At 28.7% G+C, this 59158-nt stretch overlaps 7 protein-coding genes and 1 pseudogene across 7 annotated transcripts; all 8 read right to left on the bottom strand.

Moving 5' to 3' along the window:
• Window positions 1–3477, bottom strand: part of LOC108761963 (uncharacterized) — a 13324-nt pseudogene extending 9847 nt beyond the window's left edge.
• A 602-nt stretch (window positions 3478–4079) lies between these two features.
• LOC108761964 (odorant receptor 4-like) lies at window positions 4080–7504 on the bottom strand. Its single transcript, XM_018508754.1, has 5 exons — window positions 6729–7504; window positions 6372–6471; window positions 5667–5777; window positions 5056–5211; window positions 4080–4133 (listed from the first exon to the last, which is right to left on the bottom strand). Exons 1-5 carry the CDS (start codon window positions 7502–7504, stop codon window positions 4080–4082), a joined length of 1197 nt encoding a protein of 398 aa, XP_018364256.1.
• Window positions 7505–10868: 3364 nt separating this feature from the next.
• Window positions 10869–15686, bottom strand: LOC108762024 (odorant receptor 85c-like). Its single transcript, XM_018508822.1, has 5 exons — window positions 14884–15686; window positions 13054–13153; window positions 12796–12906; window positions 11202–11357; window positions 10869–10922 (listed from the first exon to the last, which is right to left on the bottom strand). Exons 1-5 carry the CDS (start codon window positions 15684–15686, stop codon window positions 10869–10871), a joined length of 1224 nt encoding a protein of 407 aa, XP_018364324.1.
• A 1896-nt stretch (window positions 15687–17582) lies between these two features.
• LOC108761965 (odorant receptor 82a-like) lies at window positions 17583–20533 on the bottom strand. The gene is made up of 5 exons (XM_018508755.1): window positions 19731–20533; window positions 19377–19476; window positions 18665–18775; window positions 17881–18036; window positions 17583–17636 (listed from the first exon to the last, which is right to left on the bottom strand). Exons 1-5 carry the CDS (start codon window positions 20531–20533, stop codon window positions 17583–17585), a joined length of 1224 nt encoding a protein of 407 aa, XP_018364257.1.
• Window positions 20534–34548: 14015 nt separating this feature from the next.
• LOC108762025 (odorant receptor 22c-like) lies at window positions 34549–37805 on the bottom strand. Its single transcript, XM_018508824.1, has 5 exons — window positions 37009–37805; window positions 36592–36691; window positions 36330–36440; window positions 35040–35195; window positions 34549–34602 (listed from the first exon to the last, which is right to left on the bottom strand). Exons 1-5 carry the CDS (start codon window positions 37803–37805, stop codon window positions 34549–34551), a joined length of 1218 nt encoding a protein of 405 aa, XP_018364326.1.
• A 1651-nt stretch (window positions 37806–39456) lies between these two features.
• LOC108761966 (uncharacterized) lies at window positions 39457–47204 on the bottom strand. The gene is made up of 11 exons (XM_018508756.1): window positions 46402–47204; window positions 46036–46135; window positions 45297–45407; window positions 44890–45045; window positions 44149–44198; window positions 42973–43034; window positions 42052–42853; window positions 41698–41797; window positions 40998–41108; window positions 39770–39925; window positions 39457–39510 (listed from the first exon to the last, which is right to left on the bottom strand). Exons 1-11 carry the CDS (start codon window positions 47202–47204, stop codon window positions 39457–39459), a joined length of 2505 nt encoding a protein of 834 aa, XP_018364258.1.
• Window positions 47205–48368: 1164 nt separating this feature from the next.
• Window positions 48369–52696, bottom strand: LOC108762020 (odorant receptor 22c-like). Its single transcript, XM_018508819.1, has 6 exons — window positions 51894–52696; window positions 51529–51628; window positions 50827–50937; window positions 50419–50574; window positions 48641–48700; window positions 48369–48380 (listed from the first exon to the last, which is right to left on the bottom strand). Exons 1-5 carry the CDS (start codon window positions 52694–52696, stop codon window positions 48647–48649), a joined length of 1224 nt encoding a protein of 407 aa, XP_018364321.1. The 3' UTR covers window positions 48369–48380; window positions 48641–48646.
• A 1489-nt stretch (window positions 52697–54185) lies between these two features.
• On the bottom strand, window positions 54186–57073 carry LOC108762022 (odorant receptor 22c-like). Its single transcript, XM_018508820.1, has 5 exons — window positions 56271–57073; window positions 55904–56003; window positions 54932–55042; window positions 54527–54682; window positions 54186–54236 (listed from the first exon to the last, which is right to left on the bottom strand). The coding sequence occupies exons 1-5, from the start codon at window positions 57071–57073 to the stop codon at window positions 54186–54188; spliced, it is 1221 nt and encodes a 406-aa protein (XP_018364322.1).
• Window positions 57074–59158: the final 2085 nt, after the last annotated feature.

A 59158-nucleotide genomic window follows, 5' to 3' on the forward strand; every position in this document is an offset into this window, starting at 1 on the left:
CTGTAACTTCCAAGCCTTATACCTTGCAAAGTACTTAATAAAAATGAGTTTAATTATAGTGTTTTGGAAAGTTCTCGAGATAAGAATATGTAATATAAGAATATGTAATAAAAAAGGAATAGTTCCATTTAAAAAATTCATGTTGACCTTGATCTGACCTTGACAACGCCATCCAAGATTAAATAACTACTGTCGTTGCATGCGTTTTTTTAAGTTTTACAACTTTTATAAGAAACATTTTTTTCAAAAATGCATCATTTATGAGATATTGGAGTGTGTCCAGACTTTTGACTCACCCTGTATATATATATATATATATATATATATATATATATATATACACAGTGTATACATATTAAGTGAATATGAATACAAAATGATTTATTATTATCCTCTCTGTGACTACGGATCTTTTTGACGAAAACCAAAATTTTAATCACGTCTGAACACGATGGCACTTATGTATGGTCATACTTACGATTCATATGTACGCCTGTAGATTCCTAAATTGTACATAGAAAGCTTCAAACTTTTGTTCATCCATATTATTGAGGTTCGATATTACGGATTTTGTTCTTCAAACAGAACGGTTTGCTGTAAAAATACGAGATTTTTTTAGAATAAAACTTCTCTGCACAAATTTTTTTCGCATTTTTCTTTAAAGTTATTGCTTACAGTTTTCGATTTAACTTTTAAAATTTTATCACGTTTCTGTCCTATGCTTGGATGACAATACTCTCAGTTGTAATAATATAAGAAAAACATTCAACATATCCGATTGCAAGTTGCAGTCGTCATGTTTATTTAACGCTCCCTGTCAAACGTTAGGTGCATGAGCATTCAGAATTGTGGAGAAATATTTTGCTTAAAATTTTGGATATTTTGATGGACAATAACTCTGTGCCATTCTAACATTACAATTAATTTTGTTTGTTAACTTTTGATACAAAGTATGTATTAAGTTTGATTGTGAATGTAATCATAAAATAATTAACTTTATTAATCTTCAACAGCTACAGATCTTTTGAACAAATACCAAGCGATAATTTTAATCGCGTCTAAACCATGATTAGCACTTGTATGGTTGATTATATGTACGGTTGTGAAGTTCTACGTTGTATGTAGAAAAACTCCGAACTTTTATTCATCAGTATATTATGGAAGTCTGATACTACAGATTCTGTATTTAAAACAAGAAATTTTGCTGTGAACATACGAGGTTTAGAATAAAACTTTTGCGCACCAATTTTTTTCACATTTTTTTGTAAGCTCTTGTTTATCGTTTTTTATATAACTTGAAAAATTCTTATCAAAAATCTTTTTTTTACAGATTTGGATTCAGTATAGTTCATTTGATTTAAAAAAAATAATATATTTAGATTTTTTGACCGTATATTTGAGATACCCAATTAATACTAGAAATTTAACTGCCTATTACGGTCGGAGCTGGATCTTCGTTGCTTTTTAAATTCAATCTTGAATTACTAATATATACTATATATGTACTTGCATATATACCATATTGTAGTCTTTTTCTAACTGCACGCCGAATTGTTTTTCCGGACTAAATAAACGCAATTAAAACTACTCTGGTAATAGCGAATTAAATTGACAAGCAATTTAATAATTTGATGCTACCATCAAGCATCATATTTTATAAAGATGTATATATATATATATATAAAAACTGTTAATAAATTTATTGCGAAAAACAGTACCTCGGCCGAGAATTGAACCCGGATCTCTTGTAAACCATACGAGCGTCCTGAGCCATTAGACTTTAAAAAAAAAATAATTAAAATCATAACCGAATAGTAATTGAAATTTATGGAAGAAGCGAAAAGAAGCACTGTAATTTAGACTACTCAAACATAGAAATTAAAAATACTTTTAATTTTAATTGTAATTTTTTAATTTTAATTTTGCAATATTAAAATTATTTTACAAAAATATAACTATGTTATCTGCTATGGATATTATGATCATAAAAATATTATACTGTACTTTGTTAGTAATGTACTTATTATTATTATTCATGATTTTGAGCATATTAAAAATGTCATAATATCCAGTTAAACTTAAATTCAATAAGCAAAACTTTATGCATAACGCTTTACGTATTAATTTTTTTATTACATTTTTATTCTTTCCTTATATGGCAATATACTCACAACTGCCCCCCTCCGATTTTAATGAGCTTTTTGTACGTTATTCTCTAGAGAAAAATTAGCGACACGTATTTTTTTAAATGTGCACTTTTAGAGAGTGATACACCCCTTGGAAAAAACATTTATTTTTCTCTTTCGAAGCGAATATCGCCGGAATTATAAGAGATGGAAAAAAATTTTCAGAATGAAAAACTCATTAACTATTAAAAACTCATTAAAATCGGAGTGAGACAATTGGATCCTTTTCCTTATCAGTAATTATACTACAAAAAAAATCAGTGTATCTCCGATTCCAAACTGTACATGACATTTAACTAATCCAACGCTTGCTGCCACACAAACACCATCCTGTCTTTGTTATTCATGCAATAAAAAGAAAAGTAGGACGATGATTGTGTCGATTTTTATCATCAAATAGAAAGCACCCATTATGAGCCTTTTTTCAGTATGATCACTTTATGAAAGCACGCAGTGTGCTCTCCCCAATGGGTAGTACACTGTGCCAGAGTTGAATGTGAATAGAGCTTGAAAAAAATGTTTGATGAATAGCTTGCTATTACAACTGCTTTGAAAGGGTTACATGTCCAATCAATAATTGTTCGCCGCGAATTTATGGAAAGAAAATGTTGCGTGTTACGAAGAGTATAAATTCACTGTAATTACTAGATATGCTCTTTTTTATTCGATTGTGTGCAGTCATGCTTTTCACACTGCAAAAAAAGACAAATATATAAATTCGATAAAAATAAGAATTAGTACTTTTTAAATCTTAAAATTATAATAATAAGCATGAGAAAAATAATAAAAAATTATATAGTATATATATTTGTCCCAATTTTTTACATAATCGTTCATTTTATTAATGAAATCTTACATTCAAAATATGTTAATTTATGCTCTAAAATATATATCTTGTATATTTCTTAACCACGTAGCTATTGTTCGAAATAAAATTTAAATATACCATGGAAGATTTAATTACCTGAAAAAACGTTGCTTCTACACAATGTAAACAAAAAAATTAAAAATTTTTAATCATACACACGTATATAATTGAATGTGTGGATGTTTTAAACACAACACATAATTCAATTCAGTCTAATTCTTATAAGAAGATTATAATTCAAAATTAATAAAGTATAAAGAAATATAATTTACTAATTATTTAACTAACAAAACACAAAGGAAAGGTATATCATATTATCATAGATCGTATATTTATTATATACTTACATCAAACAGTTCCGATATACATTTGATAGGGTTCTAAATTGTATGCAAAGAAACTACGAACTTTGTTCATCGTCATATTGTGGAGGTTTAGTACCACAAATTCTGTAAGAACTTCAAACAGAATTATTTAGAAATATGGTTCGAGTTTTTAAATATCATGAAAAAAATTGTAAAATATTATATAGTATGTATCATTGAAAGTACGTGTATGATACTTTTGATAATTTTGACGTAATCATTGATCTTATTTATTAACTTGTCTTTGTTAAGCGCGTAGATGTCCTATAAAATTGGATATTTATATCTTTTTGGAGTTTTTCTATGTTTTACATATAATTACATAATTGCGTATGTAATTGTATAGATGTGATATCATTATGTTTCTTCCTCAGATTTGTATATACATGAATAACATGAATATTTTGTTTTAACAATATACCATAAGAATATAAGCTCAAAATTAAAATTTTAAAGAATGATGCTCGCTCGCGGAAAGCGAAATGATAATAAACGATTTTTTTTAATCTTAATATATTAATATTTTTAAGGTCAGTGATTTCTAATTTCAGTGCAACAAAAGGGTTAAATATTATTTTCAGGATATGCTAATACGACCTATATAAAATACATAATTTGTATATTTCACAATTTATATTTCATATAACCACACACACACTTTTACATAGTCATTGTTCGCAAAAAATTGCAATATACGACCGATGTTTTAATTACCTGAAACAACAACATACTTGTTTTTGTAGAAAGCGAAAATGATATATATCACATTCCATAAGTTACAAATTTAGGTTATATAGATTTATTAAAATTTGATGTCTTAAATTATGTATACGAATATAAGATTTTATGTTTTTATTTTGAATGTTATTTATGAATGTTTTTAAGTGCAGTGTTAAAAATGTCATAAAATTTAAAGTACTTTTAAGTTACATAAATCAAATTAAATTTTATGACTACATTAAATTTTATGTATCTGCAACTGAAAAGTATATTTGTGTACATGTACATGAAATTTAGTGTACTTTTCATAAAATTTTGCGAAGCTTAGTCCATTTTTTATTAAATTTTATGTAGATTTACATGAAATTTAATGTAAGTAAACGTTAAATTTATGTTACTTATAACTTCATTTTCATTGACAACATTAAATATGTTTAATGTACCTGCTTGAAATTTGCTTCTATTACATGTAACAGAAGTAAATTTCTGTTTTTTGAATAGTGTGTGTAATGGAAGCAAATTTCAAGCAGGCACATTAAAAATATTTAATGTGTTGTCAATGAAAATGAAGTTACAAATAACTTAAATTTAACGTTTACTTATATTAAATTTTATGCAAATCTACAAAAATTTAATAAAAAATGTACTAAACTTCGTAAAATTTTATGAAACGTGCACTAAATTTCATGTACATGTACACAAATAAACTTTTCGGTTACAGATACATAAAATTTAATCTATTCATAAAATTTAATTTAATTTATGTAACTTACAAGTACATTAAATTTTATGATATTTTTAACAGTGTGAAATTCTTATATAAAATGATCATTTGAAATTTAAAAAGTACAAGATAGGTGCAATTTACTAATTTTTTATTAATGAAACGAAGGAATGGAATATCTACATTACTTACATCACCAAAAGTAGCAATGGATAAATGAAATAATTTTCCCGCTGTGATCTTAACTACGTTATTCGATCGGGCAATAATCAGAATGAGACCACGTGCTGTTGTGTGGTGTAGATTATACCAATCAGTCATATATGCCATTTCTCCGACAAGTTTGCACTAATTTAACATAAAATTTTGTTGAGTTATAATTTGATAATTTAAATCTGGAGACAAGTAGTGTTTCGGTGCTAAGTATTAGCATGAGACACTGCCGTGTCCCGTTTACGTTAATATCATAACGTAAAGAAAAATAGAAATATTCAAATTTGCTAAAAATGAGACAATTTCATTTTAAATATTATAATAAAACAAAAGTTTTTTCAGTTATGTATGTAGCGTTATATTTTATTCTTTTCATAAAATATTGACATTATTAAAAAAATATTAAAACGTGATTTGTTTTTGAAAATAATAATAAAATTTCAAGGGACTTTTAGGAATCATCGCGGGAAGAAATGCACACAGATTAATAATTTTAATGATATTTTAATGAAGATGTAGATTTATATACAGTTACTTAAGGTGATTCTTTTTGCTTCGGTATAATAAGTTTAATTCTCTCGATATATTACCTGTTCTGTGACAATTCCTCCGATGTAACAGAATATAAAAATATTGAAACTCATTGATAAATATGGAAAAAGATAAGAGGTCAGTTTTGTCATATCATGTGTATCCCAAATCTACGCAGAAGAAAATTTGTACTAAATTTAATGTATTTTAGATGCCCAATGATCCACTCAAATTTTTATGTAATTGTAACACGTATTATATGAGAAAGTAATAATATGTAAAAAATGAAGACAAAAAACATTTTGATACAATTTTAAAATAAATTTTGAAGGTATATTTCTTGAATAATATTAACATTCATAATATGTTGCATTAATACGTAAATTTTATTTATTTATCTTAGAATTTACGTTTTCAAACTATGTTATGTTTACGTTATATGTTCACCTTTCCATTATGAATTGTGTTTCTTTAATAGTAATAATTGTTGAATGTCAATTTACCACAAAATGTTCAAACAACATAATTTATTTCACGTTAAATTAACACATGAGTATGTAAAAAATTCAACACAATACTTGTGACCGATTTTAATACGAATACAAAATGTTTCTTACAATGTAAAATTTAAAATATAAGCTTTATTATATAATTTATCGTTTTTAGAACACATTTTGTAACAGTAACGATGTTAGACTTTTCATAAATAAGTGATATTTATTTGTGTAAAATAAAAAATGCATTTTCTCACATCTACAGCATACCGTAGCAGTGTAATATCCAAGCAAGCACATTATTATCGTGCATCCCGTTAATTCCACAAAAGCTGGTTTATGCATAATACTTTCCAGTTGTGATATAAAACTGAAACGTATAAATGTGTACAACAGTACAGTTTTTTTATAAATAAGTCATCCAAACATTATATTGATTAAACATATCTTTTCATGAACATAATCGACAACTCCTTTTTAGTAATCCATAAGAAAAAGAAAATTAATTTATCTTAATTTTAATGTAATCTCTAATCTTTAAATGATTAATTATTACTTTAACTGATAATTTACAACTTTTTTATACAGTATTAGAAAATGTTTTTCCGAATGTCTGTTTCGAAATACCTCAATATTCTTAGGTGATGTTCTACTATAGCAGCCAGTTTTTGTTCAGCTTTATAATTTTTCTCCGTTCGGTTTTCAACTAATTCACGTAGCCACGCGTACAGCACGTTTAACTGACCACAAGCATGTATCGCGAAGACAGCAGCCAGACTGCAACCTCCGACAGTACAGGTACTTATCACTAATATTACCAGCTGTTGCAGAACTAACGTGAATTCATTTATAGGGGTAAATCTTGTATCGATGATTTTGCTATAAATTGGACACGTCAGTGGATGCGTTGTAAAAGTCTCGTTGCCGAAAACGATGGTAACAGTTTTCATAGATTGCAATAAACCGAACAATAGGCAAGCACCCTGCATCATTATCCCACAGATTATAGTAACAAAACGGCCGAACTTCGCATGTTGCAGCATCACTTCACGATCGTCGGTCTTTTGCACGAGACTCCAATCTTTCTCCATATGTTGTATTAATTTGTGTATGTCATCGCTACGCTTTAGCAACACCCAGTAATGTATCGTGCTCATAAATCTGTTAAGGAATGGTCCTAGAGTACTCAGTTTTTTCTGGATATTCTCTGCTTCAAATAACACATAGAAGATACACGGTATCGTTGTTACTGCTATTATGCTTGAACAAATGAAAATTTGCAGTAATATCATGGTTTTGTACCCCAGACTCACTGCATTTATTTGTGGCCAAGCACCAATTGACTTGAGAAACCATCGACTAAATTGTAAACTGTAATCGCAAGCACGTTTCGAATTTGACATGATCACTGCACGAAAGCACACAGTGTACTGCCACGGATGGACAACTCATCGTACCGCAATATAAAGAAGCGCCTGCGCCAATTTCAGAAGAGATTAATGATCGGTCTGACATCAAAAAGTGTTTCTATATAGATTGATATTCTCTTCCTAATGCGTATCGCGTAACCAATGAGCACATTCAGTTCTGTATAATGGAAAACGTGGAACGTTTCTGATTGGTTACTCGATATTCGTTACGCATAAAATATCAATCTATATACAAAGCATCTTTACTCTGAGAGGGGCGTATATTAAATCGATATATTTGCTGGTTCAAAGTTTCTATCACGCGAAAACTCAATGAATATCGCTTGTCATGTACATTGTAAGGAAATGTTCGTGGCAGTGCCATCGAAAGTGCTTCAATTTAATAGCCTTTTTTGATTCAATAACATATTGTAATCACGTTTCTTTGCATATTGATTAAATTAGAATAAATTAATAGAGCTTTATTATTTATAAGTGATGATAAAAGTTACAATATCATAAAAAATAGGAAATATTATAAATAAATTTAGAAAGTATTGAATATGAAAATTAGGAACATACTTTACTTAAAATTTTGAATAATTTCGTGTACAATGATTCTGTGTTATTTTAAAATTACAATTAATTTTATTTGTTAACTTTTGGTACAAAATATATATTAAGTTTGAATGTGAATGTAATCGTAAAATGATTAACTTTATTCATCTTTAACAATTACAGGTTTTTTGACAAACTCCAAGCGAATATTTTAATCGCGTCTAAACCATGATTTGCACTGGTATGTTTGATACGTACGATTATATGTACGGCTGTAAAGTTCTAAATTGTACTTAGAAAAACTTCGAACTTTTATTTATCCGTATGTTGTAGAAGTTTGATACTACAGATTCCGTATTTGAAACAAAAGATTTTGTTGTAAATATACGAGGTTTATAATAAAATTTGCTCATCAATATTTTTCGCATTTTTCTATAAACTCTTGTTTGCAGATATTGACATAATTTGAAAAATTCTTATTAGAAATTTTTTTTTGTTTACCTATTTGATATCATAGTTTATTTGGTTAAAGAGAAATGAAATCATAACTGAATCATAACCGAAGCGGAAAGAAGCACTGGTTTAGTATATCCATATATAGAGATTAAAAATGCTTTCAGTTTTAATTTTAATTTTAATTTAGTAATATTAAAATTATTTTTCTACAATAATATAATTATGTTATTATAATATGATCATAAAAATATTATAATGTACTTTGTTAGTAATATACTTACATGTAATTTTCATGATTTTAACCAAATTATAAATGTCGTAATATCCAATTAAACTTATATTTAACAAGTGAGATATTATGTTTAATGCTTTACGTGCACATTATGATATTGAAACATAATTATATGGTGAAATGTTCTAAAATATATTAGAAAATTTTTAATTTTTGTTACTACATTTCATTCTTTCCTTATATGACAATATACTAAGTAGTTATATCGGGTGTCTCAGATCAATAGTACACCCCTTTTATTTCGGAAACAGAGTATTTTAGAAAAAAAAGTTTCAGACAAAAGTTGTGGGATTCTAGATCATTTATTTAGTAATCTGATCAATCTGACCTTGGGTGGTGCCACCAAGGTCATAGCAATGTCATTTTGAATTTTGTAAATGGAACCCCCTATTTTTTATTTTTATTCTTCCAGCATAGGGTAAACTAGGGTATTATGGCCATACGGAAAAGATGGCCATAGGCCATAATTTCTCCAATAATTAATAAATAGTGCATTTTTATAGTCATTCTTAAAGATAATCAATATTTACAGTAGTTCATACGAGTACACTGTTCAAAATAACAATATGATAAATATTATCTAATATTTTTTCTTTCGACTATCTGCAAAATTTTGCACGTGTCTGCTAAAAACTAATATAATGTCTAATTAATTACAGTTAAGCTGCCATAATCAACATTACATACACAATAAAGGTACGTAAATTGCAATGTGACCTATAATTAATACTTTTATTTTCACTATTTTTTTATAAGTACTATGACTATCTTTCTTAATATCATGGCCATCTTTTCCCTAAAAATCAGATAAGATAGCCAATGCATACTTTGTAATATTTTGATAAAATTAAAGTTCTGTTAAGCATTTTCTCTTTAATTTCGATAGTATTTGTTACTTTAAGCTTCAGTGAAAGTAATATCCCAAATATTGTTAAAAAGTAACAAGAATAAATGTATGTTTTTTGCATTTTAAAAAACTATGGCCATCATACTCGAGTTTACCCTACCTCGAGAGCTCTCCAAAACACTATAATAAAATAATTTTTCATGAAGAACTTTTCGAGTTATAAGGTTTGAAAGTTACAAGTTCCGCCGGTATTAGAATTACAAGGTGTCCGATCGACGGCTAAAACCTTTTTGAATGTCGTTCAGGATCATGTCTTGAATAATATTTGTTAAGATCAAGGTCATTGATGATTATTTCTCTTATTTTCATTTTTGCTTCATATCACTAAATAGATCATTTAGAACCCCACAACTTTTGCTTGGAACTTTTTTTTCGAAAATGCTGTTTCCAAGATAAAAGGAGAATATGGGTGGTCTGAGACACCCTGTATATAAAGAAAAAGAATGTGTATCTGATTCCAAACTTCACTTGGCATATTTGATTAATCACTTGCTGCCACACAAGCATCGTCCTGTCATTGATACTTTATATGTAAAAAATGAAAAATGGGACGATGTTGTGTCGATTTGTGTCACCAGATAGAAAGCACCCGATATTAGCATTTTTTCAGTATCACCACTTCATGAAAGCACACAATGCGCTGTCACGAATGGGTAGTTTATTGTACCAGAGATGAATGTGAAGTAGAGCCTGAGCAAACTTTCGAAAACGTTGGATGAATAACGTGATATTACAACTGCTTTGAAAGGATTACATATCCAATCAATAATTGTTCGCCAAGAAGTTATATACCAATTATGCAAAGATAATTTTGCGTGTCACGAGAAGAAAAAGTTTACTGTAATTACCAGATATGTTCTTTTTCAATCGATTGTATCCATGCTTCTTATATTTTTAAAACTAGTAAATATAAAATTTCGCTATAAGTAAAAATGAGTACTTTTCAGTATATATATAGAAATAATAACACATAAGAAAGAAAAATTGTAGAAAATTATAGGAGACATTTAAAAATAATTTGATTTGATAGTCTCAGATTTTACACAAACATTGATTTTATTTACTAAATTTTATTTTCAAGATATATTTATGTATTCTACAAAATATATATTACGCATATTTCTTTACGTTTCACTAACCATGTTTTACATCGTCATTGTTCGCAAGAAATTTAAATATACCATAGAAGTTTTAATTACCTGAAACAGACATGCTTATTTTTACGCAATACAAAGCAGTATATATCATTCTACAAGATACATTAAAATAAGATACATTCTATAAGATACATTTCAAATTTTAAATTTTGCATGCTCATATAATTAAATGTATGGACATAATCATAATAGATAATTAATTCTATTCAGCAATCCACTTCTTTTAAGAAGATTATAATTCATATAATTAATAAAATATATAGAAAATTTGTTTACTATTTAATGAAATTAATAAAGGGAAGGTATATTTGTATAACTTACATCACCAAAAGTTGTGATAGATAAATGGAATAATTTTCCTGCTGTAAACTTAATTACATCATTTGATCGGGCGATAATCAGAATGAGACCACGTGCGGTTTTGTGATGTAGATTGTACCAGTCAGTCATATATGCCATTTCCCCAACCAGTTTACACTAACAAATTGACACAAAAGTAAAATTTGTATTAAAGAATTTAATAATTGGGTTAATAAAATGTTAAATAAATAAAAAACTTATTAATAACTTTCAAAAAATGACAATGAAGGGCAAATGAGAGTAAGGCGCGGAAATTGGTGCGCAATAATCAATTATAAAACAATATGTGGTAATATCTTACATAGATGTATTTGCAAAAAACCTATGTTAACATTCGAACGTTTCGCTCAACATTTAGGGCCATCCCCAGCGCAATATATAAGTTCAGAACAAAACAGTGTGAAGATTTCCTTGCATACTCAGCTGCAGATCGTGTAACAGCTGTGATGTAAGTTTCTATCCATTCAAATTGGTACCATGTCAAAGATGAAATGTAAAATTACGTATCCTAAGAAGGATTGAACCTTATTAGATAAACTGGTTATTCAAAATTAAGATAAAATTACAAAAAACTCTCTTGCAGGTTTAATCCTTCTTAGGATATGTAATTTTACATTTTATCTTTGACATGGTACCAAACTGAATGAATATAAACTTACATCAGAGCTGTTATTCGGTCTATAGCTGAGTATGCAAGGAAATCTCCACGCTGTTTTGTTCTGAACTTATATATTGCACCGAGGAGATGACCCTAAATGTTGACAGAAACGTTCAAATGTTAACATAGGTTTTTTTCAAATACATCTATGTAAGATATTACCACACATTATTTTATAATTGATTATTGAGCACCAATTACCGCGCCTTACTCTCATTTGCCTTTTATTGTCATTTTTTTTTTAATGTTAAAAATAAGTATTCGGCTTCGTTGAAGGTTAGGTAATTTCAATTTAGCATTTATTTCTATTAATCTAAGAGTATTACATTACACTCTTTATAAAAATATTGACTGCGTTGAGCAGACAAAGCTGCGCAATAAGTGATTCTTTATTATAATACGTGCACGTTGCCATTAATATACCTATAGAAAAGTTAAAAGTAGGAGCCAATCGCGGCGTTTATTTTGCAGTTTTTTTTCTCTACACTCTGATTGGATTAGTTTCAAATCTAGAGAAATAGGTCTATCTCAACGAAGAAAATTTCTAACACTTGCAATTAAACCATTATGTATCGAACATGATCAATAATTATTTAAAAAATGTCAAAATTAAGAGTGTCCAGTATGTCGATACCTTTTAACGATAGATTGGTATCGTTTCGTTGTTGTTGCATAAATAATATGATATATAAAATTATACAACGACAACATAAAGATACTGAACTGTCGTTAAAGGTCTCTTTCACCAACTTCTGGTTAAATTAATATACGATCAATTCTTATTGTTAGATGCGCCAGCAATTTAATGATGATTGAATTAACTATCGATTAGCGTTAATTGGAGTTGGTGAAAGAGGCTCTAAGGCTTACTGGTTTCAGTGTGTTTTAATTCTTAACCTGCTCTGTGATAATCTCTCCGATGTAGCAAAATATAAAGATATTGAAACACAAAGATAAATACAATACGGCGTAAGATGTTATTTTTGTTGCATCGAATGTCTCCCAAGCCTAAAAATTAAAGCATAAGCTTATTTTTATCGTATAATGATTATATATATATATTTTATATTAGAGTAACAATGTTTTTGCTTTTCATCAGTAAATGACATGTAGGTATGTCTAATAAGGTTTTCATTTTTATGGTCGTTAGCATACCATAATAATGTAATATCCAATCATGCATATGACTACCGTACTTCCCACTAATTCCACAAGAGCGACTTTATGCATAATACTTTCCAGTTGTGATATAAAACTGAAACGTGTAAACGTTTATAAATAATACAGTAAAATTTTGTTGTAATTAAGTAGGTTGCAAATGTTCGGGCACGATCTCGGGACGCTCGTGGAGAATCGCTACGTGCGAGTCGGATTCTCAGTGAAATGAGATAGCAACATTTCTCGTGAAGACTCGAAGCCCGTCGATTGTACTCGATTTATCCGAATGTAAGTATCTCGGATGACGTGCAGCCTACTCAGTGGGTGCTTTCCAATTGCTTAACACATCTTAACACAAATATACACAGAAATACACAAAGTGTAGCATTGTGCATGATTCAATTGGAACAGATTATGTACGCTGTGCATGGTTTAGATCTGGTTTGGATAGAGTTCGATTAAATGTAGCTCTCTCCATCTGTATTAAATAAAAAAATTAGCGTCGGCCTGCATACAGCGTTCTCCAATCTCATTTATAACCGCCGCGGTTAGTAATTATAACTAGAAAACACAAGCTTACACAGCCCTCGGCTGAGTATAGATGCGTAGTGTTATATCGACGAATATGAGCAATTCGAACACAATTTGTGTGTCGCCGTGTGCACAAAAGTGTCAAGGGATATTGCAATTGGAAAACACCCAATGTAAACAGAGCGCGGAGATTTTTTTTTCTGTATTTTTCTGTATTGATTCTAGATCACGTGAGAATGCTTTTCTTCAAAATGCTGATATCTTTAGAAGAAAAATTGACCACAATTCAATTGAAATTGAAAAAAATATTTATGATGTTTTTATAATGCCGGATCGACTTTATATTGTAAGAATTGTTCTATGTACTTATATAAGATAATATTCTGTAAATTGACACCAACAAAGTAACAAACATAAACAATATTTGTATTAATTGAAATAATTCGCCAGGGCAGATCCTATCTTCACGACTATTGACACCGTGGCTGTGTTCCAAAATTTACTGCCAGTGCTGAAAATATATAATATACGTAACGTAACCTGTAGATTTTCAGCATCGGCAGTGAACTTTGGAACACAGCCTGCAAAGGAAGTATTCTGCCAACAACTTTAATTTATACAAATATTATTTATGCTTATTACTTTGCTCGTGTCGATTAACAGAATATGAAATTATCTTATACAAGTAGGTGGAATAACGCCTACAATAAACTCCGGCTTTGTAAAAACATCAAAAATATTTTTGACAATTTCATTAATCGAGGCCAATTTTTCCTTTAAAGATTTTGTATATTTTGAAGAAAAGGGTTCTCACGATATTCGAATAGTTCGGATTCTATCGGCGGGCTTTGAGAGGCCTCGAGAAATGTTGCTATCTCATTTCAGCGAGCATCCGACTCATTCACACAAAGAGGTGCCCGAATATCCGTGCCCTATAAATAAGTAATCGTAAATGTGGAATTCCACGATATTTGATTTCTTGCATGCAACGCTCAATGTATGAACGAATTCCAGCATACATCAGAGTAAGCATGTCTGCATGCATACTTATCATTCAAGAAATTGATTATTTTGTGATTCTATCTTTATATTGTATTTGTACTTCTCATGGAATACTACTGACAACAAATTCTCTTTTAACAATACATAAGAAAAAGGAAATAAATTTATTCTAACTTTAACGCAAATATCAATTTTTTTAATGATTAATTATTAATTTAAATGATAATTTAGAAATTTTCTATAGAATATTAAAGGATGTGTATTGCTTTTAATGAGTGTTCGCTTGTGAAATACCTCAATATTCTTAGATGGCATTCTACAACAGTAGCCAGGTTTCTTTCACTTTTATCATTTTCCTTTGCTTTGTTTTTAATTAATTCATGCAGCCACGCGTATAGCACGTTTAACTGACCACAAGCATGTATCGCGAAGACAGCAGCCAGACTGCAACCACCGGCATTACAGAAACTTATTACTAATAGTACCAAGTTTTGGAAAACTAACGCGATCTCATTCAAAGGAGTAAATCTCGTGTCGATGATTTTGTTGTAAATTGGACACGTCATCAAATGTGTTGTAAAAGTCTCGTTGCCGATGATGATAGTTGCAGTTTTCATCGATTGTCCGAAGCCGACAAATAGACAACCACTTTGCATCATTATCCCGCAGATTATGGTAATGAAACGGCCGAATTTGGCATGCTGCAGCATCACTTCTCGTTCATCGATCCTTTTTATAAGATTCCAGTCTGTCTCCATATGTCGTATTAATTTTTGAATGTCATCACTACGCTTGAGCAACACCCAATAATGTACCGAGCTCACAAATCTGTTGATCAGTGGCCCCACGGCATTCAATTTTTGCTTGATGTTCTGTTCCTCAAATAATACATATAATAAACAGGGTATCGATGTAATTGCTATTATGCTTGAACAAATGAAAATTTGTAGTAATATCATGATTTTGTATAATGAACTCGGTATATTTATTTGTGGCCACGCACCGATTGGCTTCAGAAGCCATCGATTAAATTGTAAATTATATTCGATATGTTTTTTTAATCTGTCACTTTCTAGTGCACATTTGGAATTTGACATGATCGCTGCACGAAAGCACACAGTGTACTGTCATGGATGAACGACTCATCACATCGGAACCTGAAGAAGCGCCTGCGTCAATCTTCAGAAGAGTTTGGTGATCGGCCTAACATTATAAAGGGCTTACACGCTTGGACTGATATTTCCTTCACAACTCCCGCGTAACCAATAAGGACATTCAGTTCCGTGTAACAGTAAACGCGAAACATCTCTGATTGGTTAAGCGATACACATTGCAAGGATAATAATGAATCCATATAGAAGCACTCTCACTCTGAGACGGGCATAGGTTCAATCAATATATTTGCTCGTTGAGAGCATAGTGAACGAAATCATGGTTGAAAGTTTCTATTGCCCGAAGTCTATTCCCCTCTGAGTGAATATGACGTGTCATGAACATTTTGAGGAAAGATTCGTGTAAGTGACATTGAAAGTGCTTCAACTTAATAAACTTTTATGATATTTTTTAAACCATATTAATTTTAAATAGTGATGAAGATTACAATATTATAAAATATAGAAAATATTACAAATGTATATAGGGGAATCAGAAAAATAATTGCTTAAATGTTTGGATAATTTGATAACTAATTACTCTGTGCAGTTCTAACATTATAATTTTGCTTATCATCTTTTTTGTGTGTGTATATATATATATATATATATATAAATACACACAGTATATATATATATTAAGTAAATGTAAATGCAGAATGATTAACATTATTATCCTCTCTGACTACGGATCTTTCTGACCAGAGCTAAAATTTTGGTCACGTCTGAACATGTTGGCACTTATGTATGGTCATACTTACGATTCATATGTATGGCTGTAGAGTCCTAAATTGTACGTAGAAAAACTTCAAACTTTTGTTCATCCATATTATAGAAGTTCGATGTTACGGATTTTGTACTTCAAACTGAACGCTTTGCTGTAAAAATACGAGTTTTAGAATAAAACTTCTCTGGACACGTTTTTTATGAATTTTTCTGTAAAGCTCTTGCTTACAGTTTTCGACTTAACTTTTAAAATTTTACCACTACGTTTCTGTCCTACGCTTAGGTAAGAATACTCTCAGTCATAATAATATAAGAAAAACATTCACATATCCGATTGCAAATTGCAATCGTCATGTTTATTTAATCCAACGCTTCCTGTCACACATTAGGTGCTTTCCATTCAGTAACGCAAACGACACCAGTGTTGGACAACAGTGTAGTGTATTATTATAAGACCACTAATTGACACAATCGTATTTTCTTTTGTATTCCATGAGTAACAAAGACAGAATGATGTCGATTTGCCATGAAATGAAAAGCACCCACTGTATGTTCAGTATGATTACTTTATGAAAGCACGCAATGCTCTTCACGAATGGGTAGTTCATTGTACTAGAGTTGAATATGAAGTAGAGCCTGAGCAAACTTTCGAAAAAGTTGGATGAATAACGTGATATTACAACTGCTTCGGAAGGGTAGCACGTTCAATCAATAATTGTTTGTCGCGAATCTGTAATACTACCCTTAGAAAGAATATTGCGTGTCAAGTGGAGAATAAATTCGTAAACATGAATGCGCTTTCTAGGAATCTATATTGTTTTTTATTCGATTATGCAGTCATACTGTTTCTCTTACTGTTAGAAAGGGCAAACATAAAATTTCGATAAAAATGAAAATTGTGTGTGGTACTTTTCAACATAGATATTACAATAACAATTATAAGAAAAATTATAGAATATTATATGTGTATATATTTAAAAATAATTTAATGACTGATAATCTCATGTTTTATATAATCTTTGATTTTATTTACTAAAACTTATTTTCAAGGTGTATTTATTTATTCTACAAAATATATATTATGCATATTTCTTAACGTATGTTTCACTAATCATTTTACGTAGTCATTGTTCGCAAGAAATTTAAATATACCACAGAAGTTTTAATTACCTGAAACAACATGTTTGTTTTTACACAATGTAAAGCAATATATACTATTATCTATAAAATAAATTAAACTTTTAAATTTTAAATCATACTCGTATAATTAAATGTATGAACATAATGGATTCAATTCAATAGTCCAATTTTTATAAGATGATCATAATTCGCAATTAATAAAATATATAGAAAATTAATTCATTCTTTAACGAAACAATGGAAAGAGAGAGAGAGATATATCTGCATTACTTACATTACCGAATGTTGCGATAGACAAACGGAATAATTTTCCTGCTGTGATCTTAATTACATCATTTGATCGAGCGATAATCAGAATAAGACTACGTGCAGTTTTGTGATGTAGATTATACCAGTTAGTCATATATGCCATTTCCCCGACAAGTTTGCACTAATAAATTGACATAAGAGTTAAATTTTCTATGAAAAGTCGACAGTCAGATTAATGAGATGTTAAAATAAGTATTCAGTTTTGTTAAAAGTTAGGTAATTATACTTTTAAATTTTTTCTATTAATATAAGAGTATTATATATATATATATATATATATACTCCACTTTCTTCTAAAAATATTACCTGCGTTTAGCAGGCAACACAGTTCAATAAGCGCTTAATGATTGTTTATAACATGCTTCCTTATTATAATACATTTATAATTCTAATATCATTATTGAAAAATTGAAGACAGAAACCAATGGCCACGTTCATTTATTTTGCAGTTTTCTCTGCAATGCGCATAGGATTATTTTTTTAGATCTAGAGAAAAATAGTTTCATATCTCATTGAAGAAAACTTCTAATACTTGCAAATGAAATATTGTGTATTGAACGCGGTCATTGACTGAATTACCAAAATCATTTTCAGTATCTCGATTTTATAACTCTTAACGACAGATTTGTACCATTATGTTATTGCTACACAGATATCAGATATTGTAAAAACAATAATAACATAACGATATCGAATATCATTAAGAGTCACAGAATTGAGGTACTGGTTTCAATCTTTTAATTCTTAACCTGTTCTGTGATGATCTCTCCGATGTAGCAGAATATAAATATATTGAAACCCATCGATAAATATACAATAAGGGAAGATGTTACTTTTGCTGTATCAAGTGTTTCCCAAGCCTACGCAGTTGGAAAATTTGTATTAAATTTACAACGTATTTTAAGTGCCGAACGATCGATTCAAATTTTTTGTGTTGTAACACAAGTATGTTATAAAGTAATGCAATTGTTATATAAAATTTCACACAAAATCACTTTAATACAATGTTAAATCAAATTGCGAACATATATTTCTTGAATGATACTAACATTTACAATATATTAAATTAATACATATATTTAATTCATTTATTTTAAAATTTACGTTTTAAAACTTCGTTGTTTATTATACATTAACCTATTCATAAATATTGCTTCTTTAATACTAATAATTATTGTATCCACCAATTTAATACGAAATGTTCAAACAACATAATAACATTATGTTAAATTAACACGTGAGTATGTTAAAAATTCTACACAATACCTTGTCAACGACCGATTTTTAAACACAAATCCAAAATATTTTTTACTATGTAAAATTAAAAAATTAGATGAGCTTGTCTTTATTGTATAAATTAACGTTTTTAATATATGTTTTGTAGTAGAATTGCGATATTTGCTTTCTTGTGAATAAATATTTTGATATGTCTAACAAGACTTTCTTACATTTCTAGCGTACCATAATAGTATAATATCCAAGTAAGGACATGATTATCGTGCACCCCATTAATTCCACAAGAGCGGCTTTATGCATAATGCTTTCCACTTGTGATATAAAACTGAAACGTATAAATGTATATAACGCAGTAAAATTTCTTTCATCGGTTCATTGAACTTATGCTTTTCATGATCACAATTCACAACGAACTTCCTTCTTAATCCACAAGAATTGAAAATAAATTTATCCTAATTTTAACGTAAACATCGATTTTTTAATTGTTGATTATTAATTTGAATGGTAATTTAGAAGTTCCTTATAGAGTACTATAGAAGATGTGTACTTTTTTTTACCGAGTGACTGCTTGTAAAATACCTTAATATTCTTAGATGATGTTCTACGATAGCAGCTAGTTTTTGTTCAGCTTTATCATTTTCCTCCGCATTGTTTTCAACTAATTTATGTAGCCACGCGTATAGCACGTTCAACTGTCCACAAGCATGTATCGCGAAGACAGCAGCCAGACTACAACCACCGGCAGTACAAAAACTTATCACTAATATTACCAGGTTTTGCAGGACCAACGCAATTTCATTCAGAGGGGTAAATCTCGTATCGATGATTTTGCTATAAATCGGACACGTTGTCAGATGCGTTATAAAAGTCTCGTTGCCAATTGTGATGGTAGCAGTTTTCATTGATTGTCTTAGGGCGAACAATAGGCAACCGCCCTGCAGCATTATACCACAGATTATGGTAATGAAACGACCGAACTTGGCATGTTGTAACATCACTTCACGTTCGTCGATCCTTTGCACGAGATTCCAATCTATTTCCATATGTCGTATCAATTTATGAATATCATCTCTACGTTTGAGCAACACCCAGTAATGCATCGAACTCATAAATCTGTTGATTAGTGGCATCATGGTATTTAGTTTTTGCTGGATATTCTCTGCCTCAAATAGCACATATAATAAACACGGTATCGTTGGGACTGCTATTATGCTTGAACAAATGAAAATTTGAAGTAATACCATGATTCTACACACTGAACTCGATGTATTTATTTTTGGCCACGCACCGATTGGCTTGAGAAACCATCGATTAAATTGTAAACTGTAATCGATGTGTTTTTTTGATCCCTCTTTTTTGGGAGTACATTTGGAATTTGACATGATCACTGCACGAAAGCACACACTGTACTGCCATGGATGGACACCTCATCGTACTGGAATATGAAGAAGCGCCTGCGCCAATCTTTAAAAGAGTTTGATGATCGGTCTAACATTATAAAGCTTCCATGTGGACTGATATTTTCTTTACAACACGTATCACGTAACCAATAAGGATATTCAGTTCCGTAATAGAAAACGTGGAACGTCTCTGATTGGCTGCGCGGATAATATCAATCCATAGAAGTACCCTTACTTGGACAGGAGCGTATATTCAATCGATGTATTTGCTCGTTGAGAGTTTCTATTGCCCGAAGTCTGAATATTGCATATTGTAAGGAACGTTGTAAGGAAAGATTCGTGTAATTGACACTGAAAGTTCTCCAATTTAACAGGCTTTTTTGATTAGATAATATATTATAATCATGTTTTTTATATGTATATTGATTAACAGAATAAATTAGTAGTTTTTTATTATTAATAATCATGAAAGTTACATTATCATGAAATGTAGAAAACATATTTATATATATATATATATATATATATGGAAATCAGAAATATATATTGCTTGAATTTTTGCATAATTTGATGGCCAATAACTCTGTAAATCATTCTAACATTACAATTAATTTTATTCATTAACTTCTGGTTTAATTTATATTAAGTAGTGAATGTAATCATAAAGTAATTAATTAATTTATTAATTTTCAACTACAGCCATGGATCTTTCGATTCAAGCAAAAATGTTAATCGATTGGCACTTATATATGGTTGATGTTACGATGGTTCTGAATTGTACGTAAAAAAACTTTGAACCTTTATTGATCGCTGAATTGTGGAGGTTCAGTAGTACAGATTTTGTAGGTACTTATACAGGATGGTTCAGAAATCTGATTTGAATTATTGTGGCATTTATGAAAAAAATTATAAAATATTAGTATATATCTTTGAAAGTATATTAATAACAATAATGATTCATAATGTTGATTTTGATATATATAATTATTAATTTTATTTATTAATTTGCATTTGTTGCGCGCGTAGTGTCCTATATAATATAATGTATAAGATACCTATATCTTTTTGAAATTTTTTTATGTTTTACACATAATCGCATAATTGTTTGTGTAATTATATATATTTGATGTCATTATGTTTCCTCTTATAATATGAACAACATGATTATGTAATTATTTTATTTTAACAGTATATCATAAATTTTACTTTATACGATCTATAATTTACGACCAAATTGGGAACAGAATTCTATTTATAATTTTGTCGCGTGATATAGAAAACATTTGAAGAAGTAAAATAGATATATTCATAAAATATGTATAATTGCTACATATTTTCTGCATATTTGACTTCTTCAAATATTTCCTATGCTTTAATTTTGCGTGTCGTCTAACACTCGAAATTATAAATAGAATTCTACACTGTTAAATCCATAGTGTCAAATTTAACTTAATGTAAGTCGCCAATGCTACTACTAAACATATCGTTATTTTTTACTAAAACGATAATTAAATTTGACACTATATAGTATCAAAATATAAGCATTATTTTAGTATAAAATAACTATATGATTAAGTAGGAGCAGTGGCGACTCACATTAGGTTTTTGACATTATAGATTTAACAGTGTATTTCGAATTTAATCGCAAATAATAAGTCGCCTAATTGGACTTAAGAGCATAATTCCATCCAAAATTTGAATTTTAATAAGTAATTTATGTTCTCGAAGGAAATTAATGACAAATGATATCTGAAAATCTCTATACCAATATTTTTGAAGTCGGTGATTTCTAATTTCTGTGCAATAAGTGGTTAAATCTTTATTTTTAGGATACATTAATTTGATGTATAATAAATATATATATGTATAGTTCGTATATGTCCTCACTTATCTTTTACATAATCATCTTTTATATAGTTATTGCAAAAAATTTAAATATTCCATCGAATTTTTAATTACCTAAAACATCACTATACTTGTTTCTGTGGAAAGTAAAAAAATGTATATATATCAAATTCTCTAAATTAGACATTTATAGATTTTTTAAAATTTTATTTCTTAAATCAAACACACTTATATAATTGAAAATACGGATATTTTAATTAAAGTTCAATTATTATAAAATAATCATAATTTGAAATTAATAAAGTACAAGAAAAATACAATTTATTAACCAAAGGAAGAAACAATATATTTGCGTTACTTACATTACCAAAAGTTGCGATGGACAAATGGAATAACTTTCCTGCAGTGATCTTAATTACGTTATTCGATCGAGCAATAATCAGAATGAGACCACGTGCTGATGTGTGATGTAGATTATACCAATCAGTCATATGCCATTTCTCCGACAAGTTTGCACTAATTTGACATAAAATTTTGTATGAGTATAAGAATTTGATAATTTGGATTAAATTAAATAATGTTAAAGAAAACAAAAATATTTTAATTTGTTAAAAATGAGACAATTTTATTTTAATAAATTATAATTTAATAAAAATTTTTTCATATTTTATTCTTTTCTTAAAATATTGACTTCATTGTGAAGAAAATATTAAAATATTGATTTCTTTTGTTTCAGTATATTTAAAATTTTTACGTATTACCTGTTCTGTGACAATTCCTCCGATGTAACAGAATATAAAAATATTATAACCTATATTGATACGTGTACAAAAAGATAAGATGCTATTTTTGCCGTATCAAGTATTTCTCATGCCTACGCAGTTAAAAAATTTGTGTTTATTGATTCACTTATGAGTCAATAAATTTTTTGACCCATTTTTTAGCCCCAATTCGATTTCCAACAACTTTTTTTATTAAAAAGTTAAATGTTATAACGTACGCTCATAAAGTTGCAAAACATTAATAAATCACAAAATATAGAGGTCAACAAATTTAAACGAGCTGGCAAGATGACAATGGCTAAATTTATTTTGTATATTCTTTTTATGATATGTGTATACACGTGGACGTTTCGGACTTTACTGAGGAAAGATCTATGATACCAAATTTTGTGAGATGAGATCCTTGAATAATTCTTTTTATATATTATGTTTAACTAATTCTTTGCGTCGCTGAAGAAGGCTAAGTAAAGTCTGAAACGTCCACGTATATACATATATCATAGAAAGAATAAATTTAGTCATTGTCATCTTGTTAGCTCGTTTAAATTTTTTTGTATCGTATAATCGTTAGAAATATCAAAAATAATTATATGAATAAAAATTCAATTCATAAAAGCTTAATTAATTATTTGTCTAAATACCACACTATAATATACTGAGCCCTTTTTATGGCGAAAAGTAAACGAATAAAATATTTTCGTTCATTATACTTCTTTGTTACTATATTAACGTTATTTTATACTATCTACACCTATTTCTGTATCTTTTTGATGTGTACCTATAGTGAGTACAAAAAGTTTTCGTACAGAGAAAATATTTTTTAAAAAAACTTTATTTTTAAAAATTAAATATTATCCAGCAAGAAATGAGTTATCGAATTGATGTCGAATCGATATCGATACGATGATTTCAACATCAATTGACGTTGATTCGACGTTTAATTGATGATCGTTTCTTGCTGGGTAATTAACAATTTATTCATAAAGTACAAAATAGACTGTATGTTTCTTAAAATTATATATGTATACCAAAAAGATATGTATTAATTATAGAAAATATAGAAAATATATTATCTGAAAAATAAGTAAAAATTGAAAGTTACATTGTTTGGATACTCAAAAAGTATTCGTACAGTCGAGAAATTTAGCTTATAATATCAGAAATACATGCGAAGCTCATTTGTATATGTTAGAACAGAATGTATTCATTGTATAAAATTGCTAATTAATGTTTATTTTCTACAAATAAGACTTTTTTTTATAAAAAAATTTCCTTGTGCGAATACTTTTTGTTCTCACTGTACATGTCAAGAGTAATTAAAAAATTTACTATGAGCTATTAGGTGTTAAACTTAATTCCTGCCGTTTTTCGTCTCCAAAATTGATTTGTGTCGAAGGGAAAATGAATGAATACCTTAATCAAAGTAATTTCTTCCATTTTCTACTTTATTACTAATTAATAATACTTTATTAATAATACTTTGATTAAGATATTTCCCTTCGAAACAAATCAATTTTGGAGACGAAAAACGGCAGGAATTAAGTTAAACATCTAATATATTCATTTTCTTGTTAAAGACGATAGACAGTCTAAACTAACATTAATATGATGGCAAAGCAGTATAATGAGCGATAATACTTCATTAATTTACTTATTAATCACGAAAAGAACTGTAATATATGTAGATTAATAACACAGGAATGCGAAAATGATATACTGCACGAATGAATAACGAATGGATTCGTACTCTGAAGTACCTGCGCCGAGAACTCTTCAGAAGAGTTTTAATAATCGGTCTAAAGTCGGAAACACATAGAAAATCCGTAAGACGTAATCAGTAAGGAAATCATAACATTGGATTCGCTACTGGCCTTACGGTCTCTACTGTGATTGGTCAATTCACTTACTGCTTGCGTGTTACGGCCTTACATTCTTGTATGTGTCATGGGCTTAACATTGTAAACGAGATCCTTTCATATGAATTAGTATTTTTATTTTTGTAATTCGTATCGTAACCAAGGGAACATTCAATTCCGTCTAACTGCAGAAAGCGCGGAACGCCTCTGACTGGTTCCATAGTAGGGGAAAGCGGGAGAACTGTGCGCAGCGGGTAATTGTGCGCATCCTGGTTTGGTACTTTTCCAATAGATGAAGACATCACCGTGGCGAAATTTTTACGCAGGAAGTCGTCCTCTTAAGATATAACTACAAAAGATACGACGTAAATACATCACTAGCCAGAGAAATACAAAAAAGTGAAATTACATCTTTTCTTGTTATTTTAGCATTCAGAAAATAAGGTGGTAAGTTCGTATTTTTAATTTGTTTGTTTAAAATTGTGTGTGTATATGTTATTAAAGTACATTATTATGTGCATCTTTTGAGCTGTTATTTATTAAGTTTGGTTAGGAATTGTTGAAATAATCGTATTTCGTACCGAGTCAGGTTGCGGCGGGCAACTGTGCGCAAGCATTTTAAAATGCGCACAATTACCCATTTTCCATATACTGTATGACTAGCACTAGTTTTTTCGTTTCTTTTTGGCATTACTATTTTATTTTGCTATTTCATTTTGCCAAAGCCTATGTGCATTATTATTATATTAGTTTTGTATTTTTTCTTAATATATACAATGTACATTTAAAACATATTTAATATATATTTATACTGCAATATAATGAATGTATGTTCTGATTTCTATGTCGACATTCCACAATTCATTAATTTCTTACGACTTTTGTTTTACCCATAATTACCCGACGCGCGAGAAATTTTTTCGCTTTTCCGTTTTTTTCCTTTTTGCCAAATACAACCTTGTTGAATGAAAATATGTTCAAGATAAGAATACGCAATGGTAGAAGAATGTTTATAGTTTCTATTTCTATATTTATATCGCTTTGATCTTAGAAAACCATCCCAAGAAAACAAATATCCCTTAGGTGCGCACAATTCGCCCACTTTCCCCTACACGTTACACGAAAAATGTCAATCCATATAGCATCCTTATTCTAAGAAGAGCGGATATTTTCAGTCGATATATTTGCTCGTGGAGAGTTTCTATTGCCCGAAGTCTGAGTGAATATCGCGTGTCGTGAACAGGGAAGATTCGTGAAAGTGTCATTGAAAGTGCTTCAGCTTAACGGATATTTTGATTCGATAATATATTTTAATTACGTTTTTCATATATTGATCAACATCAGATTAAATTAATTGATTTTTATTATTTGTAAATGATAAAAGTTACAATAATAAGAATTTATTATGTATTTAAAAAATTGCGCTTAAGTTATGCTTAGTTGATACCATGAAATAAAGAAATATAATATCTGCATGAAATAAAGAAAATATTACAAATGGATACATGTGTGTGTGTGTGTGTGGAAATCAGCATGATATGATCCTTAAATTTTTGAATAATTTGGTGGCCAATAACACTAGGCTATTTTTTCATTATAATTAATTTTATTTAACTCTTGCTTAAAGACTTAAAGTATATATTAAGTTGTGTACATACATATGTTTACAATATAATTATAAAATTATTAACATCATTAATCTTCGATTATTGCTACGTATCTTTTGGTTCCGAGCGAAAATTTTAATCGGGTCTAAACATAATTAACACTTTTGTACTAATAATGATACTTACGGTTGATATATACCACTGTGGAGTTTTAAATTGTACGTAGAAAAACTTCGAACTTTTGTTCATCGGTATTGATGAAGTTCAGTACTTCAGATTTTGTACTTCAGACAGAACGCTTTGCTCTAAAAATTTTAGACAAGTTTCAGACATAGCTTCTCCGCTTAAAATTTTTGGCATTTTCCTGTAAAACTCTTTTATTTACAGTTTTGAACATAACTTTTAAAATTCTTATCAAAATGTTCTTTCGTTTACATATTTAGATTCTATATAGTTCATCGTTTGGTTAAAAAGAAAATAATTAAAATCATATATGAATCATAATTTATATTTGCGGAAAAAGTGAAAAGAAGCTTCGATTTAAAATACCCATGAATGTGGAAATTAAATATAAACAATATTAAAAATCTTTATTTTAGACTGCATATGTGAGAACAATCAATACTAGAAAAATGCCTATTACGGTCGAAGCTGGACCTTCATTGCTATAAATAATTCAATCATGAATTACTAATATACACTATATATGTACTTGCATATGTACCATATTGTAGTCTTTTCAAAATGTGCGCCGAATTGTTTTTCCGGACTATAAACGCAATTAAAACTACTCTAGTAATCGCGAATTAAATTGACAAGCAATTTAATAATTTGATGTTACCATCATATTATAAAGATGTTAATATGTTGAAACTGTTAATAAATTTATTGCGAAAAATATTACCTCGGCCGGGACTTGAACCAGGATCTCTTGTATTCCGTACGAGCGTCCTAAGAGCACCGAGGCTTATAAGCCTGTCGCGGGGGCCGGGGCTTTTGCCAGGCAGTCCCCGCTCCCCACGGTCTGCTTGCCAAGCGATCGGTAGGCGTATACGCTTCGCAGCAGTAGGCCGGCTGTGCGCGCGTATTCGGCTATCTTTAAGGATTAATATCTCATTAACTATTGGGGAAACTTGCAAAATCGTACCGGACTTTCCGACTCATTGTCAGTATAGTCTGTTCTACCCACGAAACATTTTGCGGTTTTTTCCTGACATCCTGTATATTTAAAAGTAATTTAATGATTCATAATATCAGGTTTAACATAATCATTGATTTTATTTACTAAATCTTATTTTTGAGATGTATTTAACGTACAAAATAATATTATGTATATTTTTTAACATATGGGTCACTAACCATGTTTACATAGTCATTGTTCGCAAAAAATTTAAATACACTATAGAAGTTTTAATTACCTGGAACAATATGCTTGTTTTTACACAATGCAAATCAATATGTGTCATTCTATAAGATAGATTAAAATTTGAAATTTTACATCATATACACTCGTATAATTAAATCTATTTAACGTTTTAAAAATAATGAATAACTATTTTTTTATTAACCAAAGGAAGCAACAGTATATGTGCATTACTTACATCATCATAAGTTGCGATGAATAAATGGAACGTTTTCGCTGTGATCTTAATTACGTTATTCGATCGGGCAATAATCAAAATAAAACCACGTGCAATTTTGTGATGTAGATTATATCAATCAATCAGTCATATATGTCATTCCCCCAACATGTTTGCACAGTTATATGAAAAGAATTTAACAATTATATTAATAAGATATTAAAAATAAATGTTCAGGTTCGTTAAAAGTTAGATAATTATATTTTTTTCAATTAATATAAAAATATTATATTCACTTTTTTTCTGAACGTAACTGTGTTAAAAAGACAAAACAGTTCAGTAGTTCTTTATTATAATATGATATCTTATTATAATACGTTTCTAATAACATAGCTCTATTGAAAAATCGCAAAAATAGGCTTCAATGGCCGCGTTCATTTATTTTACAATTTGATAGTTTCCTTTGCTATTTTTACTGATTGAATTATACTTTTAGATGTAGTGTGAAATAATTTTACTTCTACCTCAACGAAGAAAACCTCTATAACAAATGTAAATAAAACATTGGGTGCAATCAGAAGCGACGACCGCTAACTGAGCAAAAAAGGGATTAATTTATTATTAATATGTTTATTTATTACAATTCATAACGTAGAATAACTTTATCTACTAAAGATAATCTTTAATATCATATTTCGTACTTATTTTTATTACTGTTTATTATTTCTCTAATGCCGTGTTTAGGGCGTAAGGTTATGTAGCGCTCAGTGAGCGGTGGAGCGTAATTTTAAGTCACTCCATCGCTCACTGAGCGCTACATAACCTTACGGCCTAAACACAGCATTAGAGAAATAATAAACAGTAATAAAAAAAATAAGTAAGAAATATGATATTATCTATAATAGATAAAGTTATTCTACGTTATGAATTATAATAAATAAACATATTAATAATAGATTAATTACTGAGAGAAAAGGTTTTGTTATAGGAACAAATCAAGGGAAAGCAAATGTGATATTTGTTAAAAAAACAATCGATTTGTTACGATTGCAAATTAATTCGTCAATGTAACAAATAATCAATAGTATCGCTAGCAAATAAGAGGATCATATATATATAAAAGTCGTAGACGGTTGCAGGGTCTCAAATCGTAAGAAATTGATTAATCCTAGTCAAGTATTCTCCCTATATTTGACTGTGCTTGATCGGTTTCTTACAACTTAAGACTCCACGATCATCTACGAATTCTATGTAAATGAGCTAAAGTCTATCCAAAAGATAGGTTAGATTCTATATAGTTTGTTTCTGTTACTAATAATTGGTTAGTATCGCAGACTAGCAGCAATCACAACAACATAATTTGTTGTTACATATTTACCTATCACCGGTTAAAGGTACTGGTGGCTTGCTAAATTAACAAAATCCTTTCTCTCAGTGATCCCTTTTTTACTTAGTGAGCGCTCAGTGAGCGGTCGTCGTCGCTTCTGGATGCACCCATTATATATTGAATGCGGTCATTGACTGAATTATTAAAGAATATCAAAATCTGACATTTCAATTACACCGATTCTGTTACTCTTAATGACAGATTAGTATCGTCATGTTATCGTTGCGCAGATAATAGGGAGTTTTTGCAATACCGTTTATCCAAATACGGTGAATGCTAAGATCAGATTATCTTCTTTTTAACATCTACTGAAGAAAAGGATAACGTGACTTTAGTGTTCACCGTATCTGAATTCACGTTATTGCAAAAGCTCTCAGTATGTATAGTAAAGAAACTGCGCAACGACAACATAACGATACCGAAATTTCGTTAAGAGTTAAGAATTGAAATATATTAGTTTCAATATCTTTTATAATAATTCTTAACTTGTTCTGCGATATAATCTCTCCGATGTAGCAAAATATAAAGATGTTGAAGTACAACGATAAATTCAATAAGATGTTATTCTTGCTGTATCGAATGTTTCCCAAGCCTAAAAATTAAAATATATTTTTATCATATAATTTATGTGTGATTCTCTATACTATATATGTATAGGGTGTCCCACCTAACTTGAGCGTCTAAAATATTTCACTTGGTTTTTATGATAAGAAAAAATGTTTCAGATAAAAGTGAAACGATTTCAAGGGGGACGTATTTTAGTCATATTTTCTTTCTTCTAGGAAGAGGCGCCAAAAAAATATGAGGGTCATTTTCATTTTTTTTAATGGAATTGTACGATTTTTTTACACAATATGATTCCTCTAATTATTCTGCATATAAAAGTATTAAGGTAGTAACATAAAAAACCAATACGAGATATTTTATACTTTATCGTGGTACATATTGACATAAAATGTTAAATAACTCGTAAATTATTAATGTTTTGATAATCATACATTGATACTTTTATGAACAGAATAATGAGATGAATCAATTGATGAAAAAAAACATATAATTGTTTATTTAAAAATTATCCACTTTGCATAAATTTTTTAAAAAATAATTTTTTAAATAAGCAACTATGTGTTTTTTTCCACCAATTAATTTATCTCATTATTATTCTGTTCATAAAAGTATCAAGGTACGATTATCAAAAAAAACATTAATAGTTTACGAATTATTTAATATTTTATGTCAATATGTATAAAGCCACAATGAAATATAAAATATCTCGTGAACTATTAATTTTTTAATACTTCTATCTTAATACTTTTATATGCAAAATAATAAGAGGAATCATTATGTAAAAAAAATTATACAATTCCATTTAAAAAAATGGAGGTGACCGTTATATCTTGTTGGCATCTCCACTTAAAAGAAAGACAATATGACCTCCTTGAAACCGTTCCACTTTCATCTGAAATATTTTTTCCTATCATAAAAACCAAGATTTCAGATATTTCAGATAAGAGATATACTTCAGATGCACGAATTAGGTGGAACATCCTGTATTTTATAGAAAAATAGCATTGTTTTAATTTTTATAAATAAATTATATATAGGTATGTTTAATAAGTTTTTTATGTTTTTATGATCGCTGGCCATAATAGTGTAATATCAAATTAAACAGAAACTTATCGTGCATCTCATTAATTCTGCGTGAGAAGATTTGTGCATAATACTTTTCACACGTGATATAAAATCGAAATAAATGTAAAAGTCTAAGTATAAGCATATTCAGGCCTATAACGGTCAAAGCTAGATCTTTTTTGCCTAAATAATTCCCAGTGAATTATCTATATCCTATATATATACATATATCCTATATATGTGCATATATATCATATTTTTGTAGTTATTCAAACTACGCGCCGAAATTTTTCCAGACTTTAACGCATTTAAACTTCTGCAATAATATCACAAGTTAAATTAAATTGACAATGTGCTGAAAACCTTAAATAAATTTATTGCGAAAAATATTACCTCGGCCGGGACTTGAACCCGAATCTCTTGTATTCCGTACGAGCGTCCTAAGCCATTAGACCACCGAGGTCATTAGTCCCGGCCGAAATAATATTTTTCGCAATAAATTTATTTAAGGTTTTCAGCACGTTGTCAATTTAATTTAACTTGTGATATTATTGCAGTAGTTTAATTGCGTTAGATAAAGTCCGGAAAAATTTCGGCGCGCAATTTGAATAACTACAAAAATATGATATATATGCATGTACTATATAGGATATAAATAATTCACTGGGAATTATTTAAGCAAAAAAGATCTAGCTTTGACCGTCATAGGCTTGAATATGCTTATACTTATTGTTTAATTCTTGTTGGTCCGAATAAAATCTTATTAAAAATGTAAAAGAATTATTTTGATAAAGTTATCCTCATATTAAATTAATACTTTTCTTGAATAAAATGACAAGATACTCTTTTAGTAATTCAAAAAAAGAAAATGAATTTACTTTCATTCTAACAAAAATATTTTTAATTAATAATTAAATTATTCTAAAAGATTTGAAAATTCTGAGACATACGATGGGTATATTTCTTAATGGTGTGTACGTGTGAAATACCTTAATATCCTTTTACATGTTTTACAATAACATCCAATTTTCGTTTCCTTTTTCCTGATTTTCAACAAGTCATTTAGCCGTATATACAATACGTTCTGCTAATCACAAGCATGTATCAGGAAGGCAGCAGCTAAACTGCTAGTACCGATGACAAAGAAACTCTCTATAAACATTGTCGGGTCCTGCAGAATTAATACGATTTCATTCACAGGGCTAAATTTTGTATTTATCCATCATAATTTTTCTGTAAATCGGACAAGTCGTCGGATACATTGTAAGTTTCATTACTGTGATGATGGTCGCAGTAATTTTCCGAAGCTGAACAGGAAGAAATCGCCATGTATCATTGCTCCACAAATTTTAGCGACGAAACGGCTAAACTGTATGTTGCAACATTATTTTACGTTCGTCAATCCTTTGTACAAGACTTCAATCTACTTCCATATGTCGTATTGCGAATGTCATCGCTGTGCTCGAACAATACCCAATAATGTTTCGAGCTTATAACTGTGAAACAGTGATCCTATGGCATTCAATTTTTGCTTGATATTTTCTGCCTTAAATAACATATAACAAAGCACAAGATTGTTACGGTTGTTGTTGTGTTTGAGCAAATGAAAATTTGTAATATCATGATTTTGTACACTAAACTCGACGCATTTATTTGAGGCTACGCATCGATTGGTTTGAGAAACCATTAATTAAATTGTAAATTGTAATCGATATGTTTCTTTAGTTTGTGACTTTCTAATGCATATTTGGAATTTGACATGATTACTGCACAAAAGCACACGGTATACTATCACGCATAGACAACTCATTGTGCCAGAAAATACGAAGAAGTGCCTGCGCCAATCTTCAAAAGGGTTTGATAAATCTAACATTATAAAACATTACTTTGAGATGGGTATGTATTTAGTCAATATAATTATTCATCCAGAGATTCAATTGTCCGAAGTCTGAGAGAATACCGCGTGTTATAAAGAATGTAAAGATAGATTTGCAGAAATGAAAGTGCTTTAACAGATTTTTTTTATTTGATAATACATTTTATATATATAACATATTTCTTATATTGATTAACAGAATAAATTTCAAAAGTTTTATTATTTATTAATGACGATAAGATTAAGTTATTTTGAACTAAAAATTAGTATAAATGATAAAAATATATGATTTTGAAACATAACTGTATAAGGAAATAATCTAAAATACATCAGCAAATTTTTAATTTTTGTTTTCCTACATATTTCCGTTTTCCGCTTAGATGACAATATACTTACTTGTAATCTTTTATAACAAACAATCAATATATACAATTACAAACTGCAGTCGTCATACTTGTTCAGTTCGACGCTTCCTACTATACACTATCAATCTATGTTTAGCATGGTCACTTTATGAAAGTACGTGATGCGCTCTCACAAATGGACAGTTCATTATGCCAGAGTTGAATGTAAAGTAGCACCTAAGCAAGCCCTCGAAAAAGTTTGATAAACAACCTGATGATGTTATAACTTGCTTCGAAAGGGTTACATTTCCGATCAATAATTGTTTGTCGCGAATTTATAGTACCAATTATGGAAATAGAATATCGCGTGTCACGAAGAGAATAAATTCGTAGAAATGATGTACTTTAACTATACCTGATATGTTTGTCTTTATTCGGTTATATACAGTCTTATATTTCTTCTATTGTTAAAATGATAAATATATAATTTCCATATATATGAAAATTAAGCCTTCATGTTTTCTCTTATTTGTATTATTCAATCGATTTTCTATTTCTTATAAGAAATTAGTACTTCTCAAATGGAAATTATCATAAGCATGACAAAGATCATAAGATATTGTATAATATATATTTAAAAATTATATATTAATGACTCATGTCGATTTTGACGTAATCATAGAATTTATTTATTAATTTTTAATGCATAGTGTTTCATACAGAATATAGGGCTATCTCTTTGTAGTTTTCTGTTATAAGAATTTCATAATCATGTAATATATCTGATATTGTTATGTTCTTAAGATTTGTATATACATGAATACGTAATATTTTTACCAATAAACCAACAGAATATAAGCCCAGCCAAAATTGGAATTCTTTATAAGAATTTCGTCGTGAAGGGAAAATGATTGTAAACGTTTCCTAAAAATCTTCGTATTAATGACTTTAAGGTCACTGATTTTTAATTTCAAATTTGTGCAATAAATTATTAAATATTTTTTTCAGGTTACATAATTTTAATAATTTGTTCTATATAAAATATATAATGTATATATTTCTTAACTTACATTTCACGTAACCACTTTTTACATAGTCATTGTTCGCAAAAAATTTAAATAGACCATGGAAGTTTTAATTACCTGGAATAACAATATATCTACTTGTTTCCGCAGAAAGCAAAAATAATATACATTACATTTTAAAAGTTACAAGTTTATAAATTTATTAAAATTTAACATTGAATTTAAATACATGCGTATAATAGAATATATGAGTTTTTTAAACATAAAGTTTAATTGGACAGTATAATTGTTGTAAAATGATCATAGTTTGAAATAAAGTACAAGGAAAGTATCAAAGATTTCAAAAGCTTTTGTAGATTATTTTTATGTTTTTATCTATTATTGGTATTAGCAATGGATAAAAATACGGCGATAATCCGCAAACCTTCTGATATCTTTGAAAATAATATCTGTGAAAGCCTAAAAAGCGTTACAAGAAATATATAATTTATTAACCAAAAAGAAAGATATTTTTTATTAATCAAAGGAAGTAACAGTATATGTGCATTACTTACATCACCAAAAGTTGCGATGGATAAATGGAATAACTTTCCCGCTGTAATTTTAATTACGTTATTCGATCGAGCAATAATCAAAATGAGACCCCGTGCAGTTTTGTGGTGTAGATTATACCAGTCACTCATATATGCCATTTCCCCAACACGTTTGCACTAACAAATTGACAGAAGATTTACATTTTCTATGAAAAGAATTTGACGGTGTAAATTAGTATAATGTTAAAGAGAAATATTTGGTTTCACATTAAAAATTAGGTAGGGGAAAGTAGGGGTAAGAATATCTTAAGGCTTATTGATCCTTCTTTATTTCTATGATGACATAAAAAGAATGGTTTTTTTTTCAGATTTACTAAAGGCTTAGATATCATATGTAAAATAAACTATATGTTAAATAAATATGTTAAATAAGTAATTAGATTTTTGGAAAATTCATGTTTTAAGAATGTCAATTTTATAATCTTGCTCACTACTGAAAGTCATCTTGCTTGCAATCATTGTGTGCTATTTAATAAAAATGTTGCTTGCAATCATTGTATTCATTTAATAAAAATATTGCAAGGTAAATAATAAAGAATATTGTTATGATATTCTATACATTCTTATCTATACTATTATACTATACTGTGGTTTTATAATAAAAGTAAAAATATTTGTTGCAATTATTTCATTATTTATAAACTAACAGCAATGAACCACATATGAGTGCATCCTAAATATTTCTTATTATATTATCTTCTTTTCTGGAAGTATTGAAATCAAACAATACAAGAGACGAGATATAAGAGATGTTTTATTATTATTCAAAGTTTTTAATGAGAGAATTCAATACCGGCTCGTTAACTGTTATTAACTTGTAATGTAACTAATATTAAAAACTGGTTATCTTTTCCACTTCGTCATCTTATCCTGCTTTCCCCTAATTAATTGTATTATTTTTTCTGTAAATATATTTTATTATACGCTTTTCTATTGGCTGCGTTCAGCAGACAAAACAGATCAGTAAGCGCTCAGTAATTATTCATTATTTTATAAATCCTTACTCTAATATGTTTTAAATATAAATCCATAAAAATATTAAAGGCATAAACCGCATTTGTTTATTTTGCATTTTGGTAGTTTTCTTCGCGCTGATAGGATTATATTTTTAGATCTAGGGGAGTAGTCTTACTTCAGCAAAAAAAACTTCCACCTGCATTAAAATATTGTACTGTATGCGGTCATTGACTGAATTACCAAAAAATATTAAAATCTGATATTTCTCGATTTCAATATCTTTCTATTCTCGACCTGTTCTGTAATAATCTCTCCGATGTAGCAAAATATAAAAATATTGAAACCCATCGATAAATATATAACGACGTAAGATGTTATTTTGGCGGTATCGAACGTTTCCCAAGCCTAAAAGTTAAAATAATCTTATTTTTATCGTATTTTATACGATTTTCAGTACACATCTTGTAATAGAATAGCAATATATTTGCGTTTCATAAATGAATGACATTTAACTGTATTTTATAAGATTTTCACATTTTTATGATAGTTACCCTACCATAATAGTATAATATCCCATTAAACACAAGATTATCGTGCATCCCATTAATTCTGCAAGAGAAGCTTTGTGCATAATACTTTCCACACGTGATATAAAACTGAAATGTATAATGCAATAAAACTTTTATTTTTCGTAAATAAGTTATATATATATTGAATTGATACTTTTCATGAAGACAATGACAAGATCTCTTTTAGTGATTTAGAAAAAGAAAATTAATTAATTTTTATTTTAACAAAAATAATTATTTCACATGATTAATTAACGATTAAATTGTTATAAGATTTGAAAATTCTGACATATAAGCTTTGTAAACTGAGAAACCCATTTAGTTGAATCAACCAAGGATTTGTTTGCCCATATCCAAACAAGAAATTAATTGATATTTTTTAACAGTGTTTGTGCATAAAATACCTCAGTGTTCTTAAATGATGTTCTACGATTGCAGCCAATTTTTGATTTGTATCATTTCTCTTCTGATTTTCAACAAGTTCATGTAGCCACGCATACAGCACATTCAGTTGACCACAAGCATGTTTTGCGAAGACAGCAGCCAAACTGCAAGCGCCAACAGTAGAGAAACTCGCTACAAACATTGTTACGTTTTGCAGAATTAATGCGATTTCATTCACAGGGCTAAATCTCGTATCGATGATCTTGCTGTAAATCGGACAACTTGTTGGATGCGTCTTAAAAGTCTCGTTGCCAATGATGATGGTTGTAGTTTTCATCGATCTCCCTAAGCTAAACAGAAACAAACCGCCCTGCATAAACACCGCACAGATTATGACAATGTAGCGGCCAAACTTGGCATGTTCCAGCATCACTTCACGTTCGTCAATCCTTTGTATGAGATTCCAATCTGCTTCCATATGTCGTATTAACTTGTCAATGTCATGACTACGCTTGAGCAGCACCCAGTAATGTATCGAGCCCATAGCTCTGTGAAGCAGTGGTGCCACGGCGTTCAGTTTTTGCTTGATATTATCTGCCTCAAATAACACATATAACAAGCACGGTATCGTTGTGACTGCTATCACGCTTGAACAAACAAAAATTTGTAGTAATATCATGATTTTGTACACTGAACTTGGCGCATTTATTTGTGGCCACGCACCGATTAGTTTCAGAAACCATCGATTAATTTGTAAACTGTAATCGATATGTTTTTTTGGTATGTCGCTTTCTGGCGCACGTTTGAAATTTGACATGATCACTGCACGAAGGCACACGGTGTACTGCTTATACTGCCACGAATAGACAACTCATTGTGCCAGAATATGAAGAAGCGCCTGCGCCAATCTTCAGAAGAGTTTGGTGAATCAGTCTAACGTTATAAAGTTACTCTGGAAGGGACGTATATTCAATCGATATAATTGTTCGTCCAGAGCTTCTATTCTCCAAAGTTTGAGAGGATATTGCGTGTTATGGGGAGTGTAAGGATTAATTCGTAGAAGTGACATTGAAAGTGCTTTAATAGATTTTTTATTTGATAATGTATTTTAATAACGTATTTCTTATATTTATTAACCGAATAAATTTTTAGAATTTTATTGTTTATCAATGGCAATAAGAATTAGATTATCTTGAAATATGAAAATTATTATAATTAATAAAAATATTTTATATGTTATTGAAGCATAACTATATAACAAAATGTTCTAAAATATATTAATAACCCTGGTGGAAAGTTACGAAAAACTACATAAATTAAAATAATATCTCAAAAATTCTTAGTTTTTCGTAGATATTTATAGTGGGACGTAGAGTAGTGTTATTTAATTTGATAAACCAAAAAATTCTTCGTCTTCAAACAGCGCTTCTAAGAATATCTACAAAAAACTAAGAATTTCTAAAACATACAAATCTCACTCTGTATCTCATTACAAATATCGATGAAAAATTAAGAATTTTTAAGATCTTATTTTAATCTATGTAGTTTTTGTATACTCTTTCGTAAAAATTTTTTTTTGCCAAGGAAGTTTTTAAACCCTCGAAAAAATTGAATAAATAGCCTAATATTACAACTGCTTCGAAAGGGTTATATGTCCGATCAATAGTTGTTTGTCGCGAATTTATAATACCAGATATGGAAAGAGAATATCGCGTGTCAGGAAGAGAATAAATTCGTAGAAATAAACGTGCTTTAATTACTTGTTATGTTTTTCTTTATTCGGTTATATGCAATCTTACTTCTTTTACTGTTAGGAAGGTAAATATATGATTTTGATGTATATTAAAATTAAGCTTTCATATCTTCTATTATTTGTTATTTGACTGATTTTGTTTCTTATACAAAATTAGTGCTTCTTAAATGGAAAAATTACCATAAGCATGAAAAGAATCATAAGATATTTTATAATATATATTTTTTTACTATATATTAATGACACATTATGTCGATTTTGACGAATCATAAATTTTATTTATTAACCTTTATTGCATGTCTCATATAGAACATAGGATGCCTATATTGTTATACATTTTCTATATTTTAAGCATTTAATAATTGATTGTGTAATATATTTGATATCGTTTTATTCCTAAGACTTGTATGTATACGAATTACATAAATATGTAGTTTTATTTTACTATATAATATATGTAATTATTTTATCAATAGAACAACTTGTAAGTATAAACCCAGCTAAAATTGAAATTTTTTAATAAGAATTTCGTAGTGATAGGAAAATGATCGTAAACGTTTCCTGAAACTCTTTGTATTAATGTCTTCAAAATCACTGATTCCAAATTTTAAATTTATGTAATGAAATATTAATTTTTTTTTCAGTTTATAATAATTTGTTCAATATAAAATATATAAAATGTATTTTTCGTAACTTACATTTCACGTCACCTTTTTTACATAGTCATTGTTCGCAAAAAATTTAAATATACCATGGAAGTTTTAATTACCTGGAATAACAATATACTTTTATAGAAAGCAAACATAATATACATATATTACATTATAAAAGTTACAGATTTATAAATTTATTAAAATTTGACATTAAATTTATATATACGCATATAACAGAATGTGTGAACATTTTTAACATAATGTATAGTTTAATTAAACAGTGCAATTCTTGTAAGATGATCATTATAGTTCGAAATAATGTACAAGAAATGTATAATTTATTAACAAAAGCAACGGTATACGTGCATTACTTACATCACCAAAAGTTGCGATGGATAAATGGAATAATTTTCCCGCTGTTATCTTAATTACGTTATTCGATCGGGCAATAATCAGAATGAGACCACGTGCAGTTTTGTGATGTAGATTATACCAGTCAGTCATATATGCCATTTCCCCAACACGTTTGCACTAACAAATTAACAGAAGATTTTAATTTTCTATGAGAAGAAATTAACAGTGTGAATTAGCAATATGTTAAGGAGAAATATTTAATTTCATTAAAAACTAAGTAGGGGAAAAGAGGAGTAAGATGATGACCTTAAGATTTATTTATTTCTCTTTATTTCTATGATGATTTAAAAAGAATATTTTTTTTTCTCATATTAAAGCGTTATCATGTGTAAAATGAACTATTTAATAAATTAGAATTTTTGAAAATTTATTTTTTAAAAACGTGTAAATTTCACAATCTTTCTCACTAGTGAAAGTTATCTTGTTTCCCCAGTCACAGTGTTTATAAATAAAAATATTGCAAGGGGAATAATGAAAAATTAATATATTATTCCATATTATACATTCTTGGCTACAGTATATTATACTGCGATTTTATAAAGAATGTGAAAATATCTACTATAATTACCTATTTTATTACTTATAAACTATAACGATAAAAATTACATATGAGTGCATTCTAAATAAATATATTTCTTATTATTTTATTTTGTTTTTCATGGAAGTATTGTCAAATTACAAGGGATGATTTGTTAATTATTTAAAGCTTTTAATGAATTCAATATCGGCCCATTATCTGTTATTAGCTTATAGTCTAACAATTCGTCATCTTATCCACTTTATTATTTTACTTTTCTTTCCCTTAATTATATTTTAGAATTTTTTCCTTTCCATTAATACAAGGGCATTATATTTCACGCATTTCTATTAGCTGCGTCCAGCAGATAAAGCAGCTTAGTGAGCCTGCTCAATGATTCTTCATTATAATATCCTTATTTTAAATATGAATGACGTTTTAAATATGAATCCATTGAAATAACAAAGGTCAAAACCAATGACCGCGTTTGTTTATTGCAATGCGGTAGTATTCTTCGCACTGATAGGATTACATATTTAGTTCTAGGGGAATAGTCCTACTTTAGCAAAAGAATTTTCAATATTTGTATTATATTGTGCACACCATTGACTGAATTATAAAAAAATATTAAAATTTGACATTTCTTGGTCTCAATATCTTTATATTCTTGACCTGTTCTGTGATAATCTCTCCGATGTAGCAAAATATAAAAATATTAAAACCCATTGATAAATACATAAAGACGTAGGATGTTATTTTTGCGGTATCGAACGTTTCCCAAGCCTAAAAATTAAAATATAATCTTATTTTTGTCGTATTTACCTAGTTTTCGGTGCATATCTTATAATAGAATAGCAATGGGTGCATCCAGAAGCGATGACCGCTCACCGAGCGCTCATTAAACAAAAAAGGGATTAATCTATTATTAATATGTTAATTTGTTATAATTCGTAACATAGAATAACTTTGTCTACTATAGATAATCTTTAATGTCATATTTCTTACTTATTTATTACTGTTTATTATTTCTCTAATGTCGTGTTTAAGCCGTAAAATTATGTAACTCTCAGTGAGCGATTTAAAATTACTGAGCGCTACATAACGGCCTAAACACGACATTAGAGAAATAATAAACAGTAATAAAAATAAGTAAGAAATATGATATTAAAGATTATCTATAGACAAAGTTATTCTACGTTACGAATTATAATAAATAAACATATTAATAATAGATGAATCCCTTTTTTGCTCAGTGAGCGCTCAATGAGCGATCGTCGCTTCTGAATGCACCTATTGTCTTTTGTGTTTCATAAATAAATGACGTTTAGGCGCGTATTATAAGATTTTCAAATTTTTACGATCGTTAGCCTACCATAATAGTGTAATATCCAATTAAGCACAATGTTATTGTGCATCCCATTAATTCTGCAAGAGAAGCTTTGTGCATAATATTTTCCACACGTGATATAAAACTGGAACGTATAAATGTATAAACAGAACTTTTATTTTTCGTAAATAAGTTATGTATATATTGAATTGATGTTTTTCATGAAGACAATGACAAGATTCTCTTTTAGTGATTTAGAAAAAGGAAATGAATTTATTTTTATTTTAACGAAAATATTTATTTTAAATTATTAATTAACGATAAAATTATTGTAAAAGATTTGAAAAATCTGAGATATAAGCTTTGTATATTTTTTAATAGTGTTTGTGTATAAAATACCTCAATGTTCTTAGATGATGTTCTACGATTGCGGCCAATTTTTGATTTGTATCATTTCTCTTTTGATTTTCGACAAGTTTATGTAGCCACGTATTCAAGACGGTCAACTGACCACAAGCATGTACCGCGAAGACAGCAGCCAAACTGCAAACACTAACGGTAGAAAAACTTGATACGAACATTGTTAGGTTCTGCAAAACTAATGTGATTTCATTCACAGGGCTAAATCTCGTATCGATAATCTTGCTATAAATCGGACAATTCGTTGGATGCGTCTTGAAAGTCTCGTTGCCAACGATGATGGTTATAGTTTTCATCGATTTCCCTAAACTATACAGAAATAAACCGCCCTGCATAAACACCGCACAGATTATGACGACGAAACGACCGAACTTGGCATGTTGCAGCATCACTTCACGTTCGTCAATCTTTTGTATGAGACTCCAATCTACCTCCATATGTCGTATTAATTTATGAATGTCACGGTTACGCTTGAGCAGCACCCAATAATGTACCGAGCCCATAGCTCTATGAAGTAGCGGTCCTAAGGCATTCAGCTTTTGCTTGATATTGTCTGCCTCAAATAACACATGTAACAAACACGGTATTGTTGGGACTGCTATTATGCTTGAACAAATGAAAATTTGTAGTAGTATCATGATTTTGTGCACTGAACTCGGCTTATTTATTTGTGGCCACGCACCGATTAGCTTGAGGAACCATCTATTAATTTGTAAACTGTAATCGGTATTTTTTTTTGATATGTCGCTTACTGGCACACGTTTGGAATTTGACATGATCACTGCGCGAAAGCACACGGTGTACTGCCACGGATAGATAACTCATTGTGCCAGAGTATGAAGAAGCGCCTGCGCCAATCTTCAGAAAAGTTTGGTCATCGGTCCTACGTTACAAAGTTACTCTGGCAGGTACGTATATTCAATCGATATAATTGTTCATCTATAGTTTTTATTGTCAGATGTCTGAGAGAATATCGCATGTCATGAGGAGTGTAAGGTATATATTCATAAAAGCAACACTAAAAAGGTGCTTGAACTTAACAGATTTTCCTGATTTGATATGTTATAATTATATATATTTTCCTATATCAATTTTCAATGCATAATTAAATGGCAATAAAAGTTAGAATATTTTGAAGTAAAGAAAATGTTCTTAATATATACATATATGTAAAATCAGAAAAATATATTGCATTAATTTTTAAATTATTTTATGGCCAGTAATCCTATACAATTCTAACGTTATAATTAATTTTATTTGTTAAACTTTCATTAAAAGTACATTAAACTGTAAATGTATTCATAAAATTATTAATATTATTTGTTAATCCTTTTATGGTTGTCAATCTTTTGGACTAGAACAAAAATTTTAGTTGGTTGACACTCATATATTCATGGTTGATCCGACGAGGTTCTAAATTGTAAAATTTTTAACTTTATTGATCGCTGAATCGCGGAGTTTCGGTACATAAATTCTGTAGATACTTTGTACAGGATGGTTTAGAAATCTTGTTTGTGTGTTACTATAACAATCATGAGAAAAATTTTAAATTATTAATAATTATATCTTTGAAAGTATGTTAATGTGTGGTTTATAATATTGATTTTTACGTAATCATTAATCTTATTTATTAAGTTGTCTTTACGTGCATAATGTCCTATATAATATATTATATAAGACAAATATAACACCTATATTTCTCTTTGGAATTTTTCTATGTTTTACATATAATCTCTTATAATTGTTTGTATTTATATAATTATATATAAAACATAGGATACATGCATATTTGATATCGTTATGTTTCCCCTTAAGAACATGAGCGACATAAATATCATTTTATTTTAACACATATTATAAGAATACAAGCCGAACCAAAATATTTAACAAGAAATTTTTGCTTAAAGAGTAATAAGCGATGCCTAAAAATCTATATTGATGTTTCTTAGGTCAGTGATTTTTAATTTCAGAGAAACAAATGGTTAAATATTTTTTTCCAGGATATACTGATCTGTTCTATATAAAATATATAATTTGTATATTTCTTAACTTATATTTCACATAATCATATTTTACATAGTCATTGTTCGCAAAAAATTTAAATATACCATCGAAGTTTTAATTACCTGAAACAACAGTATACTTGTTTCTGTATACGGAGAAAAATATTTGGTTGAATTAATTGGAGTTCTGGTGGAAAATGGACGCACGATCTAGAATTCTGGTTAAGTCTACTAAACTTCCGGTTAAATCTACTAGAATGCAAGTTGATGTAACGAAGAAAACTCTGAATGTTAATTATCTCAATTAAAATTCTAATAGGTTTAATTAGATATCTAGTAGATTTCGGGATCGTTTCATCTTCCATTTTAGAATTCCAATTAATTCAACCAAACATTTTTCTCAATGTAGAAAGCAAAGAAAATGTATATATTATATATCAAATTCTATAGATTAGACACATTTCTAGATTTTTTAAAATTTGACATCTTAAATCAAACACATTCACGTAATTGAATATATAGATGTTTTAAGGATAATGGATATTTTAATTTTGAAAGTGCAATTAGTGGGTGCATTTAGTACTACAACCGCTCACTAAGCGCTCAGTGAGCTCTTGCATCTAATTGGTATATTCCTACCGTTAGATCTAAAAATATAGACCAAACAGATACGAGAGTTCACTGAGCGTTCAGTGAGCGGTTATAGTACTGAATGCACCCATTATAAAATGATCATAATTTAAAATTAATAAAGTACAAGGGAAATGTATAATTTATTAACCAAAAGAAGGAACGGTATATTTGCATTACTTACATCACCAAAGGTTGCAATGGATAAATGAAATAACTTTCCTGCTGTGATTTTAATTACGTTATTCGATCGGGCAATAATCAGAATGAGACCACGTGCAGTTTTATGATGTAGATTGTACCAATCAGTCATATATGCCATTTCTCCGACATCTTTACACTATTGAATTGACATAAGATTTAAATTTGTGTAATGTGAGTAATGTGGACAGAATGAGATAATTTATAGATTGATACAAAGAAGACAAATATTTAAATTTATTAAAAATGAGACATAATATTTTATATTACTTTTTATTGATGTAAAAGTATGATATTATACTCTTTTCTCGAAATATGTACTGACTTATTAAAAAATATTAGTCTAATATTTTTCTTGTTTTGAGTGTTTTTGAATTCTCGACATAATACCTGTTCAGTGATAATTCCTCCGATGTAGCAAAATATAAATATATTGAAACCCATCGATAAATACACAATAAGGGAAGATGTTATTTTTGTCGTATCAAGTGTTTCCCAAGCCTATACAATTGAAAAATTTGTATTTAATTTAATATATTTCTGGTGTTTAATTACCTACTCAAATTTTTGTATGGGTGTAGCATAGAGTATATTAGAATATAATGCAAATATTATGTAAAAAATTAATACAAAAATGAAACGCTTTGATAAAATTTTAAAAAAATTGTAGAAATATATTTCTTGAGAATAATTGATATTCATAATTTATTAAATTGACACACTCAGTTATTTATCTTAGAAATTTACGTTTTAAAACTGCGTTATTTTTACTTATTGCATTATTTTTATTTCTTCACTTATATAAATTATTTCTTTCATACTAACAATTGTCGAATATCAATTCAACACAAAATATTCAAAAAGAATCCTATTATGTTGAACTGATACTTGAGTAAGTTAAAAATTCAAGACAAAAACTTCAACTATGTCTGATTTTAATACACAAAATGATTTTCGTGTTTTAAAACACAAGATGTTTTATACTATGAAAAAATTCAGCTATAGAGATTTTAACATGTAATTTTTTATACTCATTTATTTTATAATAGAATAACCATGTTTGATTTTCCGTGATTAAATGATATTTACTTGTATCCAAAATTTTCATTTTCTTACATCTCTAGCGTACCGTAATAGTGTAATATCCAAGCAAACACATGACTACGGTGCACCCGGCTAATTCCACAAGAGCGGCTTTATGCATAATACTTTCCACTTGTGATATAAAACTGAAATGTATAAATGTATATAAAACAGTACAACTTTATTTATAAATAAATAAATCATCGGTACATTCAACTTATACTTTTCATGAACACAATTAACAACAGACTCTTTTAATAATCCATAAAAAAGAAGAAATTTACTTGTCTTAATTTTGAATATTCATTTTTAAATAATTAATTTTAATAATACTTAAAAACATCTTATACCATATAACCATATAGCTTTAGAAAATATGTATTTTTTGTACAAGTGTCTGCATATGAAATACCTCAATATTCTCAGATGATGTTCGACGATAGCAGCTAGCTTTCGTTCAGCTGTATCATTTCCCTTCTTTTGATTTTGAACAAGTTCATGTAGCCACACATTCAGTACTTTCAATTGACCACAAGCATGTATTGCGAAAACGGCAGCCAGACTGCAAGCACCGACAGTAGAGGAACTCACTACTAATATTGCAAGATTTTGTAGAACCAACGCAATTTCATTCATAGGGCTAAATCTCGTGTCGATGATCTTACTATAAACCGGACACGTCATCGGACGTGTTGTAAAAGTTTCATTGCCGACGTTAATGGTTATGGTTTTCATTGCCTTTGCTATGCTGAACAGGATTGTACCACCATACATGATTATACCACAAATTATGGCGACAAAGCGACCGAACTTAGCTTGTTGTAGCATTACTTCACGATTATCAAGTCTCTGTATCAAACGCCAATCTGTCTCCATGTGTCGCATTACTTTATGAATATCACCACTGCGCTTAAGTAGCACCCAGTAATGTACCGAGCCCATAACTCTGTGAAGCAATGGCCCAACGGCACTCAGTTTTAGCTTAATATTGACTTTTTCAAATAATACATATAACAAACATGGTACCATATTGGATGCTATCATGCTTGAACAAATAAAAATGTGTAGTAGTATAACGATTTTGCACACTAAACTAGATGCATTTATTTGTGGCCACGCACCAATTGGCTTGAGAAACCATCGACTAAATTGTAAACTGTAATTGTTATATTTTTTCGATCTGTTGTATTCTGATGCACATTTGGAAGTTGACATGGTCACTGCACGAAAGCACACGGTATACTGGCATGGATGGACAATACATCGTAACGGAATATGAAGAAGCGCCTGCGCCAATCTTCATCAGAGTTTAGTGAACGATCTAATATCATAAAAGTGTCCTGAGAGGGGCATATATTCAGTCGATGTAATTGTTCATCGAGAGTTTTTATTATCCGATGTTTGAGAGAATATCGCGTGTTATGAAGAGTGTAAAATTGTGAAAGTGACATTAATGCTTGTATTCATAGTGAAGTCTTGTATTTAAGACTTCCTTAAATTTATCTTCAGGCATTCTACAAATTATTTTATTAGCACCTGAAGATAAATTTAAGAAATCCTTAAATATAAGGTCTGACTGTGAATACTGGTATAATAGTTCTCTATTTTAGTAAATTTTTTAAATTTAGTAATATATTTTAATCGAATTTACTTACTGATTAACAGGACAAATTAAGTGGCGATAAGAATTAGAATATTTTGAAATATAGAAAATATAGTGAATGGATATAATTACTTCTTTAATATAATAACATGATCATTCTATTACTTATAATTATGAATATTATAATACTAATATATTTATAGTATGCATGACTTTTTTAGATAATTTTAAATACAATAATATCCAAAACTTTACTTAGCAAGTCAAACTTTATGCATAATACTTTTCATGTGTGTGTGTGTATATTATAATACTGAAATATATTTATATACTGAAATGTTTTATAATATATCAAATGTTTAATTTTACCAATATGTTTCCATCTTCTAGTTTTGATTAATATTATACATACTCAGTTACAATAATTTAAGAAAAGACAAGGTGGTCGATTGCAAACTGTAGTCGTCCTGTTTTTCAATTCAACGCTTCCTGCCACACACTTATGGTTCGGTATGATCATTAAAGTCACGCAAAGCACTGTCACGAATGGGCCAGTTGATTGTGCAAAAGTTGTGAAGTAACGCCTTTGCCAACCTTCGAAAGAGTTTGACGAGTAATAATGCAACTGTTTCGAATGGTTGCGTGTCTGATCAATAAATGTTTAGTACATACATTTGGAATTATATCGCATGTCACGAGGACTATACGAATATAAATTTGTAGAAATGAACGCGCTTTAATATCTGCTATGTTTTTTATTTGATTATATATTAGATGTGCTTCTTATACTGTTAAAAAGGATAAATATATGTATAATTTCAATGAATATAAAAATTAGTATTTTTTATAATACAAAAATTATAATAACCATGAAATATGTAAAAATTACTTAGTATACATCTTTAAAAACAATTTAATAACATAATCACTTGCGATTTTGACATAATCACCGATTTTATTTAATAAATCTTATTTTCAAGATATATTAATTTATTCTATATAGTGCATATCTTGCATATTTCTTAACATATATTTTAACAGTCTTTACCATGTTTCACAGAGTCATTGTTCTTAAGAGATTTAAATATACCATAGAAGTTTTAATTACCTGAAACAACAACATGCTTGTTTCTATATAATGCAAAAACAATATCATCATTTAATAAGCTGTATATATTATAAGATATATTAAATTTTGAAAATTCATACATGTGGATTAAATTTATGGATATTTTAAGCATAATGGATAAACGTAATAAAGCCAATTAAAGAGTCCAATTCTTGTAAGATGATCATAATTAGTACAGTAAAAGAATGTAATTTTCTAATTTTTCAATTAACAAAACAGTTAAGAATATTAGGAGATAGTTGCCGAATGCGTAACGATCTAAATCCTCCGTATTTTAATATTTTATATTATTATTTAATATAAGCAACATTTAGTAACAAAAATATGAAAAAAAGAAATAGGTAATATAGACAAAAAACTAACAAGTTACATCTTATTTTGTCGGTACCAATAACATTTAATAAAAAATTAAGTACAAATGATGTTAATTTTTGATTAATTTATGCAGTTGATAATAATACTTATCATCCAATTTTATTGTGTTGTATGTTAAATTAATATTTAACACTTTTTTGTATTGAAAAAACAAGTGTCAATAAGTAAAAATAACGTAAAAGTAATGTTTTAAAATAAAATTAGTGTGTTAATTTAACAAATTATAAATATTGATTTTATTTAAGAAATATACTTTCATTATTTGTTTTTAGATACTGTCCAAGTGTTAAATTTTTTGTGTTAATTTTTCACATAATATTTGTGCTTTCATCATATTTCATCTTTTTACACAAAGGATTGGATGGCTCATTGATGTATGTGAAATATGTTAAATTCAACCAATTTTTTCAATTTAAATTCAAGAAATTTTCCAATTGGGTAGGCTGGACAACAGCAATAGAATTTTTATATTGTTATAAAAAAGGTATAATGTAAAATATTTTACATTCATTGTATGTACAGATTTGTAATTATAATGATGAAATCAGTATTTAAAAAAATTTATTAAGTTTGCTAAATCATATTACCACACAGTAAAACTGATAATTAACAATAATAAAATTAATAATTTATATGAATGTAATGATTGCAAAAATAAACTCGAGTCATTTGTACTTCGATAGCTTTGCATTTTCATTATTGTTATTTAATAATTATTAATAATTATTGTTTAGTTGTATCTTTGTGTTTATAAATTATTAAAATCAAATACCTATTAGTTAATTATTACTTAATAATTTTTTTATTAATCTAATATTTTTAATTATTTTTATTCATATTTTATATTTGATACTTTCAAAGAAAATATGATTTGAGAAACATACATAGATTATTGAGTTAGATGATCATTTGTCAAAATTATATCTTTTGCAATATGTTATAAAAAGATACACATAATAATTATGATTGATGAAAAGTTAAACATATTATAATAAGTATTTAAAACATCATGCTACAATTTACAATATTTATTTACGTACAAATCAGTATTAAATAAATAATAAGAAATAACTTGAATGGTACGCATTCAGCTACCTTCCTAAGTATATTAAAATTTGTAATTTTTAATCACACATATATAATTGAATGTATCAAATAAGTTTTTTTGAAAGATAATGAGTAATTCAATTGAACAGTTTGAAATCAATTATTCAATTCTTATAAGATGACTCTAATTTGCAATTAATAACGTATAAGGGAAATGAAATTTATTAACTTTTTATTAATAAGACGAATCTCGGTGAAAAATCTGCATTACTTACATCACCAAAAGTTGGAACAGATAAATGGATTAACTTTCCTGCGGTAATTTTAATTGCGTTATTTGACCGGGCAATAATCAAAACAAGATCACGTGCAGTTTTGTGATGTAGATTATACCAATCAGTCATATATGCCGTTTCTCCTACATATTTGCACTAATAAGTTGATGAGATTAAAATTTTCTATGAGTAATAAAAGTAACTTAATAATTTTTTAAATTACATGATATTGGAAAAAAACAGAAATACTTAAAATTGTTAAAAATGACAATTATATTTTAACATTTTTTTCGATTAATACAATAACATTATATTTCACACTTTCTTTAAATATTAATCGAATTAAAAAATATAAAAATTTAATATTTTCCTTAATTCTTATATATTTTAATTCTCAACATTTCTTACCTGTTCTGTAACAATCTCCCCAATGTAGCAAAATATGAAAATGTTGAAACTCATCGATAAATACACTGTAAGGGAAGATGTTATTTTTCCTGTATCAAGTGTTTCCCAACCCTATGCAGTTAAAGAATTTGCATTGAATTCAACGTATTTAACATGGCTAATGATCCACTCAAATTTTTATGTGAATGTAACACATAATGGAATATGTTGAGAAAGCAATGCAAATATTACGTTAAAAATTAACAAAAGAAATAGAACACTGATACAGTTTAAAATTGTTGAAGTATACTTCTTGAGCAAAATTAATATTTGTAATTAAAATTAACACCTTTATTTTATTTATCAAACTTCGAATTTATATTTTCAAACTATATTATTTTTGTGTTATTTATATGTTACCTAGAACCTGTTCATGAATTGTGTTTCTTTAATACTAATAATTGTTGTCCATCAATTTAATACAAAACGTTTCAATAATATAATGATATTATGTTAAAAACTCAACACAATACCTTGTCAACAACCGACTTTAACACGAATACAAAATGTTTTTTTATTTCGTAAAATTTAAAATATAAGCTTATCTTTATTATATAATTCGTCGTTTTTTATAATAGAGTAACGATGTTTGACTTTCCATAAATAAGTGACATCTACTTGTATAAAATAAAAAAATTGCATTTTCTCACATCTATATCGTACCGTAACAGTGTAATATCCAAGCAAGGACATGATTACCGTGCACCCCGTTAATTGCACAAAAGCGGCTTTATGCGTAATACTTTCCACTTGTGATATAAAACTGAAACATTTATAAATGTACATAACATAGGAACATTTTTTTATAAATAGTCATCGGTATATTGAACTTATATTTTTCATGAATAATGTCAATGTTTTAATTAACAACAAATTTCGTTTTAATAATCTATTAGAAAAAGAAAATAAATTTTAACGAAAATATTCATTTTTAATGATTAGTTATTAATTTATATAATTATTTAGAAATGTATTATAAGGCGTAAAAGGATACGGATTTTTTAAAGAAATGCCTACTTGTGAAATACCTCAAAATTCTCAGATGATGTTCTACGATAGCAGCCAGTTTTCGTTCAGCTTTATCATTTTCCTTCGCCTGATTTTGAACTAGTTCATGTAGCCACACGTATAGCACGTTCAACTGACCACAAGCATGTATCGCGAAGACAGCAGCCAGACTGCAACCACCGGCAGTACAGAAACTTACTAGTATTACTATCATGTTTTGCAGAATTAATGCAATTTCATTCATAGGGGTAAATCTCGTATCGATGATTTTGCTGTAAATTGGACACGATATTGTATGTGTTGTAAATGTTTCATTGCCGATGGTGATGGTTACAGTTCTTATAGATTGCACGAAGCTGAACAATAGGCAACCACCCTGCAGCATTATCCCACAGATTATGGTAATGAAGCGGCCGTACTTGGCATGTTGTAGCATCACTTTACGTTCATCGATTTTTTGCATGAGGCTCCAGTCTGTCTCCATATGTCGTATTAATTTTTGAATATCATCTCTACGCTTGAGTAACACCCAGTAATGCATCGAGCTCATAAATCTGTTGATCAGTGGCATCATGGGATTCAGTTTTTGCTGGATATTCTCTGCCTCAAATAACACATATAATAAACACGGTATTGTTGGGACTGCTATTATGCTTAAACAAATGAAAATTTGTAGTAATATTATAATTTTGTACACTGAACTCGATGCATTTATTTGTGGCCAGGCTCCGATTGGTTTGAGAATCCATTGATTAAATTGTAAACTGTAATCGATATGTTTTTCCGGTATTTCGCTTCCTGACGCGCATTTAGAATTTGACATGATCACTGCATGAAAGCACACAGTGTACTGGCACAGATGGACAATTCATCGTACCGGAATATGATGGAGCGCCTGCGCCAATCTTCAGCAGAGTTTGGTGATCGGTCTAACATTATAAAGTTACTCTGAGAGGAGTGTATATTCAATCAATATAATTGTTCGTCTACAGTTTCTATTGTCAGATGTCTGAAAGATCATTGCGTGGCATAAGGAGTGTAAAATATAGATTTGTGAGAGGTTAGAAGTGATTTATCTTAGCAGATTTTTCCATTTTGGTAATGTGTTTTAACCATATTCTTCTTGTATTGAAATTAATATGATAAATTAACTGAATGACAATAAAAATTAGAATATATCTTGAAATGTAAAAAATATTACATTATATGTATTATGTCATATATAGAAGTGAGAAATATATGTTGTACATAAATTTTTGAATAATGTCAAGAACTCAATGCCATTCTGACATAATTAATTATATTTATAAAATCTTGATTTAAAGTATACACTGAAATGTGATTGTATATATAATCATAAAATTATTAACATTATTTATTAATCATCGACTACATTCATGGATTTATTGGACCCGTGCGAAAGTTTTAATCAGCTGGCACTTACATATGTTTGATACTACGAGGTTCTAAATTGAATGTAAAAAAACTTCGCACTTTTATTAATTATGGAATTGCGAAGGATTAGTATTACAGATTTTGTAGTCAAACAGGACGGTTTGGAAGTCTAGTTTGACTTATTATAACAAGTATAAGACAAGGCACAAAATATAATGTAATATGTATCTTTGAAAGTATATTAATGAGTATTTCGATTTTGATATATTTATTGATTTTATTAACCTTTGTTGCATAATACCTTATACAGTTTATGGAATGTCTATCATTTTATATAATAATATTTTTTTGTTTTGCGCGTTATATAATTATTTGTGTAACGTATTCGATATCATTATGTTTATAAAACATAATGAGTATGTACATAAGTAACATAAAGAAATAATTATTTTGTGTTAGCAATAGGTTGTAATCAGGATTGGTAAAGATTAATGTTTTTTTTTAAGAATAAAACATATTGTGTTTCTTCTTGAATACGTTTTTAATGCTTCAAATATGCTTTAAATAGTACTATAAAAAAACATATTTAAAACATATTAAAAACATCAATTAAACATGTTTTTAACTGTTTAAAACACGTTTAAAACATGTTTTTTACCAACCCTAGTTGTAAGTATAAACCCAGCTAAAATTGAAATTTTTTTTACAAAATTTGTATGCTGAATGGAATATGATCATAAATGTTTCCTAAAAATCTTGGTAGTAATGTTTTTAGGGTCATTTATTTTTAATTTTCAAACTTGTGCAACAAGGGATTAATCTTATTTTTAGAATAAAGTAATTTGTTCTGTATAAAATATATATATATATATAATATTTGTATATATTTTAACTTATATTTCACACATAGTCATTTTTTACGTCATTGTTCGCAAAAAATTTAAATACGCCATGGAAGTTTTAATTACCTGAAACAACAATATACTTGTTTTCGTAGAAAGAAAAAATAATGTATATCATACTCTACCAGTTCTTACTAATTTAGGTATGAATTTATTAAAATTTCAAATTAAACATATGAGAGAGAGAGAGAGAGAGAGAGAGAGAGAGAGAACGTTTCATAATAATGAATAATTTAATTAAGCAATGGAATTTTTATGAAATGTAATATTTTGTCATTAATAAAGTACAAAAAAAAGATATAATTTATTAATTTTTTAATAACCAATAGGAGAAACGATATATGTGCATTACTTACATCACCAAAAGTTGCGATAGATAAATGGAATAACTTTCCTGCGGTGATCTTAATTACGTTATTTGATCGGGCAATAATCAAAATGAGACTACGTGCAGTTGTATGATGTAGATTATACCAATCAGTCATATATGCCATTTCTCCGACAAGTTTGCACTAATTTGATATAAAATTTTATGTGAGTAAAAATAATTTGGATTAAAATGTAATGTTAAAGAAAATAGAAATATTTATTTCTTAAAAATGAGACAATTTTATTTAAAAAATTATAATTTAGTAAAAATTTTTTTATTAAAATATGGAAGTGCTGCATTTTATTCTTTTCTGAAAATATTAACTAATTTGTTAAAGAAATGTTAAAATGTGAATTTTTGTTTCAGTATATTTTAATCCTCGACGTATTACCTGTTCAGTAACAATTCCTCCAATGTAGCAAAATATAAAAATATTGAAACCCATCGATAAATATACAATAAAGTAAGATGTTATTTTTGCTGTATCAAGTGTTTCCCATGCCTACGCAGTTAAAAAATTTATGTTAAAGGAGAATGGTCAATAAAGCTGTTTTTGAGCCCTAACCGATTTTCATTAAATAATTTTTCATCATTTCACGTGTCTAACGATAAATTCGAACTTTTATGTAATTGTAACACAAGATGATATATGTTAAGAAGTAATGCAAATATTATATAAGAAATTAACACAAGTAAAACATTCAAACATAATAGGAACGTTAGGAAAGTATTATATTTTGTGAGTAAAATTAATATTTATAATATATGTAAAATTAATATTTATAATATACATAATTAACGTACTTTTTATTTATTTATCTTAGAATTTACTCTTTAAAAACATTAGTTTTATGTTATATGTTTTTCTACTGGTAAATTGTGTCTCTTTAATATTTAGAAATGTTGAATATCAAATAACCCAAAACATCCAAATAACAAAATTATATTAAGTTAAATTAACATATGAGTATGTCAAACATTCAACACAATAGCTTTAAAAATGATTGGTTACAAAAAAATTTTAATATTGCCAATCGGGCTCTCGACATTAATAAAAAACAATAATATAGTATAAGGATAATGAGAGCTATATACAGCGCGGTAATTTTTGCGCAATTAACTTACAAATCAAATAGTGTTCACATGATATATTAAGAACAAAAATAATTAATACAGACATTATATATGATTTTGAGTCTGTATTAATTATTTTTGTTCTTAATATATCATGTGAACACTGTTTGATTTGTAAGTTAATTGCGCAAAAATTACCGCGCTGTATATAGCACTTATTGTTCTGCTTTCTTGTGAATAGATCATATTTTGATGGGTTTAATAAGATTTTCTTACATTTCTAACGTACCATAATTGTATAATATCCAAGCAAGCACATGACCATCGTACATCCCGTTAATTCCACAAGAGAAACTTTATGCATAATACTTTCCACTTGTGATATAAAACTGAAACGTGTAAATGTACGTAACATAGTAAGTTTTTTAAATAAATAAGTCATCGACACACTGAACTTATGCTTTTATAAATACAATTGACAACAGATTGTCTTTTAGTAATCTATAAAAAAAAGAAAATGATTTTATCCTAATTTTAACGCAATATATATTTATAAATGGTTAATTATTAATTTGTATGATTGTATAGAAATTTATTATAATTTATATACACTATAGAATATGCATTTTTTAAATGAATGCCTACTTATGAAATACCTCAATATTCTCAGATGATGTTCTACGATAACAGCCAGATTTCGTTTGGCTTTATCGTTTCTCTTTTCCTGATTTTTAACTAATTCATGTAGCCACTCGTACAACACATTCAACTGACCACAAGCATGTATTGCGAAGACAGCAGCTAGACTGCAAGCACCGACAGTAGAGGAACTCACTATTAACATTGCTAGGTTTTGCAGAATCAACGCAATTTCATTTACAGGGCTAAATCTCGTATCGATAATCTTGTTGTAAATCGGACACGTCATCGGATGCGTCGTAAAAGTCTCATTGTCGACAACGATGGTTACAGTTTTCATTGCCTTTGCCAAGCTGAACAGGATCGTTCCTCCATGCATGATTATTCCACAAATTATAGCCACGAAACGACCGAACTTAGCTTGTTGCAGCATTATTTCACGATCATCGAACCCCTGTACAAGACACCAATCTGTTTCCATGTGTCGTATTAAATTGCTAATATCACCACTGCGCTTAAGTAGCACCCAGTAATGTACCGAGCCCATAACTCTATGAAGTAATGGTCCAATTGCACTCAGTTTTAGTTTGATGTTGTCTTTTTCAAATAACACATATAATAAACACGGTATCATGTTGGACGCTACTATGCTCGAACAAATGAAAATTTGTAGTAATATCAAGATTTTCCACACTAGGCTCGACTCATATGTTCGTGGCCACGCACCGATTGGTTTCAGAAACCATCGATTAAATTGTAAACTGTAATCGGTATGTTTTTTTGATCTGTCGCTCTCTGGCGCGCATTTGAAATTTGACATGATCGCTGCACGAAAGCATATGGTGCACTGTCACGGATGGACAACTCATCGTGCCAGAATATGACGAAGCGCTTGCGCCGATCTTTAGAAGAGTTTGATGAACAATCTAATATCATAAAAGTGCCCTGAGAGGGACATGTATGTCGATGTAATGGTTCGTCGAAGGTTTTTATTATCCGATGTCTGAGAAAATATCGCGTGTCGTGAGGAGTGTAAGGATTCGTGGAAGTGACATTAAGAGTTTTCTTTATTTTACACTATAAAAAAATCTCTGGGGAAGAAAGCATTTTCTGAGGAAACGGGTGGAACGACCTAAGTCTCAGGGTTGCGAAATTTCAGTTATATGAACTATAATCGAGTCGAAACGAATAAAAATTAAGTCAGATGAATGACTTGATATAGTGAAAAGGATTAAAAAATTTAATCTAAGTAAGTGATTGACCAAATTATTCAACATAGTAACAAAAAAGAATTCACTAAATTGATTTATATTACATATATATTAATTTGATTTAAAGCGAGAGAGCGTTTCGCAGAACTCTCAGCAGACGGTCCGTACTTCGAAAAGAAAAATTCAACATCTATTTGTAAACAACGGAGATGACATTTAAAATTGTTTAAAAATTATGAATAATATAAATATATTATTAGTGTATATTATAAAAATATAATATGCTCTAATAATAAATATTTATATTATTTATGACTTTAACACAATTTTAAATACAATAATATCCAATTAAATTTATATTTTGGCAAGTCATACTTTGAGCATAATATTTTTCATGTGAATTATAATATTCAAACATAGCTATATAATGAAATGTTTGAAAATATACCAAACGTTTAATTTTGCAAACTTGTTTCCATCTTCCGCATAGATAACTAATATATACTTAATATAATACTCAGTTACAATTTAGGGAAAAGCAGTTTTCGATTGAAACTGTAATCGTCCTGCTTTTTCAATTCGACGCTTCCTGCCGCACACTTATGGTTCGGCATGATTACTTCACGAAGTCACGCAGTGCATTGTCATGAATGGATATTTTATTGTGCTAGAGTTGTAAAGTAATGCCTATGCCATCTTCAAATGAGTTTAATGTGCACCTTAATATTGCAACTGCTTCGAAAGTTTGCGTACCTGATCATTAAATGTTTGGCACATACATATGGAATAACATCGTATGTATATAAAAAGTTGAATTTAAAAAATATTAGTTGCAGTGAAAAAGCAGTTTGAAAGGGTGAAATCAACCCTTACATAAGTAACGCGAGTTTTAGCTTTTTTCGTTGTATTCATGATCTAAAAAACTATTCGAGATATCAAAATTTTTATACAAAAGTTTCACAATAAAATTACTTCTGTTCATCCACGTCAATATTTAAAAAAAAAACAATTTTTTTAATTAAAAGAAATTGTTACTGTTAATGTAATTAAAAATATTATTGACGTAAATGAATATAGAGGCAATTTTGTTAAGAAGCTTTAATATAAAACATTTTTTGATATCTCGAATAGTTTTCGTGATTTAACGGAAAAACTGAAAATCGCTTTATACATGAGGGGTGATTTCACCCTTTCAAACCGTTTTTTCGTCGCAACGGACATTTTCTAAATTTATTTTTTTATGTAATCTATTGTGTATGTGTATACAAAGTTTCATTAAAATCAGAATTTATCACTTCGTGTGGTTCCCTTGTTAATTAATAAATTATAAATTTTGATTTTATTTAAGAAATATACTTCCACAATTCGTTTTCAAATATCGTCGAAAACAAATTGTGGAAGTATATTTCTTAAATAAAATCAAAATTTATAATTTGTTAATTAACAAGGGAAATGTTAAATTTTTGCATTAATTTTTTATATAATATTTATGCTTTCTAATATATTCCATCTTATTACAGTCATACAAAAGTTTAAATGGTTCAGTGATGCACGTCGAATATGTTGAGTTTAACATAAATTTTGCAAGACAGAGGAAACAGCAATACATTTTTTTATATTATCAGAAATAAAGGTATAATATAAAATATTTTCATTGCATTTTCATTACATTCATTGTGTGTATATACATATAT

This window comes from Trachymyrmex cornetzi, unplaced genomic scaffold, assembly GCF_001594075.2.
Source record: "Trachymyrmex cornetzi isolate Tcor2-1 unplaced genomic scaffold, Tcor1.1 scaffold272, whole genome shotgun sequence".
Lineage (NCBI taxonomy): Eukaryota > Metazoa > Arthropoda > Insecta > Hymenoptera > Formicidae > Trachymyrmex > Trachymyrmex cornetzi.

Excerpts from the sequence above, each read along its gene's own strand:
- LOC108761964 (XM_018508754.1), bottom strand. The coding sequence starts at position 7,504 with ATGTCAAATTCGAAACGTGCTTGCGATTACAGTTTACAATTTAGTCGA. Across the intron at positions 6,472-6,728 it reads CATCACCTAAGAATATTGAG|TTTTATATCACAACTGGAAA; the intron begins GTATTTCGAAAC and ends TATACGTTTCAG. Across the intron at positions 5,212-5,666 it reads GAGGAATTGTCACAGAACAG|TGCAAACTTGTCGGAGAAAT; the intron begins GTAATATATCGA and ends ATGTTAAATTAG.
- LOC108762024 (XM_018508822.1), bottom strand. The coding sequence starts at position 15,686 with ATGTCAAATTCCAAATGTGCACTAGAAAGTGACAGATTAAAAAAACAT. Across the intron at positions 12,907-13,053 it reads TTGGATATTACATTATTATG|GCTTGGGAGACATTCGATGC; the intron begins GTATGCTAACGA and ends TTTAATTTTTAG. Across the intron at positions 11,358-12,795 it reads GAGAGATTATCACAGAGCAG|TGTAAACTGGTTGGGGAAAT; the intron begins GTTAAGAATTAA and ends TCAATTTGTTAG.
- LOC108761965 (XM_018508755.1), bottom strand. The coding sequence starts at position 20,533 with ATGTCAAATTCCAAATGTACTCCCAAAAAAGAGGGATCAAAAAAACAC. Across the intron at positions 18,037-18,664 it reads GAGAGATCATCACAGAACAG|TGCAAACTTGTCGGGGAAAT; the intron begins GTTAAGAATTAA and ends TCAATTTATTAG. Across the intron at positions 17,637-17,880 it reads CTATCGCAACATTCGGTAAT|GTAATTAAAACTTCTGTGGT; the intron begins GTAAGTAATGCA and ends ATGTTGTTTCAG.
- LOC108762025 (XM_018508824.1), bottom strand. The coding sequence starts at position 37,805 with ATGTCAAATTTCAAACGTGCGCCAGAAAGCGACATACCAAAAAAACAT. Across the intron at positions 36,441-36,591 it reads TGGGATATTATACTATTATG|GCTTGGGAAACGTTCGATAC; the intron begins GTAGGGTAACTA and ends TTTAACTTTTAG. Across the intron at positions 34,603-35,039 it reads CCATCGCAACTTTTGGTGAT|GTAATTAAAACTTCCATGGT; the intron begins GTAAGTAATGCA and ends TTGTTATTCCAG.
- LOC108761966 (XM_018508756.1), bottom strand. The coding sequence starts at position 47,204 with ATGTCAACTTCCAAATGTGCATCAGAATACAACAGATCGAAAAAATAT. Across the intron at positions 45,046-45,296 it reads GAGGAATTATCACTGAACAG|TGTAAAGATGTCGGAGAAAT; the intron begins GTATTATGTCGA and ends TCAATTCAATAG. Across the intron at positions 41,798-42,051 it reads CATCATCTAAGAACATTGAG|TTTTATATCACGTGTGGAAA; the intron begins GTATTTTATACA and ends TATACGTTCCAG.
- LOC108762020 (XM_018508819.1), bottom strand. The coding sequence starts at position 52,696 with ATGTCAAATTCTAAATGCGCGTCAGGAAGCGAAATACCGGAAAAACAT. Across the intron at positions 51,629-51,893 it reads CATCATCTGAGAATTTTGAG|TTTTATATCACAAGTGGAAA; the intron begins GTATTTCACAAG and ends TAAATGTTTCAG. Across the intron at positions 50,575-50,826 it reads GGGAGATTGTTACAGAACAG|TGCAAATATGTAGGAGAAAC; the intron begins GTAAGAAATGTT and ends TCAACTTATTAG.
- LOC108762022 (XM_018508820.1), bottom strand. The coding sequence starts at position 57,073 with ATGTCAAATTTCAAATGCGCGCCAGAGAGCGACAGATCAAAAAAACAT. Across the intron at positions 56,004-56,270 it reads CATCATCTGAGAATATTGAG|TTTTATATCACAAGTGGAAA; the intron begins GTATTTCATAAG and ends TACACGTTTCAG. Across the intron at positions 55,043-55,903 it reads TTGGATATTATACAATTATG|GCATGGGAAACACTTGATAC; the intron begins GTACGTTAGAAA and ends TTAACTGCGTAG.